At 47.4% G+C, this 72,089-nt stretch overlaps 1 protein-coding gene across 1 annotated transcript; it reads right to left on the reverse strand.

Moving 5' to 3' along the window:
- Positions 1 to 5,353: 5,353 nt before the first annotated feature.
- Positions 5,354 to 56,939, reverse strand: LOC138851083 (C-type lectin-like). Its single transcript, XM_070079504.1, has 4 exons — positions 56,451 to 56,939; positions 51,225 to 51,232; positions 34,547 to 34,714; positions 5,354 to 5,888 (listed from the first exon to the last, which is right to left on the reverse strand). The coding sequence occupies exons 1-4, from the start codon at positions 56,624 to 56,626 to the stop codon at positions 5,650 to 5,652; spliced, it is 591 nt and encodes a 196-aa protein (XP_069935605.1). The 5' UTR covers positions 56,627 to 56,939; the 3' UTR covers positions 5,354 to 5,649.
- Between the last annotated feature and the right edge of the window lie 15,150 nt (positions 56,940 to 72,089).

Here is a 72,089-nt window from a genome sequence, read left to right on the forward strand (position 1 = left end):
CTTTTAAGTTGGACATTGTTTAGTTATTCTCTGTAAGATTAGTATCCCTGAGAAATCGTGATAGATCATTCTCGTTCGTGATTGTGTACAGTTGACCTACATTTGTTTTCCTAACTAGAATTTTCCCATCCCGTGTGAAGCATTGGTGTATTGTGTCATTATTCTCTCGCTTAAGTTTTCTGACTCTATACAGGAGGTTCTGACGTTTTTTGGTAAGACACTCGTTTATGTATACCTCTTTCTTTACTTTAATAGATGCAATAATCAAGTCTTTTTTCCTGTCATGTGAGTGGAATCTAAGCATAACACTTTTTCTACCATGGGATCCTAGTAACCTGGCTTCTTTTATTTCAGACTCTGGTACAATAACACTAGTTTGGTCCTTTATGATCTGCAGAGTAATTTCTTTACTGTTTGTTTGGTTCATATCACTGGGAAAAAGTGGACTGTTAACTATTACTGCGTCCGATAGTTTATCTTGTTCAGTTTTATCTTCTTGGAGAGCAAAGTAGTCACTGAACTGGTTATCTAAGTTGTTCTTCCATTCTTTTACTGCTTCTTCAACCTTTGTATTAAGAGATATTATTTGTTGGGTATGGCTATCTATGACTGTTTGGATGGTCTTGCCACAGTTAGTCATTCCTGGTGTTGATAACTTTTGTTCAAGACTGAGGATTTTGTTCTCGAGTTGTGTCATCCTGGTGTCTTGTTTTGTTAGCGTCTCTCGAAGATTCATATTTTCGACTTTAGGGTATCTGGATCGTTGGTCATACCTGAGAGACTACTTGGTAGGTTGAATCTGGGGAAGAGAGGGGAGGATGGGCTGGTGGCAGCCATGTTTGTTGTTATTGTTGTGGTGTCGCCTTGAGTTGTGGTGAGTGGGGTGGTTGCTGGGCCGGCGTCCTCCTGACTACACTTGTTGAATAGTTGATTTTTCGGTGTTTTCTTGCTGGCCTTGGTGCTGTTTCCTCTTAGATTGCGCCTCATAATACTACAGGAATTGTTGTTGTTAAGAAAAATGAAAAATATAAATGATAACTGAATTCAACACTAATATAAAACTTGGGTGTCTGGTGTTGGTGACACTGTGTGTTGTTGAAATCGTAGCCGTTGCCGATGATGTGGGGGGGGTCGCAGGTGTTGATGACAACCCGCCTGCTCGTTCTTCACAGAATAGCCGTGAGTATTCTATCCCGATGATAGGAAAGCAGGTTCTTTACCGCTGCAATGATGAGGGGTTATATCCTGCAATTTCATGCAGGTACACAGGTAATTAAATCCAAAAATGGGAAGTCTCAGGACGTTAGTCCATCTCCATCAGTTCTACTCGTTGATTGGCAGGTGACCCTCTCTGTCATCCAAGCTGGAAAGATAGACAGGTTACCCACTGCTTAAGAAATCACTCTCCATGATAAGTACAATACCTAAAAGATGTGGTAATTATTTCAAAAGTCATCTTAGAGCAAGACTGAAAGGACTAAGTTTATTATTGGTCAAAAGTGAAGCTTTCAACCCATAAATCCACTAGAATACAAGGCAGGCATGTACTTACAGTAGTGCTGGGAGCTGTGAGTCTAGTGATTAATGTTTGGATCAGAGCCCCACACGTCACCTTTCGGGGGGGGGGGAAGAAGGAGGGGAAGGGATAGCGGGAGCTAGACTGACCCTACCTTAACAAGTAGCCAGCAATGAAACTATCATTTTCGGGGAGGGGGAAAAAAGGTGGGAATAGCGGGAGCTTGACTTACCCTACCTTAACAAGTAACCAGCAATGAAACTATTGTTACTATATACTCCCTTGCTACTCCTATCTATTGAACTTTTCCCTCACACTCCCCGATATCAAGGCTTATAGTCAAGGAGTATAAGAAGAATAGGCGAGGAAAAAGTTCCAACATGTGGAAGTCGCGTACGGCAACAAATCTTCTACTGACTGTCACGACTTAACCAGTCAGAGAAATAATTGGATGAACCATTGATATACACAATATGGAACTTAAAAGCCTGGAGTGCCAATGTCCACCTCAAGAGGCGACTCTTGGTTCCCTTAAAAGTTTCTAGGTATATCAAAGGTTTGTGGTCCGTTTCTAAAATGAATTCTTTTACCAGCAAATAAAATTTAAGTTTGGAGATACCCCACACAAGGGCCAAACATTCCTTTTCTATGGTGGAGTATCTCGTTTCTGCGGGAAGGAGTTTCTGGCTTAGGAAGCATACAGGGAAGGGAGTACCATCATGGTATTGTAGTAGCACCGCACCTAAGCCAGTATTGGAGGCATCAGTTCTTAAACAAAATGTTTTATTAATATGTGGAATCTTAAGTATAGGGTCTTTCGAAAAGATACTTATAATCTCATTAAACTTTTCCCGAGCTACGTCGGAAAGTTCAAGAGGTTCCTTCACAGACTTTTTAAGGAAGTCAGATAAGATGCCTGTAAGATCGGTAAGGTTCGGGATAAACCGTGCATAAATATTTACAGAACCAAGAAAACTACGCATGAGCTTTTTGTTTTTGGGGAATTTAAATTCTAATAAAGCTTTGATCTTACTGGGGAGAGGCTGCAGAGAGTTATTAGAAAGTATCAGTCCAAGATATCTAATCTTGTTATACCCAAGAAAGCATTTCTTCGGCTTGGCAGTGAGGCCATGTGAGCGTAATCTACGCAAAACTGATATTAATGTTTGGATATGTTCGCCCCACGTGGATGTCATTACGTAAATGTTATCAAAATAAACTGAAACATTTGGCATATTAACCAAGACCTTTCTCATCAGTCTCACGTAGGTAGCACAGGCAGTTACCAAACCGAGGGGCATAGTTCTATATTGCATCAGTCCTTGGTGTGTAGGAAAAGTGGTGTACTGCTTAGAAGAAGGATCTAACATTACTTGATGATATGCCTGCGCAATATCAATCTATGAAAAGAAGGAAGCGTCATAAAATTTGTGTAGATCGCTATCTATTAAGGGCATAGGCTCAGCATCCCACCGAGTTATAGCATTAAGGCCTCTGAAGTCAATAGCAAGTCTATATGAATTATCCTCCTTCTTAACCATGACTACTTGTGAACAATATGAAGATACTGAAGGTTCAATGATCTTTAGTTTTAATAATTTGTCTACCTCTCTGTCAAATGCATCCCTAAGGTGTACTAGAACTGGGTATAATTTTCGTTTGATATGATTGTCTGTCACTAAGTCAATCTTATGGACTACCATGGAGGTGACACCTGGAATATCAGTAAAGATGTCTGAAAAGTTACTCACACATTGAAGTAGTTCATGTCTCTTATGGTCATCCAAAGATTCATTAATATTAATGTTGGTTGCGTCCGAGTGGTCAAGAGTCACCAAGTCATGTAGTTCTTCATCATAGTCTAAGTTAGAGGTGTCAATTACACACACCTTACATTCTTCAGTTGTCTTATCAAGTTCGTGTGGAAAAACTAAGTCAAAGTTATTAAGGCAGTTAACCGAATTTCTTCGATAATATTTCTTAAGGATGTTGATATGATAAAGCTTAGGTTTCCCCTTGACTTCTATGAGGTAGTCAACTTTCCCACAAATTTTTATTACTTTTTATGGACCTTTCCATGCTACTAATAATTTATTTGACTTGATAGGCAAAAGTACAAGAACTTCATCTCCTACTTTAAAACTTCTCCTCTGACTTTTGGAATCAAAATAGGTTTTGTACTGGTCCATTGACAAACTTAAGTTTTTCGAAACTATGTCAGAAGTCTCCTCAAGTTTGGATCTAAGGTCAAGGAGAAACTGGTAAGAAGACTGAACCTCAGCATTTACCTCCTCATTAGTCCATAAGTCATGAAGGATGGACAATGGACCTCTGGCCTGTCTACCATAGAGAAGTTCAAAAGGTGAAAACCCCAAACAGTCACTGGGAACTTCCCTCATGGCAAACAAAGCACAGGGTAGGTAACGATGCCACTCCTTAGGTTTAACATCACAGTTCATTGTAGAGGTGAACTCAAGGCTCAGCCTTGTAATGTTCCTCCTGCTACCTCCTCACCCTCGCCACACAACACTTAACATCACAGTTCAGTGTAGAGGTGAACTCAAGGCTCAGCCTTGTAATGTTCCTCCTGCCACCTCCTCACCCTCGCCACACAACACTTAACATCACAGTTCAGTGTAGAGGTGAACTCAAGGCTCAACCTTGTAATGTTCCTCCTGCTACCTCCTCACCCTCGCCACACAACACTTAACATCACAGTTCAGTGTAGAGGTGAACTCAAGGCTCAGCCTTGTAATGTTCCTCCTGCTACCTCCTCACCCTCGCCACACAACACTTAACATCACAGTTCAGTGTAGAGGTGAACTCAAGGCTCAGCCTTGTAATGTTCCTCCTGCTACCTCCTCACCCTCGCCACACAACACTTAACATCACAGTTCAGTGTAGAGGTGAACTCAAGGCTCAGCCTTGTAATGTTCCTCCTGCTACCTCCTCACCCTCGCCACGCAACACTTAACATCACAGTTCAGTGTAGAGGTGAACTCAAGGCTCAACCTTGTAATGTTCCTCCTGCTACCTCCTCACCCTCGCCACACAACACTTAACATCACAGTTCAGTGTAGAGGTGAACTCAAGGCTCAGCCTTGTAATGTTCCTCCTGCTACCTCGTCACCCTCGCCACACAACACTTAACATCACAGTTCAGTGTAGAGGTGAACTCAAGGCTCAGCCTTGTAATGTTCCTCCTGCTACCTCGTCACCCTCGCCACACAACACTTAACATCACAGTTCAGTGTAGAGGTGAACTCAAGGCTCAGCCTTGTAATGTTCCTCCTGCTACCTCCACACCCTCGCCACACAACACTTAACATCACAGTTCAGTGTAGAGGTGAACTCAAGGCTCAACCTTGTAATGTTCCTCCTGCCACCTCCTCACCCTCGCCACACAACACTTGTTAACCATTAAACTTATCCTACTGGGTTATGTGACGTCCTTTTCTTCCCGTTACTGCAACTGTTTGATCAAAACTTTGGAGTCCAGTCCCTGGACCAATTATGTACCTCTGTAATCTTTAAATACCTTTGTAACTTATCATGATTGTGACCAGACCTACCTGGAGTTCATTACCTTTGTAAATTGTGAGTTCATTACCTTTGTAAATTGTGAGTTCATTACCTCTGTTATTTGCTCAGCTATAAAAACTTTGGAGTCCAGTCCCTGGACCAATTATGTACCTCTGTAATCTTTTGACTACCGCCCACAGGATGGGTATGGGGTGCATAATAAACATATTAAACTAACTAAACTACTGCAACTGTTACCACTTAATTGACCTCTCAAAAGAGGGCGTCTTTAATTAGGAAAATGATATACCAGTATATGAGAGAACTCCATTATTTATTACGCTAATAATGAAATTATTAGGAATATGCTATTGCTCTTATAAGGTACGACTTAAAAACCCTTAGAAGAGAAATATAATTATTTTAAGGGGGAATAATATAATAATACTTGGGAGAATGCATTGAGCTAATACACTGTGCCTCCTTCCCTTCTCTACATAATGCAGGAACAAGAAACTCCATTATCTCAGAAACTCTTAAAGGCTAAGTGAAAAAAGAGATAGTGCTGGCTTGCAGCATTACTCGATCGATGTACACTAAGATATTACTAATTAGTTTGCCTTAGGTCTGTAATACTGACAAGCGAAAAGATGATCAGCAGTGCAGGAAACATCGTTAAGTAATGGGTGAAGAGAATTCATCAGGTTAACGCAGAATTCTGATCCCCCACTGTTGTTGGGTTCTCCTGGGTACCAGTAGTTGTTGGCAATGACTCTTCCGTCCAGCCACTTAAAATGACGGTTTTTGTTCTCGTCTTGGCCGCCCAAGAACACTACAATATCGCCAGTTCCTATATTCCAAGAAAAAGAGGAATTCATTAGTGGGAATCCAGTATTGCAAATATCTGTGAGGCTTTATACTGGAGTATGTTCAAGGGTTTACAAGAAGGTTAGTTCCCGAACTAAGCAAAATGGACTACAGAAGCTCAAGAAAATGAATAAGAAATTTACGAAATATAGAAACCAAAGGAGCCATGATAACGACATACAAAATTCTCGAGTGATTGATTGACAAGAAAAGGATACAATAGGTTACATTTGGAAGGTAAGATAAAATAAAATAAGAGTTGTTTGTATTTTTAACCCGGAGAGTTAGTCACCCAGGAAAGTTAGTGTATCACTGAGGACTGTTTGGCTTATTTCCATTGTGGTCCTTCAGTCTTGTCCCCCAGGATGCGACCCACACCAGATGACTAACACCCAGGTACCTATTTACTGCTGGGTGAACAGGGGCAGCAGGTGTAAGAAAACATGCCCAACGTTTTCACCCGTGCCAGGGATTGAACCCCTGACACTCAGTGTGTAAGACGATAGCATTGCCAAGCTAGACGATGAATAAGTGGAGGTAGGCTCCACACATAGTCTTAAGAATATCTATAACAAGGCCCACTAGCAGAGGTGGACCTACATTTTTTGGGCCCTAAATGTTAATCCATTATGGGGGCCCCTTCACAACCAGCAATGTTGTTATCTTCTTCAATGGAGGGGGGGGGGGCATCACACATCACCTCAAATATTTCTGAGCCACTTTGAGATTAGGAACCCTGAAGCTTAAGCTTCGTTAGTTTCATAATAGATCATCCTCTGAGCACAAGGCTAGGAGGTAGTGAATCCTGTGAGCGGGAACAAGTACAAATTAATGAACACACACACACACACATATATATATATACATATATATATATATATATATATATATATATATATATATATATATATATATATATATATATATATATATATATATATATATATATATATTTATATACATGCAATAAGATCACAGTAAACAGGTGATTTCAGAATATGCAAAACAACCACTGTGAAAGAATAGAGAAGTTTTAAGCGCTTTCGTGACTACTCACGTTATCATAGTGAGTGGTCACGAAAGCGCTTGGAACTTCTCTATTCTTTCACAGTGGATGTTTTGCATATATATATATATATATATATATATATATATATATATATATATATATATATATATATATATATATATATATATATATATATAACATATACACACATATACACATAGACAAACTTAACTTAACACATTAGCTCATAAATCCCCCCACCACACACACACATTTTTTACAATAAGCTGAAGCAGCTAGAACATCCCAACAGGATAAAAACAAAATGGACTCTCAAAAGGGAGGACGTAAAGGCAAGGGAACCGATGATGGCTGGTCGGAAAAGGAAGAATGGGTAGAACGGCTCAAGAACAAAATGGAACAATAGGAGAAAAGGTTTAATGAGTTTTGCAATAACATGCTAGAGCAAATATCTACAGACAACAAGAAGTGAGAATCATGAGATGTAGTTGCTGAGGCAAAGATACAGAAACTGGAGGAAAAAATGGATGTGCTGAAGAAGGATCTATAGATGAGGTCCAAAAGGAGCAAGATGACTGAAATGGGAACATCAGCAGGCAGCGAGGAGACTGATGGAGGGGATGGAGCTAAGCAGTCTTTCTCAGCAGTAATATCAGGCCATCATGGTGCCTGGGAGATGATAAGGAAAACAACAAAGGAGATGCTTAAATAAGATCCAGAAATACAGGTGGAAAAGAAATGGGAAGAGAAGAGGGAGAGGTCAATAATTATTCATGGGCTTCAGGAGACTGAAGGGCAGACCTATGATGAAAGAAAGTATTGGGAGAAAACAGAGATTAAGAACATCATTGCATTAACAGGAGAGAGGGACATGCCTCAGGTAGAAAATTTTCACAGACTTGGGGGTATTCGAGGGAAAAAAATCGACTAGTAAAATTGACATTCAAGACAGATGTGGTATGGAACAGGATACTACAACAGAAACTACTGTTAAAGAGTTTTCCAGATTATCAAAAAGTGTTCCTCAATCGAGACAGAAAAAGAAAGGAAAGGGAACAACTGAAAGTGAGAGCAAAACAAAACCAGTGGAAGGAAAGAGAGACAGGACAGGCAATGACAGACAGGAAAGCTCAGCCTTTGGGAGAACATCAAACACAAATGCTTACAGAAACCTCTCAACCCCTGTCACCACATGTCAGCCAAACACAGTAAACAGAAACAAACCTCGCTCAATAGCCACCATCCCCCAAAGCACTAATTCCACAATCACAGCAGCCTTCCATAATATTCTGCCATACCTCCCACCCTCCCACCCTGCACCTTCCTCTTCCATCTTCCAAAATACAGTAATGGAAAGGAAGCTAAAGGTATGGTACACCAATGCAGATGTAATAACAAATAAGAGTCAAGAGTGACAAGAATGCATAATTAATGCATCACCTGATGTCATGGCACTAACTGAGACAAAACTTACAGGGATGATAGCAGATGCAATTTTTCCACCTGGATATCAGATTATGAGGAAAGACAGAGAGAACAGAGAAGGGGGAGGAGTAGCATTGCTCATAAAAAAACAGTGAAGTTTTGAGGAGATAGGAGGAATGGAAAGAAGGGAAACAGACGACTTCATTGTAGGAACACTTTAGACTGGGGGTCCAAAGGTGATGATAGCAGTGATGTATAACCCACCGCTTAACAGCAGGAGGACAAGAGAAGAGTATGATGTGCACAATAGGGCAATGGTGGATACACTAGCCGAAGTGGCCAGGAGGGTTCATATGGGTAGGACAAAATTGTTTATAATGGGGGATTTCAATCATGAAGAGAATGACTGGGAAAACCTACAGCCACATGGGGGACCAGAAACATAGAGGGCTAGTATGTTGGAGACTGTATTGGAGAACTTCATGCACCAGCATGTTAGGGATACAACCAGAGAGAGAGGAGAGGATGTTTCAGAAAGGCTGGATCTTATATTTACCTTGAATAGTTCAGACATAGGGGATATCACCACAAAAGACCCCTTGGCGCTAGTGATCATGATGTCCTGAGTTTTAAATATCTTTTAGGGTTAACAGTGGAAAATGCAGCAGCACAAGAACAAAGAGAGAAACCAAACTTAAAAAAAGGGGACTACATAAGAATGAGAAGTTTCTTTCATAAAGTGCAGTGGGAAAGAGAACTAGATGGAAAGACAGTAAATGAATTGAAGAAAATAGTGACCACTAAGTGCAGTGAGGCAGAGGAAAGGTTCATACCAAAGGGCAACAGAAAATGGTAAGACCAGAGTGAGCCCATGGTTTAACTGGAGGTGTGAAGAGGCCAAAGTCAAGTGTGCTAGAGCATGGAAAAGGTATAGAAGGCAAAGGACTCAAGAAAACAAGGAATTGAGCAGAAAACCCAGAAACGAATATGTAAGGATAAGGAGAGAGGCCCAGAGTCAATACGGGAACGACATAGCATCAAAAGCCAAATTTGAACCAAAGTTGTTATACAGTCACATTAGGAGAAAAACAACAGTCAAGGACCAGGTAATCAGACTGAGGAAAGAAGGAGGGGAGCTGACGAAGACTGACCAAGAAGTATGTGATGAACTAAACAAAAGATTTAGAGAAGTAATCACAATAGGGTCAGGAATGCTTCCATTAAACTGTGGTGGTAGGATGCACCAGCAGGAGCTGGACACAATACCCATAAACAAGGTAAAGGTGAAGAAACTGCTATACGAACTCGATACCTCAAAGGCGGTGGGCCCGATAACATATCTCCATGGATACTGAGAGAGGGAGCAGAGGAACTGTGTGTGCCGCTAGCAGCAATATTCAGTAAATCTATTGAAACTGGGCAGTTGCCTGAGGCGTGGAAGACATCACATGTAGTTCCAATTTTTAAGAAAGGGGACAGACAGGCAGTGTTAAACTACAGACCAGTGTCACTGACTTGTATAGTATGTAAAGTCATGGAAAAGATTATCGGGAGAAAAGTAGTGGAACACATTGAAAAGATAGGGCTCATACATGACAATCAGCATGGCTTCAAAGATGGGAAATCCGGTGTCACAAATCTACTTGAGTTCTACGATAAGGTAACAGAACTAAGACAGGAGAGAGAGGGATGGGTAGATTGCATCTTTTTAGACTGCAAGAAGGCTTTTGACACAGTACCACACAAGAGACTGGTGCAAAAATTAGCGGAGCAGGCAGGAATAATTGGGAAAGTACTGCAATGGATCAGGGAATACCTGACAGGAAGGAAACAACGTGTGTTGGTACGTGCTGAAGTGTCGGAGTGGGCGAATGTGTCGAGTGGGGTTCCACAAGGTTCAGTCCTAGGCCCGGTGCTGTTTCTTGTATATGTGAATGACATGGTGGAAGGAATACATTCAGAAATGTCACTGATGATGTGAAACTGATGAGGAGAATACAGGTGGGAGAGGATCAGTTAAGATTACAAGGGGATCTGGACAGACTACAAGTATGGTCCGACAAATGGCTCCTGGAGTTTAACACCAGTAAGTGTAAGGTCATGTAGATTGGGGAAGGACACAGAAGACCGCAGATGGAGTACAGGTTAGGAAACCAACAGCTGCAAACGTCAATTAAAGAAAAGGATCTTGGGGTAAGCATCATAACGAACATGTCCCCTGAGGCACACATCAATCAAATAACTGCTGCAGCATATGGGAGATTGGCAAACCTGAGATTGTTGTTTAGACATCTGAGTAAGGAGTCATTCACGACATTGTACACCGTGTACATAAGACCTATACTGGAATATCCAGCGCAAGCATGGAACTCTCACTTAGTCAAACACGTCAAGAAATTGGAGAAAGTGCAAAAATTTGCAACACAATTAGTCCCGGAAATGAGGGGTTTGTCTTATGAGGAAACGTTAAGGGAATTCAACCTGATAACACTAGAAGATAGGAGGGTTAGAAGGGATATGATAACAACGTATAAAATACTGAGAGGCATCGACAAGGTGGACAAGGATCGAATGTTTCAGAGATGAGATACAGAAACAAGGAGACACAATTGGAAGCAGAAAACCCAGATGAGTCATAGGGATGTTAGGCAGTATTTCTTTAGTCTTAGAGTTGTCAGGAATTGGAATAATTTGGAGAGTGAAGTAGTGGAAGCAAGTTCCATAAATAGCTTTAAGAAGAGGTATGACAAAGATCATGGAGCAGGGAGAGAGTGAATTAGTATCGACCAGTGAAGAGGCGGGGCCAGGAGCTATGACTCGACCCCTGCAACCACATATATGTGAGTACATATAGGTGAGTACACTGACCGGGTGAAGAAGTCACGTGCGTTTGAGCTTCGTTAAATTTGCCTTTTTTGGTCACAGACCGGGCCGCGGGGGCGTTGACCCCCGAAACTCTCTCCAGGTCCCAGAGAGAATAGAGCGCGGCAAACAGGCGTGTGCACATCTTAAAGTGCATATAATCATTTATACCCCGCAATAGGGAAATATAAGTGATCACAGAAGAGAAAAATATAGATAATAGTGCCAAGTGTATAGTGCTGGCCCAGAATAAGACCGTTACTGGATGGTGCCATACAGAAGTAGTTTGCTGTGACTAGCAGCGAAGGCAGGCCAGTGATGGGAATCAATAAAATTCAGGGACTAGCATATTTCCCAATAGCAGAAAAGTAAAGAATATGAAAGAAAAGAAAAGAAAACTAGTAACAAAACCACTTGATAAGTGTAGGAGGGAAGTCAGGAACAAGGAGCGACTGGGAACTAGGCCTAAAAGTGTTTCCATGCAGTACGTCGTGGTGCATACTGAAGGAGTGTTACTCACGTAGTCGCACATAATATAGCATTTAACAAGTGATAAATGTGGTAGATAAGGATGCAACGGGTAATAAGAATAGAATAACTGAAGTGAAGAACAATGGAGGAACCAGAGAGGAGCCATGATGGACATCTCTGCAGGTGTAATGTACAGAACACCTAAGTTGTGGTAACAGGTTTAAGTTGAGTGATCGGTTTTAGCCCTGAATTGCTGGTAGCTGGGTCACACAAACCCTTCTCCGGAGTGATTGTCATACATACAGCACTGGCATTTAGAAGGACAAACTTGTTAGAAGAAGGAAGACAGATAACCCTGGTAGGATGCATGCGCATGCATGATAGGGATTGGGTACATATGTAGTACATATGTGAGTACATAAGGAATCGAAAATACAAACACACACACACGGGCTCACACACCAGAATTAGAGTAGAAATAGCATAGATAAGGTGGAGACAGGGTTGATGAGAGTGTGAGGAAAGGGAAGCAGTCTAGCGAGGGGTAACGTCAGACACACACACACGAGGGTAGACGCTTGTAGAAGTTGAGAGAGGCAAGGTTTTAGAACCTAGTATTACTTTCCGTATTTTATAAGTAGAATTGATAAGTGTTAGACTTACTATTGGTAAGTTTTAGAATTACTGGCCTCACTACTGGTATTTATTAGCAGTATGAATACTTAGAAGTGGGGACACACACACACATACACACACACATTTTCTTGGACTGCAAGAAGGCGTTTGACACAGTCCCACACAAGAGATTAGTGCAAAAACTGGAGGACCAAACAGGAATAACAGGGAAGGCACTACAAAGGATCAGGCAATACTTGCCAGGAAGACAGCAGCGAGTAATGGTACGTGGCAAGGTGTCAGAGTGGGCGCCTGTGACCAGCGGGGTCCCACAGGGGTCAGTCCTAGGACCAGTGCTGTTTCTGGTATTTGTGAACGACATGACAGAAGGAATAGACTCCGAAATGTCCCTGTTTGCAGATGACGTGAAGTTGATGTGAAGAATTCATTTGATCGAAGACCAGGCAGAACTACAAAGGGATCTGGACAGGCTGCAGACCTGGTCCAGCAATTGGCTCCTGGAGTTCAACCGCACTAAGTGCAAAGTCATGAAGATTGGGGAAGGGAAAAGAAGACTGCAGAGTACAGTTTAGGGGGCCAGAGACTACAAACCTCACTCAAGGAAAAAGATTTTGGGGTGAGTATAACACCAGGCACATCTCCTGAAGAGCACATCAACCAAATAACTGCTGCAGCATATGGGCGCCTGGCAAACCTCAGAATAGCATTCTGACATCTTAATAAGGAATCGTTCAGGACCCTGTACACCGTGTATGTTAGACCCATATTGGAGTATGTGGCGCCAGTTTGGAACCCACACCTAGCCAAGCACGTAAAGAAACTAGAGAAAGTGCAAAGGTTTGCAACAAGACTAGTCCCAGAGCTAAGAGGTATGTCCTATGAGGAGAGGTTAAGGGAAATCGACCTAACGACACCGAAGGACAGGAGAGATAGGGGGGACATGAAAATGATGTACAAAATACTGAGAGGAATTGACAAGGTGGACAAAGACAGGATGTTCCAGAGATGGGACACAGCAACAAGGGGACACAGTTGGAAGTTGAAGACACAGATGAATCACAGGGATGTTAGGAAGTATTTCTTCAGCCACAGAGAAGTCAGGAAGTGAAATAGTTTGGGCTACAGTGGGCAGCACCTTAGTGCCGCGAAATATGAACTAAGCTGGCAGACAGCATGGGCTGTCTGTGCAGACAGTACAGGCTGTCTACAGTGATGTAGTGGAGGCAGAATCCATACATAGCTTTAAGCAGAGGTATGATAAAGCTCAGGGTTCAGGGAGAGTGACCTAGTAGCGACCAGTGAAGAGGCGGGGCCAGGAGCTAGGTGTAGAAAATGTTTAATTTTCCGAAGCTATAGTGCCTAATAGGTGTTTAATGTGTCGATATGGGTAAAAAATGCATTTGAAAATGGAATAGAACCAAGAGTCCTCTTTGCACCTGCGCGGATGTGCGGGGAGTCAGGTCGACACAGGGCATGGGGAGGCAGCAGTGTTTTGAATGGGTTTAAGAGGCTGTGAAAACATGGGATCAGGAAATTGGCGTTCACGGCGGCCTAAGGATTAATATAGGCCTCACTTCATAATAGGAAGTGTCGTGACTGTCCCTGGTGAAGAGTGAGGGAACGTGATTGATGGCACCGGTGTAATAAGTGGTAAAATTAGTGAATAATGGTAGGACCGGGGGTGACGGGTGCGCCGCCATGGAATGTGTCCAGGGAAAATTACCTGTGAGTTAATCCTCACTCATCGGTCCCAGATCTTAATGGAGTGACCTCTAATGTGTATAATAATTATGAGACATTAAATCGTCTTGTGAATTGTAATGTAATTAATGATAATAACACTAAGTTAAGAGAATGCGTGAAGTGAAATAAGTTGCCTTGCTCCGAGTGAACACGTTAGACCGCGTTGTTCCCGTCCCGAGGATAGTGAAGTTTTATGGAGTCACGACTTCTAAACCGGGACAAACCAACGGATACCTCGTCCTGCTGGAATAAGAACCATGTCGGTGTAGCAGGACATCGAAATGAGATAGTGAATGGAGGAAATAAGGAGCATCAATCACCCACAGTTAAGTAACCCTTCTAGTTATAGCAGACTGATACTGGCCAGTTAGGTATGTTGTAATTGGATAGGTTATGGGTGATCCAGCTACATCAAGTGACCACCAGAGAATATCTGGTAAGTGGTGGGATTATGCACAAGTGTTTTTCCTTGATGGATATATCCATGTGTAACCTACCCCCCCCCCCCTTCATTCATTTAAACTAATATATGTGGCACTCAATGTATGTAAAATAGATGTAAAATAGAAAGAGACAGGCGCTCCCTTTACAGGCGACAGAAAAGAATAACAGAGCAGCTAAAAGAGGTCAATATATCTGAAATGCGTAGGGAGACACTGGTCAGAGAAATAGCAAGCATCGAACTTAAGCTAAAGGAATCTTATAGGAGTCAGGATTCGCGGGAAGAACTAAAAGCCATAAATGAAATCAAAAGAAACCCAAAGTATTTCTTCTCCTATGCCAAATCAAAGTCGAGAACAACGTCCAGTATTGGGCCCCTACTTAAACAAGATGGGTCCTACACAGATGACAGCAAGGAAATGAGTGAGCTACTCAAGTCCCAATTTGACTCAGTTTTTAGCAAGTCGCTAACCAGACTGAGAGTCGAAGATCAAAATGAATTTTTTATGGGAGAGCCATAGAATTTGGTTAACACAAGCCTATCCGATGTTATCCTGACGCCAAATGACTTCGAACAGGCGATAAATGACATGCTCATGCACTCTGCCCCAGGGCCAGACTCATGGAACTCCGTGTTCATCAAGAACTGCAAGAATCCCCTATCACGAGCCTTTACCATCCTATGGAGTGGGAGCATGGACACGGCGGTTGTCCCACAGTTACTAAAAACAACAGACATAGCCCCACTCCACAAAGGGGGCAGTAAAGCAACAGCAAAGAACTACAGACCGATAGCACTAACATTCCATATCATAAAAATCTTTGAAAGGGTCCTAAGAAGCAAGATCACCACCCATCTAGAAACTCATCAGTTACACAACCCAGGGCAACAGGTCGCTCCTGTCTGTCTCAACTATTGGATCACTACGACAAGGTCCTAGATGCATTGATGACAAAAAGAATGCAGATGTAATATATACAGACTTTGCAAAAGCCTTCGACAAATGTGACCATGGCGTAATAGCGCACAAAATGCGTGCTAAAGGAATAACAGGAAAAGTCGGTCGATGGATCTATAATTTCCTCACTAACAGAACACAGAGTATTAGTCAACAGAATAAAGTCCGAGGCAGCTATGGTGAAAAGCTCTGTTCCACAAGGCACAGTACTCGCTCCCATCTTGTTCCTCATCCTCATATCTGACATAGACAAGGATGTCAGCCACAGCACCGTGTCTTCCTTTGCAGATGACACCCGAATCTGAATGACAGTGTCTTCCATTGCAGACACTGCAATGGAAGACACCAAATCTTTCAGTGGGCTGCAGAAAACAATATGAAGTTCAACGATGAGAAATTTCAATTACTCAGATAAGGTAAACACGAGGAAATTAAATCCTCATCAGAGTACAAAACAAATTCTGGCCACAAAATAGAGCGAAACACCAACGTCAAAGACCTGGGAGTGATCATGTCGGAGGATCTCACCTTCAAGGATCATAACATTGTATCAATCGCATCTGCTAGAAAAATGACAGGATGGATAATGAGAACCTTCAAAACTAGGGATGCCAAGCCCATGATGACACTCTTCAGGTCACTTGTACTATCTAGGCTGGAATATTGCTGCACACTAACAGCACCTTTCAAGGCAGGTGAAATTGCTGACCTAGAAAATGTACAGAGAACCTTCACGGTGCGCATAACGGAGATAAAACACCTCAATTAACTGGGAGTGCTTGAGGTTCCTAAAACTGTATTCCCTGGAACGCAGTCGGGAGAGATACATGATTATATACACCTGGAAAATCCTAGAGGGGCTAGTACTGAACTTGCACACGAAAATCACTAACTACGAAAGCAAAAGACTTGGCAGACGATGCAACATCCCCCCAATGAAAAGCAGGGGTGTCGCTAGCACGTTAAGAGACCATACAATAAGTGTCAGGGGGCCGAGACTGTTCAACTGCCTCCCAGCATACATAAGGGGGATTACCAACAGACCCCTGGCAGTCTTCAAGCTGGCACTTGACAAGCACCTAAAGTCGGTTCCTGACCAGCCGGGCTGTGGCTCGTATGTTGGTTTGCGTGCAGCCAACAGTAACAGCCTGGTCGATCAGGCTCTGATCCACCAGGAGGCCTGGTCACAGACCGGGCCGCGGGGGCGTTGACCCCCTGAACTCTCTCCAGGTAAACTCCAGGTAAATATAATCTATACAGTCCACAATTAATTAGTAGCGCCGTACTTGTGAGTGCTATCCAATTTGTACTGGTCTCGGATAGATATGGATAAGATTGTGAGGGTCGAGGGGCCACCTGCAGTGACCAGAGGTGGTTATGTTTTCTCACATGTCTACACTGGGTGACTACGGTAAACAATATAGTTGTTGTCTCCCAATGAGATTACTCGTATGTATGTAATGTTGAGGTACATACAGGTAATCATCCTAGAAAATTTTCCATATCTGCCCGCTAGTCCTTCGAAACGGATGCAATCAGTGACAAAATTAATTGAATTAATTTCTTAATAATTAAGTGACTGATTGAAGAAAGTGGGTATAGGGTACACAAATTTAATCGATCGTGTGGTGGATGATAATTAGCCCAATTAATTACTAGCACATGTGTGGCTAGGATTTATACAAGAGTAAAGTGCAAGAATTACTTTTACAAGGCGCCTACTTAAGTTGTATAATCAGTGATTAATAATTCTCTAACCATGACTGGATCTGATGGAGTTAATGTGGCTGACAAGTCCGTGGATTTTAGAGTAATGAGAGCATCATTACAGGCTATTAAAGGCCATGTGACGAAGGCATTTGATTTAATGAATCAAAGAACCGTGAACCCTAATGAATTAAAGTTATATTTAGATGCTTTAGAGAGTAGATTTGATTGGTACAAATTGTGGTTTAAAGACTGTGAAAGAGATCTGCTGGAGAATTGTGCAGATGGAATGGAAATGAATGTTTTAATTAATCAACATTACGAATTGGAAGAAAAACTGTCTTGTAAAAGTAAGGCTTTGAATAAATTAAAGGGTGTTAGCCAGGCAGTTGATCAACCTATTAATGCAAAGGGTGGGGTTGCCAAAACCTCCAGAGTACGATCTGGAGGAAATCAGACTAGGTCGGCAAGAATTAATTGTTCAATTGCAGACCAGTCAGCCTAACAGTTCTAAGGATATAACACATAATGACTCTGAAGTATCTGTCAAGTCGCAAAAGGGAAAAATACTCCCAATGGCAATAATCAGAATTAAGAGTTAAATAGGCACATATCAAGTGACAGGAATCAGTAATAGTGGTTCCTCACATCAAGGTAAGAGGAATAAGTACCTCAGTGAGGGTAACCCAGTTAATAAGAGGTCAGGCAAGGAAAAGAGAGACTGCCTCTTCTGCAAGGGAACTCATTTCACTAAAAATTTTAATGCCTATAATTCATGGGATATTAAAGTGGAGAGGATGAAAGAACTTGACAGATTTATCAGATGTCAAGACAATCATAATGTAAAGGATTGTCATACCAAATTGAACAGTTGCTATCAATGCAACAAGGGAAGGCACCATACAGTTATGTGCAGGGTTGTATGTGATTCTTATAATAATGGTGACAATAATGATAATGTTAATAACCCTGACACTACAATGACTGATATAAAGGTTGCAGCTAATGGCAATAATGATGGCCTAGCTGAGGTAGCCTTGCCGGTGTTGGATGTAATAATTCAGGATAAAGGGCATAAATCCAAAACTATGCGGCGTCACTCTCCTCAACACTGGTACGGGCCATGTAATGTATGGCAGACTACCGCCTAGTAATAATGACTAGAGGAAGTAGTAAATACAGTCACGGTGTCTTACTCATAAAAGGTCAACCCAGTACAAGTATTCTTCTATCGAGGATGATGTTGAACCAGTCTAATTTGTGGGAGCTGGACAGCATAGGGATTAATATAAATGAGGAAAGTCCAGATGATTCCTTTACTCAGGAACAATACCTGAAGGATGTTAAATGTGAATCTGGACATTACTGGGTGCGACTTCCGTGGAAGCTCGACCGTCCAGAATTACCTACTAATTATATGATGGCGTATGGACAGTTAAGGGCCCAGCTCTGCGAACTGAGCAAGACACCAAAATTGTTGACTGCTTATAATGATATAATTAATAAACAGTTAAATAATAAATTGTTCTTACTTCAGGCGACGAAAAATGCACAGGTGGTCCACTGAGCGAAGTAATTGGGTAAATAATCTTATGTGGACAATTTCCGGGTGTGACGTCAACTGAAGAGGAACTAATGAGGATATGTGAAGGGGTTAATGAAATAATGCAAGGTGCAAGGATGCCCCTGAGGGAATGGAACAGTAATTAGTCCATTTTGAGGGTTCAATAAATATGGATGGCCATGGAGTTGGTGCCTATATGCAGTAATGTGCTGGGGCTGACTTGGGATACTGAGAGAGACTTGTTATTGTTAAAGTCTCATAATTCCAGTATGCCCAATAAATTAACCCAGAGAGCATAGGCTTAGTGTCACACCTTACAATAAGAGGGAAGTTGTTAATACCAGAAGCATGGAAGCTTGAGTGTGCTTTGGATGGAGCCCTAACTGAGGAGTTAACAGGTGGAAAGAATTAATGGGTGATTTTGTAAATACTAATGTTGGAGTTCCCAAGCCAGGCTGCCAGTGAAGATGGGAAAATTGTACTCCACGTTATTTAAGTTGTCTAACAACGACGTCCGCCCGGCCGCAGTGTGGAAAATTTTTAATTTTCCAAAGCTATTGTGCCTAATAGGTGTTTAATGTGTCGATATGGGTCAAAAATGTATTTGAAAATGGAATAGAACCAAGAGTTCCCTCTGGGCCTGTGCGGATGTGCGGGGAGTCAGGTCGACACAGGGCATGGGGAGGCAGCAGTGTTTTGAATGGGTTTAAGAGGCTGTGAAAACATGGGATTAGGAAATTGGCGTTCACGGCGGCCTAAGGATTAATATAGGCCTCACTTCATAATAGGAAGTGTCGTGACTGTCCCTGGTGAAGAGTGAGGGAACATGATTGATGGCACCACTGTAATTAAGTGGTAAAATTAGTGAATAATAGTAGGACAGGGGGTGACGGGTGCGCCGCTATGGAATGTAACCAGATCTTAATGGAGTGACCTCTAATGTGTATAATAATTATGAGACATTAAATCGTCTTGTGAATTGTAATGTAATTAATGATAATAACACTAAGTTAAGAGAATGCGTGAAGTGAAATAAGTTGCCTTGCTCTGAGTGAACACATTAGACCGCGTTGTTCCCGTCCCGAGGATAGTGAAGTTTTATGGAGTCACGACTTCTAAACCGGGACAAACCAACGGATACCTCGTCCTGCTGGAATAAGAACCGTGTCGGTGTAGCAGGACATCGAAATGAGATGGTGAATGGAGGAAATAAGGAGTATCAATCACCCACAGTTAAGTAACCCTTCTAGTTATAGCAGACTGATACTGGCCAGTTAGGTATGTCATAATTGGATAGGTTATGGGTGGTCCAGCTACATCAAGTGACCACCAGAGAATATCTGGTAAGTGGTGGGATTATGTACAAATGTTTTTCTTTGATGGATATATCCATGTGTAACCTACCCCCCCCCCCCTTCGTTCAGTTAAACTAATATAATCTATACAGTCCACAATTAATTAGTAGCGCCGTACTTGTGGGTACTATCCAATTTGTACTGGTCTCGGATAGATATGGATAAGATTGTGAGGGTCGAGGGGCCACCTGCAGTGACCAGAGGTGGTTAAGCTTTCTCACATGTCTACACGGGGTGACTACGGTAAACAATATAGTTGTTGTCTCCCAATGAGATTACTCGTATGTATGTAATGTTGACGTACGTACAGGTAATCATCCTAGAAAATTTTCCATACTTGGACTCGACCCCTGCAACCTCAACTAGGCGAGTACATACAAGAGAGTGGAGTAACAGCTACCCCTCAACCACATACCACCTACCCTTCCCCTACCCACCACTGGACATCCGGTCCCATGCCCCCCCCCTCTCTCTCTCTCTCTCTCTCTCTCTCTCTCTCTCTCTCTCTCTCTCTCTCTCTCTCTCTCTCTCTCTCTCTCTCTCTCTCTCTCTCTCTCTCCCTCTCTTTCCATCTTTCCCTTCCCTCTGTTCTATCTCTAACTCTTCCTTTCTATCTTCTCTCTCCATCTCTCGTTATCTCTCTCTCCTCCTCACACACACTTTCCATTCATCTTCCCTTCCTTCCCTTGGCCTCCCCTAACTCCCCTCCCTCCCCACTCATTATCCCTAGCCTTCATCCCAGCATTCTCTCTCCCTTTCTCTCTATCCCTCTCTCTCCTGCCCTCCCTCTCTCTCACACACAAGCTCCTTTCCCTGGTAAAAAAAAAAGGGTAACCCAAGAAGACGGAGACCCAGGGGTCTGGAGGTCGAACCCAGGAGGGAGGAACCTGGGAGGGAAGATTGGGAGGTTAACTCACAAAAATGAAGGATAGCTGAAGAGAGCAGGAAGTGGGGACTACAAGTCTGAGCAGCAGAAGGTAAGATAAAGTGCTTAGAAGAGGAGCTAAAAAACTGAAACAGAATAGAGAGACAAATGACAGCATAGGAATGACATCAGGGACTTCTATACCAGCCACAAACAAGGGGGCTGTAGGGATTCAGGAAAAGATGAGTACAGGAAGACCAATCGTGAAGCCTGTAGTCAATGCAGGAGACAAGACTTATGCAGAGACTCTAACAGTCAGCTACAGTGGCAGGGAACAGCTGAGCAGCGAAGACAGTCCACTGAGCATAGGGGCTGCAGCAAGGGCAGTGGTTGAAGGCAGGAATGTCTCGATGGAAGGAGATAAAACACCTCAGAGGATGCAAAAAGAGACACAGTGGGAGTAGGAGAGGGAGACGTCAGTGTTTGTGTGCCATTAACCACAATCTTCAACACATCCCTTGAAACTGGGCAACTACCTGAGGTATGGAAGACAGCAAATGTAGTTCCCATTTTTAAAAAAGGAGACAGAAAAAAGGTACTAAATTACAGACCTATGTCACTGACATGTATAGTATGCAAAGTCATGGGGAAGATTATCAGGAGGAGAGTGGTGGAACACCTGAAAAGGAACAAGATTATAAACGACAACCAGCACGGATTCATGGAAGGCAAATCCTGTGCCACAAACCTTCTGGAGTTCTATGACAAAGTTACAGAAATGCGACACGAGAGAGAGGGGTGGGTTGATTGCATTTTCTTGGACTGCAAGAAGGCCTTCGACACAGTTCCTCACAAGTGACTAGTGCAGAAACTAGAGGATCAGGCACGTATAACAGGAAGGGAACTGTAATGGATCAAAGAATATCTGACAGGGAGGCAACAACGAGTCATGGTATGGGATGAGGTATCACAGTGGGCACCTGTGATGAGCGGGGTCCCAAGGGGTCGGTCCTAGGACCAGTGCTATTTCTGGTATATGTGAATGACGTGATGGAAGGTTTAGACTCAGAAGTGTCCCTGTTTGCAGATGATGTGAAGTTAACGAGGAGAATTAAATCAGATGAGGATTAGGCAGGACTTCAAAGAGACCTGGACAGGCTGGACACCTGGTCCAGCAACTGGCTTCTTAAATTCATTCCTGCCAAACGCAAAGTCATGCAGATCAGAGAAGGACAAAGAAGATCGCAAACAGAGTATAGACTAGGTGGCCAAGGACTGCAAACCTCACTCAAGGAGAAAGATCTTGGGGTGACCATAACACTGATCATGTCTCCGAAAGCACGCATCAACCAGATAACTGCTGCAGCATGCGGGCGCCTGGCAAACCTGAGAATAGCATTCTGATACCTTAGTAAGGAATCGTTCAAGACACTGTACACTGTGTACATCAGGCCCATACTGGAGTATGCAGCACCAGTTTGGAACCCACACCTGGTCAAACACGTCAAGAAATTAGAGAAAGTGCACAGGTTTGCATCAAGGCTAGTTCAGGAGCTCAGGGGTATGTCCTACGAAGAAAGGTTGAGTGAAATCGGACTGATGACATTGGAGGACAGGCGGGTCAGGGGAGACATGATAATGGCATACAAAATACTGCATAGAATAGATAAGGTAGACAGAGACAAACTGTTCCAGAGAGGGGACACAGAAACAAGGGGTTACAATTTGAAGCTGAAGTATTTCTTCAGTCATAGAGTCGTCAGGCAGTGGAATAGCCTAGCAAGTGATGTAGTGGAGGCAGGAACCATACATAACTTTAAGACGAGGTATGACAAAGCTCTGGAAGCAGAGAGAGGACCTAGCAACGATCAGTGAAGAGGCGGTGCCAGGAGCTGCGTCTCGACCCCTGCAACCACAATTAGGTGAGTACACATAGGCACATACGCACAAGCGACCATTAGGAAATACCCACCTCCCCCTCCCTCTTCCACGTTCACCTACTCTTCCCCACTCCCCCCTCAACCTCTCTTCTCCTCCTCCTCCTCCTCCACCAACCCCAACCCTCCCCTCCTTGGCCTTTCCCTCTCCTCCTTTCTCTCTCTCTCTCTCTCTCTCTCTCTCTCTCTCTCTCTCTCTCTCTCTCTCTCTCTCTCTCTCTCTCTCTCTCACTCTCTCTCTCTCTCTCACTCTCTCTCTCTCTCTCTCTCTCTCTCTCTCTCTCTCTCTCTCTCTCTCTCTCTCTCTCTCTCTCTCCCCACTCGCTCTCTCCCCTCTTCATTTTCTCTTCCTCTCCCCCAATCCCCTCACTTTTACTTTCTTCCTTCCACCCCTTTTCCCTCCAGGGGTATGGACCGAAGGAAATATGGAATCTGAAGCTGGTACACTCCTACTGAACGAGGAGCCCAACGGGAAAGGAGACATAACTTATGCTAATGCCCTATCAGCCCACCAAGCATGGCCGAGAAATGAAAGGGGACAGAGGCTGGGAGTGGGAGTGATGGTGGGGGAAGGAAGTGAGGGTGGAGAGGAGGACAGATCTCATGCAGAGGCACGACCGTGCCACCGAGATCTACTGGAAGAAAATTGGGAGAGACTTGCTAAATGGGAATCAGAGACACTGAGGGAAAGGCAATGGAAGGTAAAGCGGGAGAGGTCAGTGTTTATTCAGGGGCTTCAGGAGAGTGAGTTAAGAACACGCAATGAAAGACGGTAGGAGGAATGACAGGAGATTGAAAAAAATCATCAAAGAAATAGTCGAGGAGGACATGTCTGAGATAGTAAATTTTCAGAGAATAGGGTGGTACGTGACGTGAAGGGGAGAAGGAAGGAATCAGCAGAGGACAACCAGAGCAGGGCAGAGCAAAAAGAGCAATCATACACAGAACCATCCCCAGAACCCCACAAACACGCACACTATCCCAACACGGACCGCAATCCACACTTACAGCCCCCACCCTACACTATGCTGTAGAATCCCACAGAACACTGCCAGGTCCCTCATCCTCACAGACCCCCAGAACACAGCATTGGAAAGGAAACTGAAGGTATTGTACACAAACGCTGATGAAATAACGAATAAGTGGGAGGAGTTGCACAACAGAATCAAAGAGGCATCACTGAAACCAAGCTCACAGGGATGATAACAGATGCCATCTTACCAATGGGATATCAGATCCTGAGGAAAGACAGAGGGAACAGAGGGGGAGATAGAGTGGTACTGCTGATCAAAAAGTGATGGAATTTTGATGAGCTGGAGAGAGGAGACAGAGGAGTAGAAACAGATTGCATAATAGGAATGCTTCAGTATGGAGTTCCCATGATAGTAATTGCAGTGATGTATAACCCTCCACAGAAGAGTAGGAGGCTAAGGCAAGAGTATGACGAGAATGATAGAGCGATGGTTGACACTCTGGCAGAAGTGGCCAGAAGGGATCATGTGAGCAAGGCAAAGCTACCGATCATGGGTGACTTCAACCACAAAGAAATAGATTGGGAGAACTTGGAGCCACATGGGTGCCAAGATACGTAGAGGGCTAAGATGGTGGAGGTGGTACTGGAAAACCTCATGTACCAACACATAAGGGGCACTACCAGAGAGAGAGAAGAAGATGAACCAGCAAGATCGGACCTAGTATTCACCATGAGTAGCACAGATATGGAGAACATCCTATGTGAAAGACCCTTTGGGGCCAGTGACCATGTGGTTCTGAATTTCAATTACATAGTAGAGTTACAAGTGGAGGGGAAAGCTGGAAGGGCCAGACAAATGGAGCCAAACTACAAGAAAGGGAACTATGTAGGCACGAAGAACTTCCTGCATGGGGTTCAGTGGGACAGAGAACTAGCAGGGAAGTCAGTGAACGAGGTGATGGAATATATGGCAACAATATGCAAAGAAGATGAGGAAAGGTTTGTACCCAAGGGTAACAGGAATAATGAAAAAGCCATCATAAACCCTTGGTTCACCTAAAGGTGCAGGGAGACTAAGAGCAAGTGTGCTGGAGAATGGAAGAACTATAGAAGGCAAAGGACCCAGGAAAATAAGAAGAGCAGTCATGGAGCCAGAAATGAATATGCACAGGTAAGAAGGGAGGCCCAAAGACAATACGAGAATGACATAGCAGCGAAAGCCAAATCTGACCCAAAGCTGTTGTACAGCCACATCAGGAGGAATACAACATTCAAGGACCAAGTAATCAGGCTGAGGAAGGAAGGGTGGGAGGTCACAAAAAATGACCACAAAGTATGTGAGGAGCTCAACAGAAGATTCAAAGAAGTGTTCATAGTGGAGACAGAAGGGCCTCCAGAAATTCGGACGGGTTGGGTACACCATCAAGAGTTGGGCACAATACATTCAACTGAGGAAGAAGTGAAGAGGCTGCTCAGCGAGCTAGATACCTCAAAGGCGATGAGTCCAGATAACATCTCTCCATGGGTCCTGAGAAAGGAGCTGAGGCGCTATGTGTACTACTAACAACAATCTTCAATACATCTATCGAAACAGGGAAATTACCTGAAGTATGGAAGACAGCAAATGAAGTCCCAATTTTTAAAAAAGGAGACAGACATGAAGCATTAATTTACCGAGCAGTGTCACTGACATGTATGGTATGCAAGGTCATGGAGAAGATTATTAGGAGAAGATTGGTGAACCCCCTATAAAGGAATGAGCTTATCAACAACAGCCAGCACGTTTTCAGGGATAGGAAATCCTGCATCACAATCCTACTGGTGTTCTATGACAGAGTTACGGCAGTAAGACAAGAGAAAGAGGGCTGGGTAGATTGCATTTACTTGGACAGTAAAAAGGCGTTTGGCGCAGTTCCACACAAGAGATTAGTGCAAAAGCTGGAGGACCAGGCAGGGATAACAGGGAAGGCACTACAACGGATCAGGGAATAACTGTCAGGAAGAAAACAGTGGGTGATAATACATGGTGACGTGTCAGAGTGGGCGCCTGTAATGAGTGGAGTGCCACAGGGATCAGTCCTTGGACCGGTACTGTTTCATGTATTTGTGAACGACATGGCGGAAGGAATAAACTCCAAAGTGTCCCTGTTTGTAGATGATGTGAAGCTGATGAAAAAAATTCAATCAAACGAGGACCAGGCAGAACTACAGAGGGATCTAGACATGCTGCAGGACTGGTCCCACTACTGGCTCCTGGAGTTCAACCCCACCATGTGCTAAGTCCCCAAGACCGGGGAAGGGCAAAGACGACCACAGATGGAGTACTGTCCAGGGGGCCATAGACTACAAACCTCACTCAAGGAAAAGGATCTTGGGGTGAGTGTAACACCCGGCACATCTCCTGAGGTGCACATCAACCAAATAACTGCGGCAGAATATGGGCGACTGGCAAACCTGAGAACAGCATTCTGACATCTTAATAAGGAGTCATTTAGGACAATGTACACCGTGTATGTTAGGCCTATATTGGAGTATGCAGCACCAGTTTAGCACCCACATCTAGCCAAGCACATAAAGAAAATAGAGAAAGTGCAAAAGTTTGCAACAAGACTAGTCCCAGAGCAACGAGAAGAGGTTAAGGGAAATCGACCTGACGACACTGGAGGACAGGAGAGATAGGGGGGACATGATAACGACATAACGACTGAGAAGAATTGACAAGGTGGACAGAGACAGAATGCTCCAGAGATGGGACACAGCAACAAGGGGACACAGTTGGAAGTTGAAGGCACAGATTAATTACATGGAAGTTAGGAAGTATTTCCTTAGACACAGAGTAGTCAGGAAGTGGAGAGAGAGGGGAGAATGAGCCAGCAAGACTGGACCTTGTGTTCACCCTGAGTAGCTCATACATCGAGGACATCACATATGAAAAGCCCCTTGGACCTAGTGACCACGTGGTTCTGAACTTTAAATACATTGTAGAGCTACAAGTGGAGAGAAAAGCCAAACTATAAAAGGGGAGACTACACAGATATGAGGAACTTCCTGCAGGAGGTTCAGTGGGAAAGAGAGTTGGTAGGAAAGTCATTAAACGAAATGATGGACTACATAACAACAAAATGCAAGGAGGCAGAGGAAAGGTTTGTTCCTAAGGTTAACAGAAATAATGGGAACACCAGAACGAGCCCTTGGTTTACCCTAAGGTGTAGAGAGGCAAAAACTAAGTGCACTAGAGAATGGAAAAGGTACAGAAGGCAAAGGACCCAGGAAAATAAAGAGATTAGTCAATGAGCCAAAAACGAGTAAGCACAGATAAGGAGGGAGGCCCAGCGGTAGTACGAAAATGACATAGCATCGAAAGCCAAGTCTGACCCGAAACTGCTTTACAGTCACATCATGAGGAAGACAGCAGTCAAGGACCAGGTAATCAGGCTGAGGAAAGAAGTTGGGGAGCTCACGAGAAACGACCAAGAAGTATGTGAGAAGCTCAATGAGATTTCCGGAAATATTTATATTGGAGACAGAAGGGCCACTAGAAATACACACAAGAAATACACACAACAGAAGAGGAGGTGAAGAAGCTCCTACATGACCCTGATACCTCAAAGGGGGTGGGACCGACAATATCTCTCTGTGGGCCCTAAGAGAGGGAGCAGAAACACTGTGTGTGCCACTAACCACAATCTTCAACACATCCCTTGAAACTGGGCAACTACTTGAAGTATAGAAGATGGCAAATATAGCCCCCATCTTTAAAAAAGGAGACAGAAACGATGCACAGTGTCACTGACATGTATAGTATGAAAAGTCATTGAGAAGATTATCAGAAGAGTGGTGGAGCACCAGGAGTGGAACAAGGTTATAAACGACAGCCAGCACGGATTCATGGAAGGCAAATCCTGTGTCACAAACCTACTGGAATTTTATGGTAACTGAAGTAAGACATGAGAGGGATGGGTGGGTTGATTGCATTTTCTTGGACTGCAGAAAGCCTTCGCCACATTTCCTCACAAGAGATTAGTACAGAAGCTAGAGGATCAGGTGCATATAACAGGAAGGGCACTGCAACGGATCAAAGAACACTGCAACGGATCAAAGAACACTGCAACGGATCAAAGAACACCTAGAAGGGAGGCAACAGCGAGTCATGGTACGTGATGAGGTCTTACAGTGAGCGCCTGTGACGAGCGGGTTCCCATATTATTATTATTATTATTATTATAATCAAGGGGGAAGCGCTAAACCCGGAGGATTATACAGCGCCTGGGGGGGATGTGGAAGGCATTCAGGCTTAATTCGGGGAACTGGAGCACAGATCCAATTCCCTAAATCAAGAGCCCCTCACCAACATCAAGGAACCTTCCTTGAGGGGACGGGTTCCCATAGGGGTCAGTCCTAGGACCAGTGCTATTCCAGGTATACCTGAATGACATGACGGAAGGGATAGACTCATATGTGTCTCTGTTTGCAGATGATGTGAAGTTAATAAGGAGAATTAAAACAGACACGGATCAGACAGGCCTACAAAGAGACCTGGACAGGCTGGATGCGTGGTCCAATAACTGGCTACTAGAATTTAACCCTGCCAAATGAAAAGTCATAAAGATCGGACAAGGGCAAAGAAGACCGCAAACAGAGTATAGGCTAGGCGGCCAAAGACTGCAAACGTCACTCAAGTAGAAAGATCTAGGGGTGAGTATCATACGGAGCACGTCGCCGGAAGGACACATTAACCAGATAACTGCTGCAGCATATGGGTGCCTGGCAAACCTGAGAATAGCTTTTCGATACCTCAGTAAGGAATCGTTCAAAACTCTTTACACTGTGTACGTCAGGGCCATACTGGAGTACGCAGCACCAGTTAGGAACCCTCACCTGGTCAAGAACGTCAAAAAATTAGAGACAGTGCAAGTGTTTGCAACAAGGCTAGTTCCAGAGCTAAAGGGAATGTCCTACGAGCAAAGGTTAAGAGAAATCGATCTGACGACACTAGAGGACGGGAGGGTAAGGGGAGACATGATAACGACATACAAAATACTGCGTGGAATAGATAAGGTGAACAGAGACAGGATGTTCCAGAGATGAGACACAGAAACAAGAGGTCACAATTGGAAGCTGAAGACTCAGATGAGCCAAAGGGATTTTAGGAAGTATTTCGTCAGCCACAGAGTTGTTAGGAAGTGGAATAGTCTGGCAAGCAATGTAATGGAGGCAGGAATCATACATAGCTTTAAGGCGAGGTATGATAAAGCTCATGGAGCAGAGAGAGGGAGGATCCAGAAGCGGTCAGTGAAGAGGCGGGTCCAGGAGCTGAGTCTCGACCCCTGCAGCCAGGGGTCCAGTGGGACAGAGAACTGGCAGGAAAGCCAGTAAATGAAATGATGGAATATGTAACAACAAAATGCAAGGAGGCAGTGGAAAGGTTTATTCCCAAGGGCAACAGTAACAACGGGAAGACCAGAACGAGCCCCTGGTTTACCCGACGGTGTAAGGAGGCAAAAACAAAGTGCAATAGAGAATGGAAAAAGTACAGAAGGCAGAGAACACACGAAAATAGGGAGATCAGTCGCAGAGCCAGGAATGAGTATGCACAGGTAAGGAGGGAGGCCCAGCGACAGTATGAAAATGACATAGCATCGAAAATCAAGACTGACCCGAAACTGTTGTATAGCCACATCAGGAGGAAGACAACAGTCAAAGACCAGGTGATCAGATTAAGAACAGAAAGTGGAGAACTCACAAGAAATGATCAGGAGGTATGTGAGGAGCTGAACAGGAGATTTAAGGAAGTTTTTACAGTAGAGACAGGAAGGGCTGTGGGAAGACAGCACAGAAGGGAACATCAAGAGGGAATATACCAACAAGTGTTGGATGACATACGAACAACTGAGGAGGAGGTGAAGAAGCTCTTAAGTGACCTTGACACCTCAAAGGCGATGGGACCGGACAACATCTCCCCATGGGTCCTTAGAGAAGGAGCAGAGATGCTGTGCGTGCCTCTAACCACAATCTTCAACACATCCCTTGAAACTGGGCAACTACCTGAGAAATGGAAGACAGCTAATGTAGTCCCCATATTTAAGAAAGGAAACAGAAACGAGGCACTAAACTACAGACCTGTGTCTCTGACATGTATTGAGTGCAAAGTCATGGAGAAGATTATCAGGAGGAGAGTGGTCGAACACCTGGAAAGGAACAAGATTATAAATGAAAACCAGCATGGGTTCATGGAAGGCAAATCTTGTATCACAAACCTCCTGGAGTTTTATGACAAGGTAACAGAAGTAAGACACGAGAGAGAGGGGTGGGTAGATTGCGTTTTCCTAGACTGCAGGAAGGCCTTTGACACAGTTCCCCACAAGAGATTAGTGCAGAAGCTGGAGGATCAGGCGCATGTAAAAGGGAGGGCACTGCAATGGATAAGGGAATACCTGACAGGGAGGCAGCAACGAGTCATGGTACGTGAAGAGGTATCACAGTGGGCGCCTGTTACGAGCGGGGTCCCACAGGGGTCAGTTCTAGGACCAGTGCTATTTTTGATATATGTGAACGACATGATGGAAGGAATAGACTCTGAAGTGTCCCTGTTCGCAGATGACGTGAAGGTGATGAGAAGAATTAAATCGGACGAGGATGAGGCAGGACTGCAAAGAGACCTGGACAGGCTGGACATGTGGTCCAGTAACTGGCTTCTCGAATTCAATGCAGCCAAATGCAAAGTCATGAAGATTGGGGAGGGGCAAAGAAGACCGCAGACAGAGTATAGGCTAGGTGGACAAAGACTACAGACCTCACTCAGGGAGAAAGATCTTGGGGTGACCATAACACCGAGCACATCACCGGAGGCACACATCAACCAAATAACTGCTGCAGCATACGGGCGCCTGGCAAACCTGAGAATAGCGTTCCGATACCTTAATAAGGAATCGTTCAAGACACTGTACACTGTGTATGTTAAGCCCATACTGGAGTATGCAGCACCAGTCTGGAACCCACACCTGGTCAAGCACGTCAAGAAGTTAGAGAAAGTACAAAGGTTTGCAACAAGGCTAGTCCCAGAGCTCAAGGGAATGTTGTACGAGGAAAGGTTAAGGGAAATCGGACTGACGACACTGGAGGACAGAAGGGTCAGGGGAGACATGATAACGACATACAAGATACTGAGGGGAATAGACAAGGTGGACAGAGATAGGATGTTCAAGAGAGGGGACACAGGGACAAGGGGTCACAACTGGAAGCTGAAGACTCAGACGAGTCACAGGGACGTTAGGAGTTGTCAGCAAGTGGAATAGCCTAGCAAGTGAAGTAGTGGAGGCAGGAACCATACATAGTTTTAAGAAGAGGTATGACAAAGCTCAGGAAGCAGAGAGAGAGAGGACCCAGTAGCGATCAGTGAAGAGGCGGGGCCAGGAGCTGAGTCTTGACCCCTGAAACCACAATTAGGTGAGTACAATTAGGTGAGTACACACACACACACACACACACACACACACACACACACACACACACACACACACACACACACACACACACACACACACACACACACACACATACACACACACACACACACACACTGTGATGAAAGATGAAAGTCATCAGTAAGTACTAAACTCCGGATCAGTTGTGCTGGTTAACATGCCCATTACAATACTAAACCTACTTAATAAGAGATTAGTTAAGTACAAAGACAAAACTTACATTAAATCATCATTGGCTGAGGGTTGGCAAATCTTGTCTCAGGAATTTCCCTGACCAGGACCAAGATGGGGAGATTTATGACAGGATGGAGGAAATAAAGCAGGTGAGAGAGAATGTTAAGTTGATTGTATCATCCTTGACTAAGAAAGTACTGCTAGAGAAAGCTTTAAATAAACACAAAATAAGAACACGAAGGAGTAACAGAGAAATTAGTTGGGTGGTAAGAGGGAGACTATGTGAATATATGATGAGAAAGTAAGTAATAGAGTAAGCATGACTGACAAATGAATTCTCACGAGAGAGAAAGAGAGAGAGAGAGAGAGAGAGACAGAGCGAGAGAGATAAAGAAAGGCCAATATTGTCAAAGTACCACACTTACCAGGAGTTTACCTGGAGAGAGTTCCGGGGGTCAACGCCCCCGCGGCCCGGTCTGTGACCAGGCCTCCTGGTGGATCAGAGCCTGATCAACCAGGCTGTTGCTGCTGGCTGCACGCAAACCAACGTACGAGCCACAGCCCGGCTGGTCAGGAACTGACTTTAGGTGCTTGTCCAGTGCCAGCTTGAAGACTGCCAGGGGTCTGTTGGTAATCCCCCTTATGTATGCTGGGAGGCAGTTGAACAGTCTCGGGCCCCTGACACTTATTGTATGGTCTCTTAACGTGCTAGTGACACCCCTGCTTTTCATTGGGGGGATGTTGCATCGTCTGCCAAGTCTTTTGCTTTCGTTGTGAGTGATTTTCGTGTGCAAGTTCGGTACTAGTCCCGCTAGGATTTTGGATCCACTTCGAGGACAGCGTGAAGCAAGCTTCTATAACACAAGACGGGCAGCCAGTAGCAACTTCACTCTGGCTGTACCCTTCTCCAGAACATCACTTCATCTCACATCATTTATTCCCAGGATGACTCGAGTATGGAACACATTCGTACAGAATTATAATGTCAACGAGATAAAGTCAGATGATCAGATGAAAATGCTGGCCCATAGATGGCTCCAACTTCATCCTGTTCCCTACTTGTATGTTTCATAACAATAAAAATGCTTTCAAATGAGCTGATGTAGGTAACAGCTCTTAGCTTGTTAATAAAGTTAAGAATCCTTAACCTGTAAATAGCTTGTCAATAAAGCTAGGGATCCTTAACCTTGTCAAACCCTGTGTAAAAAAAAAAAAGAAAGAAGAGAGAAAGTGAGTGTAAACACACATTAATCAGTCCACACATAATCCGAATGTGTTATGTTGAACCTTGTGATGAGACTGAGAACAATTGTAGCCAGCAGGTCATACAACTCCACAGGGACGACTCACAAGCCCGGAGTTGTAAATGACCATCAACATTATTCTGGCGAGGTTATTTGTTGACCTACCTGTGTGTACCTATTATTGAATATACTCAAGTGAATTACATTTACCAGTGTATCTGTTGTTGCATATACTCAAGTGAATTACATTTACCAGTGTATCTGTTGTTGCATATACTCAAGTGAATTACATTTCCCAGTGTACCTGTTGTTGCATATACTCAAGTGAATTACATTTCCCAGTGTACCTGTTGTTGCATATACTCAAGTGAATTACATTTCTCAGTGTACCTGTTGTTGCATACTCAAGTGAATTACATTTCTCAGTGTACCTGTTGTTGCATATACTCAAGTGAATTACATTTCCCAGTGTACCTGTTATTGCATATACTCAAGTGAATTACATTTCCCAGTGTACCTGTTGTTGCATACTCAAGTGAATTACATTTCCCAGTGTACCTGTTGTTGCATATACTGAAGTGTATTACATTTCCCAGTGTACCTGTTGTTGCATATACTGAAGTGTATTACATTTCCCAGTGTACCTGTTATTGCATATACTGAAGTGTATTACATTTCCCAGGACTGAAAAACGTATGAGTTACGAAGAATTCTACCAATGTCTTTAAGCAAATTTCTCGATTAATGTCATTTAACTTCATTTAAGTTAGTTTAGATTGTTGTCTAACAATCAAATTTAACCAATTAAACCACAGCTCAACGCCAACATACAATGTAATACCTGCAATAAAAAAAATGACACGCGAGCGAATAAAAGAAAAGCGACTTACGAAGCGCACAAGAAAATACATTATTACAGTCAAGTGGGTGAACAGTCACCCACTTGACTGTCTTAGCAACAGTGAAATTCTGACTGTTATTAGGAGGCTGGACTGGCATGTTAGGTTAGTTGGAAGAAAGTTTTCCAAACAAAGAAGTGGGTGTTAATGCTGCGATAAAAGTGTAATGAATACCTTTTAATAAGAGAGATTGACCCACATGTATTTCGACCTTCAGTTGAGGTCATCAGCAGACACAACGAAAAGATGAAATCATCATTACCTAGGTGCAGACAAGGTGCAGACAAGGTGCAGACAAGGTGCAGACAAGGTGCAGACAAGGTGCAGACAAGGTGCAGACAAGGTGCAGACAAGGTGCAGACAAGGTGCAGACAAGGTGCAGACAAGGTGCAGACAAGGTGCAGACAAGGTGCAGACAACGTGCAGACAACGTGCAGACAACGTGCAGACAACGTGCAGACAAGGTGCAAACAAGGTGAAGACAAGGTGCAGACAAGGTGCAGACAAGGTGAAGACAAGGTGCAGACAAGGTGCAGACAAGGTGCAGACAAGGTGCAGACAAGGTGCAGACAAGGTGCAGACAAGGTGCAGACAAGATGCAGACAACGTGCAGACAACGTGCAGACAACGTGCAGACAAGATGCAGACAAGGTGCAGACAAGGTGCAGACAAGGTGCAGACAAGGTGCAGACAAGGTGCAGACAAGGTGCAGACAAGGTGCAGACAAGGTGCAGACAAGGTGCAGACAAGGTGCAGACAAGGTCCTGTCATCTAAAAGGTGTCATCACTGTCATGTCACTTGCAATCGGCTGAACATGAAGAGTACAGAAAAATATTTAATGCATAGCAAGTAGAAATCCGATAGTACAAACCTAATAAGTTCAAAATGAAAGACTTGAGAGCATAGGGGTGTTTGGGTGAGGCCAAGTCTCCCATCATTCCCTGGCAGTGCTGGCGTGCCTTCTCCCAGGTCAGTTTGTGTGGACTCAGGTAGAAGCACTCGTCCAGGACCTGTGTGTAGGGGTGCGGGCAGGACGCTCCTGGAAAAACACCAGAAAGATGGAGTGAAATTTCGTAGCTTTCTTTGCGTAATGAATAATTATATTAATCACTCAAGTTTCTTGTCAGGTGCAGGATGTATTACTGTTGGTTTGCCTCGTTTAATGAGGGTTGTTCGTTTAGAAAGACACGTAAGCAAACACTATGACATATTTATTAGAAAACGTTTCGGTCCTGGGACCTTGATCATTTCAAACAGTGAAGTGATCAAGGTCCCAGGACCGAAACGTTTTCTAATAAATATGTCATAGTGTTTGCTTACGTGTCTTTCTAAACCAACTTGTCGGTATTTATTACCAAAGTTTATATCATTGAGGGTTGTGCGCTTTCCAGTGTCCATCCTGGGTGTTTCCTTCTCTGGGTTTCAATTTTTACATTGGTTTCAACTACTTCCCCCTTCCCCGTCCTTTTTTAAGTTGCGGTGGAAAATCATTGTCAGTGGGAGATAATAGAGGTAAAAGTTCCGTAGCGGCATCATGGAAGGGGAAATATTTCTTACACAGGAGGCTCTATTAAAATTAGAGAGAGACATTAATTAATTTTCAAAAAGCCAGACCTACCCAGCTTCACCCACTATCACCCTGCTTCACCCAGCATCACCCAACATCACCCAGCTTCACCCAGCATTACCCAGACTCACCCAGTTTCACTCAGCATCACCCAGCATCACTTGGCATCACCAAGCATCACCCAGCCTCACCAAGCTTCACCCAGAATCACACAGCACCAGACAGCTTCACCCAGCATCACCCACCATCATCCAGCACCACCCAGCCTCACCAAGTTTCACCCAGAATCACCGCGCTTCACCCAGCATCACCCAGCCTCACAAGCTTCACCCAGCACCACCCAGCACCACCCAGCATCATTCAGCCTCACCCACTTTAACCCAGCATAACCCTGCATCACCAAGCATCACCCAGATTCACCCAGCATCACCCAGCAACAACCAGCCTCACTCAATTTCACCCAGCATCACCCAGCATCACCAAGCCTCAACAAGCTTCACCCAGTATCACCCAGCATCACCCAGCCTCACCAAGCATCTCACAGCATCACCCAGCATCACCCACCCTCACAAAGCTTCACCCAGCATCACCCAGCGTCACCCACCATCACGCAGCATCATCCAGCCTCATCAAGCTTAACCTAGCGTCACCCAGCATCACCCAGCCTCACCCAGCTTCACCCAGCATCAACCAGCATCAACCAACATCACCCAGCATCACACAGCCTTACCCAGCTTCACCCAGCCTCACCAAGCATCACCCAGTTTCACCCAGCTTCACCAAGCTTCACCGAGCATCATCCAGCCTCACACAGCTTCACCCAACATCACAGAGCATCACGCAGCCTCACACAGCTTCACCCAGCATCACACAGCTTCACACAGCCTCACCCAGCATCACCCAGCCTCAACAAGCTTCAAAAAGCATCACCCAACATCACCCAGCCATACCAAGCTTCACCCAGCATCACCCAGCTTCACCTAGCATCACCCAGCATCACCCAGCATCACCCAGCATCACCCAGCCACACCAAGCTTCATCCAGCATCACCCAGCATCACCCAGCTTCACCCAGCATCACCCAGCCACACCAAGCTTCACTCAGCATCACCCAGCATAACCCACCCTCACAAAGCTTCAGTCAGCATCACTCAGCATCACACAGCGTCACAAGCTATACCCGACATCACCCAGCATCTCCTAGCATCACTAAACTTCACCCAGCTTCACCAAGCTTCACTCAGAACCACCCAGTCTCACACACCTTCACCCAGCATCACACAGCATCACCCAGCATCACCTAGCTTCACACAGCATCACCCAGCTTCACACACCCTCATCAGCATCACCCAGGCTCAACAAGCTTCACCAAGCATCACCCAGCATCACCCAGCCACACCAAGCTTCACCCAGCAACACCCAGCATCACCCAGCAACAACCAGCCTCTCCCAGTTTCACCCAGCATCACCCAGCATCACACAGCCTCACAAAGCTTCACCCAGCATCACCCAGCGTCACCCACCATCACCCAGCATCACCCAGCCTCATCAAGCTTAACCTAGCGTCATCCAGCATCACCCAGCCTCACCCAGCTTCACCCAGCAACAAACAGCATCAACCAGCATCACCCAGCTTCACCCAGCCTAACCCAGCATCACCCAGTCTCACCCAGCTTCATCCAGCTTCACCAAGCTTCACCCAGCATTACCCAGCCTCACACAGCTTCACCCAGCATCACACATCATCACCCAGCCTCACACAGCTTCACCCAGCATCACACAGCTTCACACAGCCTCACCCAACATCACCCAGCCTCAACAAGCTTCAGAAAGCATCACCCAGCATCATCCAGCCATACCAAGCTTCACCCAGCCATACAAAGCTTCACCCAGCATCATCCAGCTTCACCCAGCATCACCCAGCCACACCAAGCCTCATCCAGAATCACCCAGCTTCACCCAGCATCACCAAGCCTCACCAAGCCTCACAAAGCTTCACTCAGCATCACCCAGCATCACCCACCCTCACAAAGCTTCACCCAGCATCACTCAGCATCACACAGCGTCACAAGCTATATCCGGCATCACCCAGCATCTCCTAGCATCACTAACCTTCTCCCAGCTTCACCAAGCTTCACCCAGCATCACCCAGCTCACACACCCTCACCCAGCATTACCCAGGCTCAACAAGCTTCACCAAGCATCACCCAGTATCACCCAGCCACACCAAGCTTCACCCAGCAACACCCAGCTTCACCCAGCCTCACCCAGCTTCACCTAGCTTCACCCAGCTTCACCCAGCATCAGCTAGCCTCACCAAGCTTCACCCAGCATCAGCTAGGCTCACCAAGCTTCACCCAGCATCATCCAGCCTCACCCAGCATCACCCAATGTCACCCAGAATCACCAAACTTCATCCAACATCATCCAGCATCACCCAGCCTCACCCAGCATCACTTAGCATCATCCGTCATCACCCAGCCTCACCCAGCTTCACCCAGCATTACCCAGCATCACCCAGTCTCACCAAGCTTCACCCAGTATCACCCAGCATCACCCAGAATCACCCAGCATCACACAGCATCAATACGCTTCGCCCAGCATCACTACGCTTCGCCAAGCATCACTACACTTCGCCCAGCATCACCCAGCATCACCCAGTCTCACCAAGCTTCACCCAGAATCACACAGCAACACCCAGCCTCACCCAGCATTACCCAGCATCACTAAGCTTCACCCAGCATCATCCAGCTTCGCCCAGCATCACATAGCATCACCCAGCATCACCCAGCGTCACCAGCTTCACCCAGCATCACCCAGCATCACCCAGCATCACTAAGCTTCGCCCAGCATCACTCAGCTTCACCCAGCTTCACCCAGCATCTCCCAGCCTCACCCAGCATCACTTAGCTTCATCCAACTTCACCCAGCATCAGCTAGCCTCACCAAGCATCACCCAGCATCACCCAGCTTCACCCAGCTTCACCAAGCTTCACCCAGCATCACCCAGCTTCATACAGCTTCACCCAGCATCACACAGCATCACCCAGCTTCACACAGCTTCACCCAGTATCACAGAGCATCACCCAGCTTCACCCAGCATCACACAGCTTCATACAGCCTCACTCAGCATTACCTAGCCTCAACAAGCTTCAGAAAGCATCACCCAGCATCACCCAGCCATACAAAGCTTCATTAAGCATCACCCAGCTTCACCCAGCATCACCCAGCCACACCGAGCTTCAGCCAGCATCACCCAGCTTCACACAGCATCACCAAGCCTCACCAAGCTTCACCCAGCATCACACCAGCATCACCCACCCTCACAAAGCTTCACCCAGCATCACCAAGCATCACCCAGCATCACCCAGCATCACCCAGCATCACCCAGCATCACCCACTCTCAAAAAGCTTCACCCAGCATCACTCAGCATCACCCAGCGTCACAAGCTATACCCGGCATCACCCAGCTTCTCCTAGCATCACTAACCTTCACCCAGCTTCACCAAGCTTCACCCAGCATCATCGAGCCTTACACAGCTTCACCCAGCATCACACAGCATCACCCAGCTTCACCCAGCATCACCAAGCCTCACCAAGCCTCACCAAGCTTCACCCAGCATCACCCAGCATCACCCACCCTCACAAAGCTTCACCCAGCATCACTCAGCATCACCCAGCGTCACAAGCTATACCCGGCATCACCCAGCTTCTCCTAGCATCACTAACCTTCACCCAGCTTCACCAAGCTTCACCCAGCATCACACAGCATCACCCAACATCACCTAGCATCACCCAGCATCACCCAGTCACACTAAGCTTCACCCAGCAACACCCAGCATCACCAAGCATCACCCAGCCTCACGAAGATTCACCCAGCATCACCCAGCCACACCAAGCTTCACTCAGCATCACCCAGCATCACCAAGCATTAACCAGCCTCACAAAGTTTCACCCTGCATCACCCAGCGTCACCAGCTATACCCAGCATCTCCTAGCATCACTAAGCTTCACCCAGCTTCACCCAGCTTCACCCAGCATCACCCAGCTTCACCCAGCATCAGCTAGCCTCACCAAGCTGCACCCAGCATCATCCAGCCTCACCCAGCATCACCCAACGTCACCCAGCATCACCAGACTTCATCCAGCATCATCCAGCATCATCCAGCATCACCCAGCATCACTTAGCATCACCCGTCATCACCCAGCCTCACCCAGCTTCACCCAGCATTACCCAACATCACCCAGTCTCACCAAGCTTCACCCAGCATCACCCAGCATCACCCAGCATCACCCAGCATAACACAGAATAACCCAGCATCACCCAACAACACCCAGCATCACTAAGCTTCACCCAGCATCACCCAGCATCACCCAGAATCACCCAGCATCACCCAGCATCACTAAGCTTCACCTAGGATCACTAAGCTTCACCCATCATCACCCAGCTTCACCCAGCATCACATAACATCACCCAGCATCACCAAGCGTAACCAGCTTCACCCAGCATCACTAAGCTTCACCCAGCTTCATCCAGCTTCATCCAGCATCTCCCAGCCTCACCCAGCTTCACCCAGCTTCATCCAGCTTCACCCCGCATCAGCTAGCCTCACCAAGCATCACCTAGCATCACCCAGCCTCACCCAGCATCACCCAGCATCACCCAGAATCACCGAACTTCATCCAGCATCATCCAGAATCACCCAGCCTCACACAGCATTACTTAGCATCACCCGTCATCACCCAGCCTCACCCAGCTTCACCCTGCATTACCCAGCATCACCCAGTCTCACCAAACGTCACCCAGCATCACCCAGAATCACCAAGCATCACACAGAATCACCCAGCATCATTCAGCTTCACCCAGCATCACCCAGCATCACTAAGCTTCACCCAGCATCACTCAGATTCACCCTGCATCACCCAGAATCACCCAGCAACACCCAGCATCGCTCAGACTCACCCAGCATCACATAGCATCAACACACATCAACCAGCTTCACCAAGCATCACCAAGCAACAACCAGCCTCACCCAGTTTCACCCAGCATCACCCACCCTCACCAAGCTTTACCCAGCATCACCCAGCATCACCCAGCGTCACCAGCAAGCTTCACCCAGCCTCAACAAGCTTCACCCAGCCTCAACGAGCTTCCCCCAGCACAACCCGGTCTCACCCAGCTTCACCTAACATCAGCTAGCCTCACAAAGCTTCACCCAGCACTACCCAGCATCACCCAGCCACACCCAGCATCACTCAACATCACCCAGCGTCACCCAGCATCACCAAGCTTCATCCAGCATCATCCAGGATCACCTAGCATCACCCGTCATCACCCAGCCTCACCCAGCTTCACCAAGTATTACCCAGCATCACCCAGTCCACCAAGCTTCACCCAGCATCACCCAGCATCACCAACCATCGCCAAGTTCCACCCAGCATCACCCAGCATCACCCAGCTTCACCCAGCATTATCCAGCATCACACAGCAACACCCAGCAACATCCAGCCTCACCCAGCATCACCCCAGCTTCACCCAGCATCATTCAGCGTCACCCAACATCAACCAGCTTCACAAAGTATAACCCAATATCACCCTGTACCATCCAGCTTCACCAAGCTTCACCCAGCATCACCCAGCATCGCCAGCATCACCCAGCTCACCCAGCATCACCCAGCATCACCTATCTTCTCCCAGAATCACCCAGCATCAACCAGCATCACCCAGTATCACCAAGTTTCGTCCAGTATCACCCAGTATCACCCAGTATCACCAAGCTTCTCCCAGCATCACCAAGCATCACCCAGCTCACCCAGCATCACCCATCTTTACCCAGCTTCACCCAACATCTTCCAGCTTCACCCAGAAGCACCCAGCATCACCCAGCATCAAGCAGCATCATCCAGTATCACCAATTATCACACAGCAACACCAAGCTTCATCCAGTATCACCCAGCTTCACCCAGCATCACCCAGCATCACCCAACATTACCCAGCATTACCCTGCTTCACTCAACTTCACTCGGCATCACCCAGCATCACCCAGCATCACCCAGCTTAACCCAGCATCACCCAGTATCACCCATCATTACCCATAATTACCCAACTTCACCCAGCATCTCCCAGCATCAACCAGCATCACCCAGCATCACCCATCTTCACCCAGCATCACCAAGCTTCAAAAAGAAGCACCCAGCATCACCCAGCATCAACCAGCATCATCCAGTATCACCCATTATCACCCAGTAACACCACGGTTCATCCAGTATCAACCAGTATCACCAAGCTTCACCTCGCATCACCTAACTTCACCCAGCATCACAAAGCATCACCAAACATCACCCAGCATTACCCTGCTTCACTCAGCTTCACTCGGCATCACCCAGCATCAACAAGCATCAACCAGCATCACTCAGCATCACCCAGCATCACCCAGCATCACCCAGCTTCACCCAGCATCACGCAGCATCACTTAGAGTCACCCAGCATCACCTAACATTACCCAGCGCCTCCAGCATCACCGAGCTTCACTCAGGATCACCCAGCATCACCCAGCGCCACTCAACATCACCCAGCATCACTCAGCATCACCCAACATCACCTGGAATCATCCAGCATCACCCAGCATCACTCAGCATCACCCAGCATCACCCAGCTTAACCCAGCATCACCCAGTATCACCCATCATTACCCATCATTACCCAGCTTCACCCAGCATCTCCCAGCATCAACCAGCATCACTCAGCATCACCCAGCATCACTGAGCATCAACGAGCATCACCCAGCATCACTCAGTATCACCCAGCATCACCCAGCTTCACCCAGCATCACCCATCATTACCCAGCTTCACCCAACATCTCCCAGCATCACCCAGCATCACCCAGCATCACTCAGCTCAACCAGCATCACCCAGCATCCCCCATCTTCACCCAGCATCACCAAGCTTCACCCAGAAACACCCAACATCACACAGCATCAAGCAGCATCACCCAGTATCACCTAGTATCACCCAGTATCACCAAGCATCATCCAGTATCACCCAGCCTCACCCATCTTCACCCAGCTTCACCCAGCATCACCTAACATTACCAAGCGTCTCCCAGCATCACCCAGCATCACCCAGCATCACCCAGCGTAACCCAATATCACCCAGCATCACACAGCATCACCGAGCTTCACTCAGCATCACCCAGCATCAATCAGTATCACCCAACATCACCCGGCATCAACCAGCATCAACCAGCATCACCCAGCATCACTCAGCATCACCCAGCGTCACCCAACATCACCCGGCATCATCCAGCTCCACCCAGCATCACCCAGCTTCACCCAGCATCACCCAGCATCACCAAGCATCACTCAGCATTACTCAGCATCACTCAGCATCACCCAGCATCACTCAGCATCACCCAGCATTACCCTGCTTCAGCCAAATTCACACAGCAACGCAGAGCATCACCCAGCGTCACCCAGCATCTCCAAGCATCACCCAGCATTACTCAGCATCACCCAGCATCACCCAGCATCACTCAACATCACTCAGCATCACTCAGTATCACTCAGCGTTCCCCAGCATCACTCAGCATCACCCAGCATCACTCAGCATCACTCAGCATCACCCAGCATCACTCAACATCACCCAGCATCACTCAGCATCACCCAGCATCTCTAAGCATCACCCAGCTTCACCCAGCATCACAGAGCATCACTCAGCGTCCCCCAGCATCACTCAGCGTCCCCCAGCATCACTCAGCATCACCCAGCATCACTCAGCATCACTCAGCATCACCCAGCATCACTCAGCATCACCCAGCATCACTCAGCATCACCCAGCATCACTCAGCATCACTCAGCATCACCCAGCATCACCCAGCATCACTCAGCATCACTCAGCATCACAGAGCATCACCCAGCATCACTAGGCATCACTAAGCATCACTCAGCATCACTCAGCATCACTCAGCATCACTCAGCATCACTCAGCATCACGCAGCATCACCCAGCATCACTCAGCATCACGCAGCATCACTCAGCATCACTCAGCATCACTCAGCATCACTCAGCATCACGCAGCATCACTCAGCATCACTCAGCATCACTCAGCATCACTCAGCATCACCCAGCATCACTCAGATTCACCCAGCATCACCCATCATTATCCAGCTTCACCCAACATCTCCCAGCATCACCCAGCATCACCCAGCATCACTCAGCTTCACCCAGCATCACCCATCATTATCCAGCTTCACCCAACATCTCCCAGCATCTCCCAGCATCACCCAGCATCACCCATCTTCACCCAGCATCACCAAGTTTCTCACAGAAACACCCAGCATCACCCAGCATCACCTATCTTCTCCCAGAATCACCAATCTTCACTAAGAATCACCCAGCATCAACCAGCATCACCCAGTATCACCAAGTTTCGTCCAGTATCACCCAGTATCACCCAGTATCACCAAGCTTCTCCCAGCATCACCAAGCATCACCCAGCTCACCCAGCATCACCCATCTTTACCCAGCTTCACCCAACATCTTCCAGCTTCACCCAGAAGCACCCAGCATCACCCAGCATCAAGCAGCATCATCCAGTATCACCAATTATCACACAGCAACACCAAGCTTCATCCAGTATCACCCAGCTTCACCCAGCATCACCCAGCATCACCCAACATTACCCAGCATTACCCTGCTTCACTCAACTTCACTCGGCATCACCCAGCATCACCCAGCATCACCCAGCTTAACCCAGCATCACCCAGTATCACCCATCATTACCCATAATTACCCAGCTTCACCCAGCATCTCCCAGCATCAACCAGCATCACCCAGCATCACCCATCTTCACCCAGCATCACCAAGCTTCAAAAAGAAGCACCCAGCATCACCCAGCATCAACCAGCATCATCCAGTATCACCCATTATCACCCAGTAACACCACGGTTCATCCAGTATCAACCAGTATCGCCAAGCTTCACCTCGCATCACCCAACTTCACCCAGCATCACAAAGCATCACCAAACATCACCCAGCATTACCCTGCTTCACTCAGCTTCACTCGGCATCACCCAGTATCAACAAGCATCAACCAGCATCACTCAGCATCACTAAGCATCACCAAACATCATCCAGCTTCACCCAGCATCTCCAAGCATCACCCAGCATCACCCAGCATCACCCAGCATCACGCAGCATCACTTAGAGTCACCCAGCATCACCTAACATTACCCAGCGCCTCCAGCATCACCGAGCTTCACTCAGGATCACCCAGCATCACCCAGCGCCACTCAACATCACCCAGCATCACTCAGCATCACCCAACATCACCTGGAATCATCCAGCATCACCCAGCATCACTCAGCATCACCCAGCATCACCCAGCTTAACCCAGCATCACCCAGTATCACCCATCATTACCCATCATTACCCAGCTTCACCCAGCATCTCCCAGCATCAACCAGCATCACTCAGCATCACCCAGCATCACTGAGCATCAACGAGCATCACCCAGCATCACTCAGTATCACCCAGCATCACCCAGCTTCACCCAGCATCACCCATCATTACCCAGCTTCACCCAACATCTCCCAGCATCACCCAGCATCACCCAGCATCACTCAGCTCAACCAGCATCACCCAGCATCCCCCATCTTCACCCAGCATCACCAAGCTTCACCCAGAAACACCCAACATCACACAGCATCAAGCAGCATCACCCAGTATCACCTAGTATCACCCAGTATCACCAAGCATCATCCAGTATCACCCAGCCTCACCCATCTTCACCCAGCTTCACCCAGCATCACCTAACATTACCAAGCGTCTCCCAGCATCACCCAGCATCACCCAGCATCACCCAGCGTAACCCAATATCACCCAGCATCACACAGCATCACCGAGCTTCACTCAGCATCACCCAGCATCAATCAGTATCACCCAACATCACCCGGCATCAACCAGCATCAACCAGCATCACCCAGCATCACTCAGCATCACCCAGCGTCACCCAACATCACCCGGCATCATCCAGCTCCACCCAGCATCACCCAGCTTCACCCAGCATCACCCAGCATCACCAAGCATCACTCAGCATTACTCAGCATCACTCAGCATCACCCAGCATCACTCAGCATCACCCAGCATTACCCTGCTTCAGCCAAATTCACACAGCAACGCAGAGCATCACCCAGCGTCACCCAGCATCTCCAAGCATCACCCAGCATTACTCAGCATCACCCAGCATCACCCAGCATCACTCAACATCACTCAGCATCACTCAGTATCACTCAGCGTTCCCCAGCATCACTCAGCATCACCCAGCATCACTCAGCATCACTCAGCATCACCCAGCATCACTCACCATCACCCAGCATCACTCAGCATCACCCAGCATCTCTAAGCATCACCCAGCTTCACCCAGCATCACAGAGCATCACTCAGCGTCCCCCAGCATCACTCAGCGTCCCCCAGCATCACTCAGCATCACCCAGCATCACTCAGCATCACTCAGCATCACCCAGCATCACTCAGCATCACCCAGCATCACTCAGCATCACCCAGCATCACTCAGCATCACTCAGCATCACCCAGCATCACCCAGCATCACTCAGCATCACTCAGCATCACAGAGCATCACCCAGCATCACTAGGCATCACTAAGCATCACTCAGCATCACTCAGCATCACTCAGCATCACCCAGCATCACTCAGCATCACGCAGCATCACCCAACATCACTCAGCATCACGCAGCATCACTCAGCATCACTCAGCATCACTCAGCATCACTCAGCATCACGCAGCATCACTCAGCATCACTCAGCATCACTCAGCATCACTCAGCATCACCCAGCATCACTCAGATTCACCCAGCATCACCCATCATTATCCAGCTTCACCCAACATCTCCCAGCATCACCCAGCATCACCCAGCATCACTCAGCTTCACCCAGCATCACCCATCATTATCCAGCTTCACCCAACATCTCCCAGCATCTCCCAGCATCACCCAGCATCACCCATCTTCACCCAGCATCACCAAGTTTCTCACAGAAACACCCAGCATCACCCAGCATCACCTATCTTCTCCCAGAATCACCAATCTTCACTCAGAATCACCCAGCATCAACCAGCATCACCCAGTATCACCAAGTTTCGTCCAGTATCACGCAGTATCACCCAGTATCACCAAGCTTCTCCCAGCATCACCAAGCATCACCCAGCTCACCCAGCATCACCCATCTTTACCCAGCTTCACCCAACATCTTCCAGCTTCACCCAGAAGCACCCAGCATCACCCAGCATCAAGCAGCATCATCCAGTATCACCAATTATCACACAGCAACACCAAGCTTCATCCAGTATCACCCAGCTTCACCCAGCATCACCCAGCATCACCCAACATTACCCAGCATTACCCTGCTTCACTCAACTTCACTCGGCATCACCCAGCATCACCCAGCATCACCCAGCTTAACCCAGCATCACCCAGTATCACCCATCATTACCCATAATTACCCAGCTTCACCCAGCATCTCCCAGCATCAACCAGCATCACCCAGCATCACCCATCTTCACCCAGCATCACCAAGCTTCAAAAAGAAGCACCCAGCATCACCCAGCATCAACCAGCATCATCCAGTATCACCCATTATCACCCAGTAACACCACGGTTCATCCAGTATCAACCAGTATCACCAAGCTTCACCTCGCATCACCCAACTTCACCCAGCATCACAAAGCATCACCAAACATCACCCAGCATTACCCTGCTTCACTCAGCTTCACTCGGCATCACCCAGCATCAACAAGCATCAACCAGCATCACTCAGCATCACTAAGCATCACCAAACATCATCCAGCTTCACCCAGCATCTCCAAGCATCACCCAGCATCACCCAGCATCACCCAGCTTCACCCAGCATCACGCAGCATCGCTTAGAGTCACCCCGCATCACCTAACATTACCCAGCGCCTCCAGCATCACCGAGCTTCACTCAGGATCACCCAGCATCACCCAGCGCCACTCAACATCACCCAGCATCACTCAGCATCACCCAACATCACCTGGAATCATCCAGCATCACCCAGCATCACTCAGCATCACCCAGCATCACCCAGCTTAACCCAGCATCACCCAGTATCACCCATCATTACCCATCATTACCCAGCTTCACCCAGCATCTCCCAGCATCAACCAGCATCACTCAGCATCACCCAGCATCACTGAGCATCAACGAGCATCACCCAGCATCACTCAGTATCACCCAGCATCACCCAGCTTCACCCAGCATCACCCATCATTACCCAGCTTCACCCAACATCTCCCAGCATCACCCAGCATCACCCAGCATCACTCAGCTCAACCAGCATCACCCAGCATCCCCCATCTTCACCCAGCATCACCAAGCTTCACCCAGAAACACCCAACATCACACAGCATCAAGCAGCATCACCCAGTATCACTAAGCTTCATCCAGTATCACCTAGTATCACCCAGTATCACCAAGCATCATCCAGTATCACCCAGCCTCACCCATCTTCACCCAGCTTCACCCAGCATCACCTAACATTACCAAGCGTCTCCCAGCATCACCCAGCATCACCCAGCATCACCGAGCTTCACTCAGCATCACCCAGCATCAATCAGTATCACCCAACATCACCCGGCATCTACCAGCATCAACCAGCATCACCCAGCATCACTCAGCATCACCCAGCGTCACCCAACATCACCCGGCATCATCCAGCTCCACCCAGCATCACCCAGCTTCACCCAGCATCACCCAGCATCACCAAGCATCACTCAGCATTACTCAGCATCACTCAGCATCACCCAGCATCACTCAGCATCACCCAGCATTACCCTGCTTCAGCCAAATTCACACAGCAACGCAGAGCATCACCCAGCGTCACCCAGCATCTCCAAGCATCACCCAGCATTACTCAGCATCACCCAGCATCACCCAGCATCACTCAACATCACTCAGCATCACTCAGTATCACTCAGCGTTCCCCAGCATCACTCAGCATCACCCAGCATCACTCAGCATCACTCAGCATCACCCAGCATCACTCAACATCACCCAGCATCACTCAGCATCACCCAGCATCTCTAAGCATCACCCAGCTTCACCCAGCATCACAGAGCATCACTCAGCGTCCCCCAGCATCACTCAGCGTCCCCCAGCATCAATCAGCATCACCCAGCATCACTCAGCATCACTCAGCATCACCCAGCATCACCCAGCATCACTCAGCATCACTCAGCATCACAGAGCATCACCCAGCATCACTAGGCATCACTAAGCATCACTCAGCATCACTCAGCATCACTCAGCATCACACAGCATCACTCAGCATCACGCAGCATCACCCAGCATCACTCAGCATCACGCAGCATCACTCAGCATCACTCAGCATCACTCAGCATCACTCAGCATCACGCAGCATCACTCAGCATCACTCAGCATCACTCAGCATCACTCAGCATCACCCAGCATCACTCAGATTCGCCCAGCATCACCCATCATTATCCAGCTTCACCCAACATCTCCCAGCATCACCCAGTATCACCCAGCATCCCTGAGATTCACCCAGCATCACCCATCATTATCCAGCTTCACCCAACATCTCCCAGCATCTCCCAGCATCACCCAGCATCACCCATCTTCACCCAGCATCACCAAGTTTCTCACAGAAACACCCAGCATCAGCCAGCATCAACAAGCATCACCCAGTACCACCCATTATTACCCAGTATCACCCAGTATCGCCAAGCTTCACCCAGCATCACCCAGTATCACTCAGCATCACGCAGCATCACTCAGCATCACTCAGCATCACTCTGCATCACCCAGCATCACCCAGCATCACCCAGCATCACTCAGCATCACGCAGCATCACTCAGCATCACTCAGCATCACTCAGCATCACCCAGCATCACCCAGCATCACCCAGCATCACTCAGCATCACTCAGCATCACTCAGCATCACCCAGCATCACTCAGCATCACCCAGCATCACCCAGCATCACCCAGCATCACTCAGCATCACCCAGCATCACCCAGCATCACTCAGCATCACTCAGCATCACCCAGCATCACTCAGCATCACTCAGCATCACTCAGCATCACCCAGCATCACTCAGCATCACTCAGCATCACTCAGCATCACCCAGCATCACACAGCATCACCCAGCATCACTCAGCATTACTCAGCATCACTCAGCATCAGCCAGCATTACACTGCTTCACCCAGCTTCGCAGAGCATCTGCCAGCATCACCCAGCATCACCCAGCATCACTCAGCATCACCCAGCATCACTCAGCATCACTCAGCATCACCCAGCATCACTCAGCATCACTCAACATCACTCAGCATCACCCAGCACCACTCAGCATCACCCAGCATCACTCAGCATCACTAAGCCTCACTCAGCATCACCCAACATCACCCAGCATCACTCAAAATCACCCAGTATCACTCAGCATCACCCAGCATCACCCAACATCACTCAGCATCACCCAGCATCACTCAGCATCACTCAACATCACTCAGCATCACCCAGCATCACTCAGCATCACCCAGCATCACTCAGCATCACTAAGCCTCACTCAGCATCACTCAAAATCACTCAGCATCACCCAGCATCACAGAGCATCACCCATCATCACCCAGCATCACACAGCATCACCCAGCATCTCCCAGCATCACCCAGCATCACCCAGCATCTCCCAGCATCACCCAGCATCACTCAGTATCACTCAGCATCACCCATCATCACCCAGCATCACTCAGCATCACTCAGCATCACTCAGCATTACCCAGCATCATTCAGCATCACCCAGCATCACTCAGCATCACTCAGCATCACCCAGCATCACTCAGCGTCACCCAGCATCACCCAGCATCGCTCAGCATCACTCAGCATCACTCAGCATCACTCAGCATCACTCAGCATCACTCAGCATCACCCAGCATCACTTAGCATCACCCAGCATCACTCAGCATCACCCAGCATCACTCAGCATCACTCAGCATCACTCAGCATCACCCAGCAAAACTCAGCATCACTCAGCATCACTCAGCATCACCCAGCATCACTCAGCATCACTCAGCATCTCTCAGAATCACCCAACATCACTCAGCATCACCCAGCATCACTCAGCACCACTCAGCATCACTCAGCATCACCCAGCATCACTCAGCTTCACCCAGCATCACCCAGCATCACCCAGCATCACTCAGCACCACTCAGCATCACTCAGCATCACCCAGCATCACTCAGCTTCACCCAGCATCACTTAGCATCACCCAGCATCACTCAGCACCACTCAGCATCACTCAGCATCACCCAGCATCACTCAGAATCACCCAGCATCACTCAGCATCACCCAGCATCACTCAGCACCACTCAGCATCACTCAGCATCACCCAGCATCACTCAGCTTCACCCAACATCTCCCAGCATCACACAGCATCACCCAGCATCACCCAGCTCACCCAGCATCACCGAGCATCACCTATCTTCACCCAGTATCACCAAGTTTCACCCAGAAACACCCAGCATCACCCAGCATCAACCTGCATCACCCAGTATCACCCATTATCAGCCAGTATCACCAAGCTTCACCTAGCATCACCCAGTATCACCCAGTATCGCAAAGCTTCATCCAGTATCACCCAGCTTCACCCATCTTCACCCAGCTTAACTCAGCATCACCCAGCATCACGTGTGGCCTGGTGGCTAAAGCTCCCGCTTCACACACTGAGGGCCAGGGTTCGATTCCCGGCGGGTGGAAACATTTCGACACGTTTCCTTACACCTGTTGTCCTGTTCACCTAGCAGCAAATAGGTACCTGGGTGTTAGTGGACTGGTGTGGGTGGCATCCTGGGGGACAAGATTAAGGACCACAATGGAAATAAGTTAGACAGTCCTCGATGACGCACTGACTTTCTTGGGTTATCATGGGTGGCTAACCCTCCGGGGTTAAAAATCCGAACGAAATCTTATCTTATCTTATCTTAAGCGTACCCAGCTTCATGCAGCATTACTCTGTATTACTCAGCATCACCAAGCATCACCAAGCGTCACCCTACACCACCCAGCATCACACAGCATCACCGAGCTTCACTCAGCATCACCCAACATCAATCAGTATCACCCAACATAACCCGGCATCACCCAGCTTCACCCAGCATCACCCAGCTTCACCCAGCATCACCCAGCATCACCCAGCATTACCCTGCTTCACTCAGCTTCACCCAGCGTCACCCAGCATCACCCAACATCACTCAGCATCACCCAGCATCACCCAGTTTCACCCACCATTACCAATCATTACCCAGCTTCACCCAGCATCTCCCAGCGTCTCCCAACATCACTCAGCATCACTCAGCATCACCTAGCGTAACCCAGCATCACCCAGCATCACCCAGCTTCACCGAGCATCATGCAGCATCACCCAGCATCACTCAGTCACCCAGCATCACCTAACATTACCCAGCGTCCCCCAGCATCACCCAACTTCACTCAGGATCACCCAGCATCACACAGCCTCACCCAACATCACCCAGCATCACCCAGGTTCATTCAGCATCACCCAGCATCACTCAGCGTCACCCAACATCTCCCGATATCAGATAGCATCAGCCAGCATCACCCAGCATCACTCAGCATCACCCAGCATCACCCTGCTTCACCCAGCTTCACCCAGCATCACAGAGCATCACTCAGCATCACCCAACATCACCCGGCATCACCCATCTTCACCCAGCATCACTCAGCGTCACCCAATATCTCCCGACATCAGATAGCATCAGCCAGCATCACCCAGCATCACTCAGCATCACCCAGCATCACCCTGCTTCACCCAGCTTCACCCAGCATCACAGAGCATCACTCAGCATCACCCAACATCACCCGGCATCACCCAGCATCACTCAGCATCACTCAGCATCACTCACCATCACCCAGCATCATTCAGCATCACTCAATATCACCAAGCTTCACCCAGCGTAACAAAGCATCGCCCAGTTTCACCCAGCTTCACCCAGCATCACCCAGCATCACCCAGAATCACCCAGCATCACCCAGCATCACCCAGCATCACCAAGCATCACTCAGCGTAACCCAGCATCACCCAGTTTCACCCAGCTTCACCCTGCATCATCCAGCATCACCCAGCATCACCAAGCATCAACCAGCGTCACCTAACATTACCAAGCGCCCCCAGCATCACCCAGCTTCACTCAGGATCACCCAGAATCACCCAACATCACTCAGCATCACTCAGCATCACTCAGCATCACCCAGTATCACCCAGCATAACTCAGCATCACTCAGCATCACTCAGCATCACCCAGCATTACCCTGCTTCACCCAGCTTCACCCAGCATCGCAGAGCATCAGCCAGCATCAGCCAGCATCTCCCAGCATCACCCAGTGTCACGCAGCATCACCCAGCATCACCCAGCATCACTCAGCATCACTCAGCATCACCCAGCATCACCCAGCATCACTCAGCATCACTCAGCATCACTCAGCATCACTCAGCGTCACTCAGCTTCACCCTGCATCACCCAGCATCACTCAGCATCACTCAGCATCACTCAGCATCACTCAGCATCACTCAGCGTCACTCAGCTTCACCCTGCATCACCCAGCATCACTCAGCATCACTCAGTATCACTCAGCATCGCCCAGCATCAATCAACATCACCCAGCATTACCCTGCTTCACCCCGCTTCACCCAGCATCACAGAGCATCACCCAGCATCACCCAGCATCTCCCAGCATCACCCAGCATCACCCAGGATCACTCAGCATCACTCAGCATCACTCAGTATCACTCATCATCACCCAGCATCACCCAGCATCACTCAGCATCACTCAGCATCACTCAGCATTACCCAGCATCACTCAGCATCACCAAGCATCACTCAGCATCACTCAGCATCACCCAGCATCACTCAGCATCACTTAGCATCACCCAGCATCACCCAGCATCACCCAGCATCACTCAACATCACTCAGCATCACTCAGCATTACCCAGCATCACTCAGCATCACCAAGCATCACTCAGCATCACTCAGCATCACCCAGCATCACTCAGCATCACTCAGCATCACCCAGCATCACCCAGCATCACTCAGCATCACCCAGCATTACCCTGCTTCACCCCGCTTCACCCAGCATCACAGAGCATCACCCAGCATCACCCAGCATCTCCCAGCATCACCCAGCATCACCCAGGATCACTCAGCATCACTCAGCATCACTCAGTATCACTCATCATCACCCAGCATCACCCAGCATCACTCAGCATCACTCAGCATCACTCAGCATTACCCAGCATCACTCAGCATCACCAAGCATCACTCAGCATCACTCAGCATCACCCAGCATCACTCAGCATCACTTAGCATCACCCAGCATCACCCAGCATCACCCAGCATCACTCAGCATCACTCAGCATTACCCAGCATCACTCAGCATCACCAAGCATCACTCAGCATCACTCAGCATCACTCAGCATCACTCAGCATTACCCAGCATCACTCAGCATCACCAAGCATCACCCAGCATCTCCCAGCAACACCCAGCATCACTCAGTATCACTCAGCATCACCCAGCATCACCCAGCATAACTCAGCATCACTCAGCATCACTCAGCATTACCCAGCATCACTCAGCATCACTCAGCATCACCAAGCATCACTCAGCATCACTCAGCATCACCCAGCATCACCCAGCATCACTCAGTATCACTCAGCATCACTTAGCATCACCCAGCATCACCCAGCATCACCCAGCATCACTCAGCACCACTCAGCATCACTCAGCATTACCCAGCATCACTCAGCCTCACCAAGCATCACTCAGCATCACTCACCATCACCCAGCATCACTCAGCATCACTCAGCATCACTCAGCATCACCAAGCATCACTCAGCATCACTCAGCATCACTCAGCCTCACTGAGCATCACCCAGCATCACCTAGCATCACTCAGCATCACTCAGCATCACTCAGAATCACTCAACATCACTCAGCATCACCCAGCATCACCCAGCATCACCCAGCATCACTCAGCATCACTCAGCATCACCCAGCTTCACTCTGCATCACTCAGCATCACTCAGCATCACCCAGCATCACCCAGCATCACTCAGCATCAATCAGCATCACCCAGCTTCACTCAGCATCACTCAACATCACTCAGCATCACTCAGCATCACCCAGCATCATTCAGCATCACTCACCATCACTCAACATCACTCATCATCACCCAGCATCACCCAGCATCACCCAGCATCACTCAGCATCACTCAGCATCACTCAGCATCACTCAGCATCACCCAGCATCACTCAGCATCACTCAGCATCACCCAGCATCACTCAGCATCACTCAGCATCACCTAGCGTAACCCAGCATCACCCAGCATCACCCAGCATCACTCAGCATCACTCAGCATCACTCAGCATCACTCAGCATCACTCAGCATCACCCAGCATCACTCAGCATCACTCAGCATCACTCAGCATCACTCAGCATCACTCAGCATCACCAAGCATCACTCATCATCACTCAGCATCACTCAGCCTCACTGAGCATCACCCAGCATCACCTAGCATCACTCAGCATCACTCAGCATCACTCAGCATCACTCAGCATCACTCAGCATCACCCAGCATCACTCAGCATCACTCAGCATCTCTCAGAATCACCCAACATCACTCAGCATCACCCAGCATCACTCAGCATCACTCAGCATCACTCAGCATCACCCAGCATCACTCAGCATCACTCAGCATCACCCAGCATCACCCAGCATCACTCAGCATCACTCAGCATCACCCAGCATCACTCAGCATCACCCAGCATCACTCAGCATCACTCAGCATCACTCAGCATCACCCAGCATCACTCAGCATCACTCAGCATCACTCAGCATCACCCAGCATCACTCAGCATCACTCAGCATCACCTAGCGTAACCCAGCATCACCCAGCATCACCCAGCATCTCTCAGCATCACTCAGCATCACCCAGCATCACTCAGCATCACTCAGCATCACTCAGCATCACCCAGCATCACTCAGCATCGCTCAGTATCACCCAGCATCACCCAGCATCACTCAGCATCACTCAGCATCACTCAGCATCACCCAGCATCACTCAGCGTCACTCAGCATCACCCAGCATCACTCAGCATCACTCAGCATCACCCAGCATCACCCAGCATCACTCAGCATCACTCAGCATCATCACCCAGCATCACTCAGCATCACCCAGCATCACTCAGCATCACTCAGCATCACCCAGCATCACCGAGCATCACTCAGCATCACTCAGCATCACCCAGCATCACTCAGCATCACTCAGCATCACTCAGCATCACTCAGCATCACTCAGCATCACTCAGCACCACCCAGCATCACCCAGCATCACCCAGCATCACTCAGCATCACTCAGCATCACTCAGCATCACTCAGCATCACTCAGCATCACTCAGCATCACCCAGCATCACTCAGCATCACTCGGCATCACTCAGCATCACTCAGCATCACTCAGCATCACTCAGCATCACTCAGCATCACTCAGCATCACTCAGCATCACCCAGCATCACTGAGCATCACCCAGCATCACTCAGCATCACTCAGCATCACCCAGCATCACTCAGCATCACCCAGCATCACCCAGCATCACTCAGCATCACTCAGCATCACTCAGCATCACCCAGCATCACCCAGCATCACTCAGCATCACCCAGCATCACCCAGCATCACTCAGCAACACTCAGCATCACTCAGCATCACCCAGCATCACCCAATATTTTCATATAAGTCCTTATTCGCGATTTATATTATTAAAAAAAAGTAAATGAATTTGATATATTTAAAATATTTATCTTCCTAATGCTTTTCTGATTCATATTTATCTTTGTGGCTTAAATGATAATAATATTATTTGAAAAATAAATTAATGTTAATTTTAGCCCGTTTATCGTCGTTTTTCTCTATATATATTGCAATGAAAACCAATTGTATTAAATTTCTTATCATATGAATATAATTCCTGATAAATCTGGTAAGTAGCGAAGCCATGAGCAAGTTAGTTTAGAAACTCAAGAACATTAATAATGGCGTGTGTGTTTTCCTCTCGGAGCTGAAATATGTATTTGCTATTAGTGTAAATTATCAATTACCTTTATTACGCTGTGCTGCGTTGACCATCTCCTTTAAGAGTTCTGTTTGTTGGGACAACAACAACTGGTTCGCTATCAATGTTGAATGAAGTTCTTCTGGATTGACTCCCAAGTCATTAGGATGAGCGGCGGCCACCATGACACACAGGAAGGGTAGGAGAAGGTACATAGTGACGGTGTTTATGATCAGCCTCAGGATATAGTGACGTGCTAGATGCTTCTCACTGTGTGGGAGAGTGATACTTGAAGCTCTCACTGTGTGGGAGAGTGACACTTGAAGCTCTCACTGTGTGGGAGAGTGATACTTGAAGCTCTCACTGTGTGGGAGAGTGACACTTGAAGCTCTCACTGTGTGGGAGAGTGATACTTGAAGCTCTCACTGTGTGGGAGAGTGACACTTGAAGCTCTCACTGTGTGGGAGAGTGACACTTGAAGCTCTCACTGTGTGGGAGAGTGACACTTGAAGCTCTCACTGTGTGGGAGAGTGACACTTGAAGCTCTCACTGTGTGGGAGAGTGACACTTGAAGCTCTCACTGTGTGGGAGAGTGACACTTGAAGCTCTCACTGTGTGGGAGAGTGACACTTGAAGCTCTCACTGTGTGGGAGAGTGACACTTGAAGCTCTCACTGTGTGGGAGAGTGACACTTGAAGCTCTCACTGTATGAGAGAGTGACACTTGAAGCTCTCACTGTGTGGGAGAGTGATAGTTGAAGCTCTCACTGTGTGGGAGATTGATACTTGAAGCTCTCACTGTGTGGGAGAATGATATTTGAAGCTCTCACTGTGTGGGAGAGTGACACTTGAAGCTCTCACTGTGTGGGAGAGTGACACTTGAAGCTCTCACTGCGTGGGAGAGTGATACTTGAAGCTCTCACTGTGTGGGAGAGTGACACTTGAAGCTCTCACTGTGTGGGAGAGTGACACTTGAAGCTCTCACTGTGTGGGAGAGTGATAGTTGAAGCTCTCACTGTGTGGGAGAGTGATACTTGAAGCTCTCACTGTGTGGGAGAGTGATAGTTGAAGCTCTCACTGTGTGGGAGAGTGATACTTGAAGCTCTCACTGTGTGGGAGAGTGATACTTGAAGCTCTCACTGTGTGGGAGAGTGACACTTGAAGCTCTCACTGTGTGGGAGAGTGATAGTTGAAGCTCTCACTGTGTGGGAGAGTGATACTTGAAGCTCTCACTGTGTGGGAGAGTGATACTTGAAACTCTCACTGTGTGAGAGAGTGACACTTGAAGCTCTCACTGTGTGGGAGAGTGACAGTTGAAGCTCTCATTGTGTGGGAGAGTGATACTTGAAGCTCTCACTGTGTGGGAGAGTGACACTTGAAGCTCTCACTGTGTGGGAGAGTGATAGTTGAAGCTCTCACTGTGTGGGAGAGTGACACTTGAAGCTCTCACTGTGTGGGAGAGTAATAGTTGAAGCTCTCACTGTGTGGGAGAGTGATACTTGAAGCTCTCACTGTGTGGGAGAGTGATACTTGAAGCTCTCACTGTGTGGGAGAGTGACACTTGAAGCTCTCACTGTGTTGGGAGAGTGACACTTGAAGCTCTCACTGTGTGGGAGAGTGACACTTGAAGCTCTCACTGTGTTGGGAGAGTGACACTTGAAGCTCTCACTGTGTTGGGAGAGTGACACTTGAAGCTCTCACTGTGTTGGGAGAGTGACACTTGAAGCTCTCACTGTGTTGGGAGAGTGACACTTGAAGCTCTCACTGTGTTGGGAGAGTGACACTTGAAGCTCTCACTGTGTGGGAGAGTGACACTTGAAGCTCTCACTGTGTGGGAGAGTGAAACTTGAAGCTCTCACTGTGTGGGAGAGTGACACTTGAAGCTCTCACTGTGTGGGAGAGTGACACTTGAAGCTCTCACTGTGTGGGAGAGTGACACTTGAAGCTCTCACTGTGTGGGAGAGTGACTCTTGAAACTCTCACTGTTTGGGGGAGTGACACTTGAAGCTCTCACTGTGTGGGAGAGTGACTCTTGAAGCTCTCACTGTTTGGGAGAGTGACACTTGAAGCTCTCACTGTGTGGGAGAGTGACTCTTGAAGCTCTCACTGTGTGGGAGAGTGACACTTGAAGCTCTCACTGTGTGGGAGAGTGACACTTGAAGCTCTCACTGTGTGGGAGAGTGACACTTGAAGCTCTCACTGTGTGGGAGAGTGACACTTGAAACTCTCACTGTGTGGGAGAGTGATACTTGAAGCTCTCACTGTGTGGGAGAGTGACACTTGAAGCTCTCACTGTATGAGAGAGTGACACTTGAAGCTCTCACTGTATGAGAGAGTGACACTTGAAGCTCTCACTGTGTGGGAGAGTGACACTTGAAGCTCTCACTGTATGAGAGAATGACACTTAAAGCTCTCACTGTATGAGAGAGTGACACTTGAAGCTCTCACTGTGTGGGAGAGTGACACTTGAAGCTCTCACTGTGTGGGAGAGTGATACTTGAAGCTCTCACTGTGTGAGAGAGTGACACTTGAAGCTCTCACTGTGTGGGAGAGTGATACTTGAAGCTCTCACTGTGTGAGAGAGTGACACTTGAAGCTCTCACTGTGTGGGAGAGTGACACTTGAAGCTCTCACTGTGTGGGAGAGTGACACTTGAAGCTCTCACTGTGTGAGAGACGAATAAGGTTGGGAAGAGTTATGATCGTGTTATATAGTTTTCTGATTACGTCACAGGATGAGCGTCTGGCATGTTGCCGGTCGATAAACTAGACATATGTCCAACACTTGGGTATCTTTATTGAGGAAATGTTTCGTCACAGAGTGGCTTTATCAGTCCATATACAGGAGAATATGATACCACCTGTGACTGCTTCACCTCTCCTGTCTACAGTATATAAGTCACTTCTTCACATCTATGCTGATAGATAGATGGACTGCTTACATCGACTCAAGGCTGAGGGACTGATTATCTCAAACTTCTCCAGTTCTTCACCATTCTCCTTTGTATGAACTGATGAAGCCACTGTGTGGCGAAACGTTTCCTCAATAAAGATACTCAAGTGTTGTACATGTGTCTAATTTATCAAGTTGTGGGTAGAAGCATTTATCTATATGTTGTCAGTCAGCTATGTCAGTGATGGTGTGTGTACCTCACCTGATTATAAAACTCTGTGAGTATTTGAGGAAAAATAATGTATGGTAGTATTTATGGAAAATTTTATAGGGGTGGTTACCTGTATGTACCTCAACATTACATACATACGAGTAATCTCATTGGGAGACAACAACTATATTGTTTACCGTAGTCACCCAGTGTAGACATGTGAGAAAACTTAACCACCTCTGGTCACTGCAGGTGGCCCCTCGACCCTCACAATCTTATCCATATCTATCCGAGACCAGTATAAATTGGATAGTACCCACAAGTACGGAGCTACTAATTAATTGTGGGCTGTATAGATTATATTAGTTTAACTGAATGAAGGGGGAGGGGTGGGGTAGGTTACACATGAATATATCCATCAAGGAAAAACACTTGTACATAATCCTACCACTTACCAGATATTCTCTGGTGGTCACTTGATGTAGCTGGATCACCCATAACCTATCCAATTACAACATACCTAACTGGCCAGTATCAGTCTGCAATAACTAGAAGGGTTACTTAACTGTGGGTGATTGATACTCCTTATTTCCTCCATTCACCATCTCATTTCGATGTCCTGTTACACCGACACGGTTCTTATTCCAGCAGGACGAGGTATCCGTTGGTTTGTCCCGGTTTAGAAGTCGTGACTCCATAAAACTTCACTATCCTCGGGACGGGAACAACGTGGTCTAACGTGATCACTCGGAGCAAGGCAACTTATTTCACTTCACGCATTCTCTTAACTTAGTGTTATTATCATTAATTACATTACAATTCACAAGACGATTTAATGTCTCATAATTATTATACACATTAGAGGTCACTCCATTAAGATCTGAGACAGATGAGTGAGGATTAACTCACAGGTAATTTTCCCTGGACACATTCCATGGCGGTGCACCCGTCACCCCGTCCTACCATTATTCACTAATTTTACCACTTATTACACCGGTGCCATCAATCACGTTCCCTCACTCTTCACCAGGGACAGTCACGACACTTCCTATTATGAAGTGAGGCCTATATTAATCCTTAGGCCGCCGTGAACGCCAATTTCCTGGTCCCATGTTTTCACAGCCTCTTAAACTCATTCAAAACACTGCCGCCTCCCCATGCCCTGTGTCGACCTGACTCCCCGCACAACCGCGCAGGCGCAGCGGGAACCCAGTTGGTTCCATTCCATTTTCAAATACATTTTGGCCCAAATCAACACATTAAACACTTATTAGGCACTACAGCTTCGGAAATTAAATAATTTCCACAGTATTACTACTGCTAGTATCACTAATAGTAATAATAATATTGATAATAATAAGTACAAATTTAAACTAGCTGATGTAGGTAAAATCTTAGCTTGTAAATAAAGCTAGCATTAATAAACTTGTCAATAGTTTGGTTAATAATTCCTAACTTATTGACAAACTTTGTGAAAACATCTGCAAAAAAAAAGGTACCTAGTGAATGAAGCCACATGAAGGTACGTAAAGAATGAAGCTACAGAAAGGTACCTAATGAATGAAGCTACATAAAGGTACTTAACGAATGAAGCTACATAAAGGTACATAATGAATGAAGTTACAGAAAGGTACCTATTAATGAAACAACATAAAGGTACCTAATGAATTCAGCTACATAAAGGTACATAATGAATGAAGCTACAGAAAGGTACATAATAAATGAAACAACATACAGATATCTAATGGACGAAGCTACAGAAAGGTACCTAATAAATGAAGCTACAGAAAGGTACCTAATAAATGAAGCTACAGAAAGTTACCTAATAAATGAAGCTACTGAAATGTATATAATGAATACAGATATAGAAAGGCACATAATAAATGAAGCTACAGAAAGGTATATAATGAATGCAGCTATAGAAGGGAGGAGAGTCAGGTCTTCTGTGGGCTACATGCACAGAGGGAGGAGAGTCAGGTCTTCTGTGGGCTACATGCACAGAGGGAGGAGAGTCAGGTCTTCTGTGGGCTACATGCACAGAGGGAGGAGAGTCAGGTCTTCTGTGGGCTACATACACAGAGGGAGGAGAGTCAGGTCTTCTGTGGGCTACATGCACAGAGGGAGGAGAGTCAGGTCTTCTGTGGGCTACATGCACAGAGGGAGGAGAGTCAGGTCTTCTGTGGGCTACATGCACAGAGGGAGGAGAGTCAGGTCTTCTGTGGGCTACATGCACAGAGGGAGGAGAGTCAGGTCTTCTGTGGGCTACATACACAGAGGGAGGAGAGTCAGGTCTTGTATGGGCTACATACAGAGAGAGAGGAGAGTCAGGTCTTGTATGGGCAACATACAGAGAGGGAGGAGAGTCAGGTCTTGTGTGGGCTACATGCACGGAGGGAGGAGAGTCAGGTCTTCTGTGGGCTACATACACAGAGGGAGGAGAGTCAGGTCTTGTATGGGCTACATACAGAGAGGGAGGAGAGTCAGGTCTTGTGTGGGCTACATACACAGAGGGAGGAGAGTCAGGTCTTGTATGGTCTACATACAGAGAGGGAGGAGAGTCAGGTCTTGTGTGGGCCACATACAGAGAGGGAGGAGAGTCAGGTCTTGTATGGGCTACATACAGAGAGGGAGGAGAGTCAGGTCTCGTATGGGCTACATACAGAGAGGGAGGAGAGTCAGGTCTTGTATGGGCTACATACAGGGAGGGAGGAGAGTCAGGTCTTGTATGGGCAACATACAGAGAGGGAGGAGAGTCAGGTCTCGTATGGGCTACATACAGGGAGGGAGAAGAGTCAGGTCTTGTCTGGGCAACATACAGAGAGGGAAGAGAGTCAGGTCTTGTATGGGCTACATACAGGGAGGAGAGTCAGGACTTGTATGGGCTACATACAGGCAGGGAGAAGAGTAAGGTCTTGAATGGGCAACATACAGAGAGGGAGGAGAGTCAGGTCTTGTATGGGCAACATACAGAGAGGGAGGAGAGTCAGGTCTTGTATGGGCTACATACAGGGAGGGAGGAGAGTCAGGTCTTGTATGGGCTACATACAGGGAGGGAGGAGAGTCAGGTCTTGTATGGGCAACATACAGAGAGGGAGGAGAGTCAGGTCTTGTATGGGCAACATACAGAGAGGGAGGAGAGTCAGGTCTTGTATGGGCTACATACAGAGAGGGAGGAGAGTCAGGTCTTGTATGGGCAACATACAGAGAGGGAGGAGAGTCAGGTCTTGTATGGGCTACATACAGAGAGGGAGGAGAGTCAGGTCTTGTATGGGCTACATACAGGGAGGGAGGAGAGTCAGGTCTTGTATGGGCAACATACAAAGAGGGAGGAGAGTCAGGTCTTGTGTGGGCAACATACAAAGAGGGAGGAGAGTCAGGTCTAGTATGAGCTACATACAGAGAGGGAGGAGAGTCAGATCTTGTATGGGCAACATTCAGAGAGGGAGTGTCAGGTCTTGTATGGGCTACATACAGGGAGGGAGGAGAGTCAGGTCTTGTATGGGCAACATACACAGAGGAAGGAGAGTCAGGTCTTGTATGGGCTACATACAGGGAGGGAGGAGAGTCAGGTCTTGTGTGGGCTACATACAGAGAGGGAGGAGAGTCAGGTCTTGTATGGGCTACATACAGAGAGCAACATACAGAGAGGAGAGTCAGGTCTTGTATGGGCAACATACAGAGAGGGAGGAGAGTCAGGTCTTGTATGGGCTACATAAAGGGAGGGAGGAGAGTCAGGTCTTGTATGGGCAACATACAGAGAGGGAGGAGAGTCAGGTCTTGTATGGGCTACATACACGGAGGGAGGAGAGTCAGGTCTTGTATGAGCTACATACAGAGAGGGAGGAGAGTCAGGTCTTGTATGGGCAACATACACAGAGGAAGGAGAGTCAGGTCTTGTATGGGCTACATACAGGGAGGGAGGAGAGTCAGGTCTTGTATGGGCAACATACAGAGAGGGAGGAGTAAGGTCTTGTATGGGCTACATACAGGGAGGGAGGAGAGTCAGGTCTTGTATGGGCTACATACCGAGAGGGAGGAGAGTCAGGTCTTGTATGGGCTACATACAGGGAGCGAGGAGAGTCAGGTCTTGTAAGAGCAACAGAAAGGGAGGAGAGTCAGGTCTTGTATGGGCTACATACAGAGAGGGAGGAGAGTCAGGTCTTGTATGGGCTACATACAGAGAGGGAGGAGAGTCAGGTCTTGTATGAGCTACATACAGAGAGGGAGGAGAGTCAGGTCTTGTATGGGCTACATACAGAGAGGGAGTACAGTCAGGTCTTGTATGGGCTACATGCAGAGAGGGAGGAGAGTCAGGTCTTGTATGGGCTACATACAGAGAGGGAGGAGAGTCAGGTCTTGTATGGGCTACATACAGAGAGGGAGGAGAGTCAGGTCTTGTATGGGCTACATACAGAGAGGTAGGAGAGTCAGGTCTTGTATGAGCTATATACAGAGAGGGAGGAGAGTCAGGTCTTGTGTGAGCTACGTACAGAGAGGGAGGAGAGTAAGGTCTTGTATGGCTACATACAGAGAGGGAGGAGAGTCAGGTCTTGTATGGGCTACATACAGAGAGGGAGGAGAGTCAGGTCTTGTATGAGCTACATACAGAGAGGGAGGAGAGAGGTCTTGATGAGTACAGAGAGGGAGGAGGTCTTGTATGGGCTACATACAGAGAGGGAGGAGAGTCAGGTCTTGTATGAGCTACATACAGAGAGGAGAGAGGAGAGTCAGGTCTTGTATGGAGCTACATACAGAGAGGGAGGAGAGTCAGGTCTTGTATGAGCTACATACAGAGAGGGAGGAGAGTCAGGTCTTGTATGGGCTACATACAGAGAGGGAGGAGAGTCAGGTCTTGTATGAGCTACATACAGAGGAGAGTGAGGAGAGTCAGGTCTTGTATGAGCTACATACAGAGAGGGAGGAGAGTCAGGTCTTGTATGAGCTACATACAGAGAGGGAGGAGAGTCAGGTCTTGTATGAGCTGTACAGAGAGGGAGGAGAGTGGGTCTTGTATGACATACAGAGAGGGAGGAGGTCTTGAGTACAGGTCTTGTATGGAGCTACATACAGAGAGGGAGGAGAGTCAGGGTGAGCTTGTATGGGCTACATACAGAGGAGGGAGGAGAGTCAGGTCTTGTATGAGCTACATACAGAGAGGAAGGAGAGTCAGGTCTTGTATGGGCTACATACAGAGAGGGAGGAGAGTCAGGTCTTGTATGAGCTACATACAGAGAGGGAGGAGAGTCAGGTCTTGTATGGGCTACATACAGAGAGGGAGGAGAGTCAGGTCTTGTATGAGCTACATACAGAGAGGGAGGAGAGTCAGGTCTTGTATGAGCTACATACAGAGAGGGAGGAGAGTCAGGTCTTGTATGAGCTACATACAGAGAGGGAGGAGAGTCAGGTCTTGTATGGGCTACATACAGAGAGGGAGGAGAGTCAGGTCTTGTATGAGCTACATACAGAGAGGGAGGAGAGTCAGGTCTTGTATGGGCTACATACAGAGAGGGAGGAGAGTCAGGTCTTGTATGGGCTATATACAGAGAGGGAGGAGAGTCAGGTCTTGTATGAGCTACATACAGAGAGGGAGGAGAGTCAGGTCTTGTATGGGCTACATACAGAGAGGGAGGAGAGTCAGGTCTTGTATGAGCTACATACAGAGAGGGAGGAGAGTCAGGTCTTGTATGGGCTACATACAGAGAGGGAGGAGAGTCAGGTCTTGTATGAGCTACATACAGAGAGGGAGGAGAGTCAGGTCTTGTATGGGCTACATACAGAGAGGAAGGATAGTCAGGTCTTGTATGGGCTACATACAGAGAGGGAGGAGAGTCAGGTCTTGTATGAGCTACATACAGAGAGGGAGGAGAGTCAGGTCTTGTATGATCTTCGTACAGAGAGGGAGGAGAGTCATGTCTTGTATGAGCTACATACAGAGAGGGAGGAGAGTCAGGTCTTGTATGAGCTACATACAGAGAGGGAGGAGAGTCAGGTCTTGTATGAGCTACATACAGAGAGGGAGGAGAGTCAGGTCTTGTATGAGCTACATACAGAGAGGAAGGAGAGTCAGGTCTTGTATGGGCTACATACAGAGAGGGAGGAGAGTCAGGTCTTGTATGAGCTACATACAGAGAGGGAGGAGAGTCAGGTCTTGTATGAGCTACATACAGAGAGGGAGGAGAGTCAGGTCTTGTATGAACTACATACAGAGAGGGGGAGAGTGAGAGGTCTTGTATGAGCTACATACGTACAGGTCTTGTATGAGCTACATACAGAGAGGGAGGAGAGTCAGGTCTTGTATGAGCTACCTACAGAGAGGGAGGAGAGTCAGGTCTTGTATGGGCTTGTACATACAGAGAGGGAGGAGAGTCAGGTCTTGTATGAGCTACATACAGAGAGGGAGGAGAGTCAGGTCTTGTATGAGCTACATACAGAGAGGGAGGAGAGTCAGGTCTTGTATGAGCTACATACAGAGAGGGAGGAGAGTCAGGTCTTGTATGAGCTACATACAGAGAGGGAGGAGAGTCAGGTCTTGTATGAGCTACATACAGAGAGGGAGGAGAGTCAGGTCTTGTATGAGCTACATACAGAGAGGGAGGAGAGTCAGGTCTTGTATGAGCTACATACAGAGAGGGAGAGAGAGGTCTTGAGAGTACAGGTCTTGTATGAGCTACATACAGGAGAGGTCTTGTAGGCTACATACAGAGAGGGAGGAGAGTCAGGTCTTGTATGAGCTACATACAGTCAGGTCTTGTATGAGCTACAGGGAGGAGAGTCAGGTCTTGTATGAGCAACATAGAGAGAGGGAGGAGAGTCAGGTCTTGTATGAGCTATATACAGAGAGGGAGGAGAGTCAGGTCTTGTATGAGCTACATACAGAGAGGGAGGAGAGTCAGGTCTTGTATGAGCTACGTACAGAGAGGGAGGAGAGTCAGGTCTTGTATGAGCTACATACAGAGAGGGAGGAGAGTCAGGTCTTGTATGAGCTACATACAGAGAGGGAGGAGAGTCAGGTCTTGTATGAGCTACATACAGAGAGGGAGGAGAGTCAGGTCTTGTATGAGCTACATACAGAGAGGGAGGAGAGTCAGGTCTTGTATGAGCTACATACAGAGAGGGAGGAGAGTCAGGTCTTGTATGGGCTACATACAGAGATGGAGGAGAGTCAGGTCTTGTATGGGCTACATACAGAGAGAGAGTCAGGTCTTGTATGGGCTACATACAGAGAGAGAGTCAGGTCTTATGTGAGCTACATACCGAGAGGGAGGAGAGTCAGGTCTTGTATGGGCTACATACAGGGAGGGAGGAGAGTCAGGACTTCTATGGGCAACATACAGAGGAGAGTCAGGTCTTGTATGGCTACATACAGAGAGGGAGGAGAGTCAGGTCTAGTATGAGCTACATACAGAGAGGGACAAGAGTCAGGTCTTGTATGGGCAACATACAGAGACGGAGGAGAGTCAGGTATGAGCTTACAGAGAGGGAGGAGAGTAGGTCTTGAGCTACATACAGAGAGGGAGGAGAGTGAGGTCTTGTATGAGCTACATACAGAGAGGGAGGAGAGTCAGGTCTTGTATGGGCTACATACAGAGAGGGAGGAGAGGGAGGTCTTGTATGAGCTACATACAGAGAGGGAGGATAGTCAGGTCTTGTATGAGCTACATACAGAGAGGAAGGAGAGTCAGGTCTTGTAAGGGCTACATACAGAGTGGGAGGAGAGTCAGGTCTTGTATGAGCTACATACAGAGAGGGAGGAGAGTAAGGTCTTGTATGAGCTACATACAGAGAGGGAGGAGAGTCAGGTCTTGTATGAGCTACATACAGAGAGGGAGGAGAGTGAGGTCTTGTATGAGCTACATACAGAGAGGGAGGAGAGTCAGGTCTTGTATGAGCTACATACAGAGAGGGAGGAGAGTCAGGTCTTGTATGAGCTACTTACAGAGAGGGAGGAGAGTCAGGTCTTGTATGAGCTACATACAGAGAGGGGGGAGAGTCAGAGTCAGGTCTTGAGAGGGAGGAGAGTGAGGTCTTGTACAGCTACATACAGAGAGGGAGGAGAGTCAGGTCTTGTATGAGCTACATACAGAGAGGGAGGAGAGTCAGGTCTTGTATGAGCTACATACAGAGAGGGAGGAGAGTCAGGTCTTGTATGAGCTACATACAGAGAGGGAGTCTTGTAGAGCTACATACAGAGAGGGAGGAGAGTGAGGTCTTGTATGAGCTACATACAGAGAGGGAGGAGAGTCAGGTCTTGTATGAGCTACATACAGAGAGGGAGGAGAGTAAGGTCTTGTATGAGCTACATACAGAGAGGGAGGAGAGTCAGGTCTTGTATGAGCTACATACAGAGAGGGAGGAGAGTGAGGTCTTGTATGAGCTACATACAGAGAGGGAGGAGAGTCAGGTCTTGTATGAGCTACATACAGAGAGGGAGGAGAGTGAGGTCTTGTACGAGCTATACAGAGAGGGAGGAGAGTAGGTCTTGTATGAGCTACATACAGAGAGGGAGGAGAGTCAGGTGAGCTACGTACAGAGAGGTAGGAGAGTGAGGTCTTGTATGAGCTACATACAGAGAGGGAGGAGAGTCAGGTCTTGTATGAGCTACGTACAGAGAGGGAGGAGAGTCAGGTCTTGTATGAGCTACTTACAGAGAGGGAGGAGAGTCAGGTCTTGTATGAGCTACATACAGAGAGGGAGGAGAGTGAGGTCTTGTATGAGCTACGTACAGATAGGGAGGAGAGACAGGTCTTGTATGAGCTACATACAGAGAGGGAGGAGAGTCAGGTCTTGTATGAGTACAGAGAGGGAGGAGAGTGAGGTCTTGTATGAGCTACATACAGAGAGGGAGGAGAGTCAGGTCTTGTATGAGCTACATACAGAGAGGGAGGAGAGTCAGGTCTTGTATGAGCTACATACAGAGAGGGAGGAGAGTCAGGTCTTGTATGAGCTACATACAGAGAGGGAGGAGAGTCAGGTCTTGTTGTACAGAGAGGGAGGAGATGAGGTCTACATACAGAGAGGGAGGAGAGTCAGGTCTTGTATGAGCTACATACAGAGAGAGGGAGGAGAGTCAGGTCTTGTATGAGCTACATACAGAGAGGGAGGAGAGTGAGGTCTTGTATGAGCTACATACAGAGAGGGAGGAGAGTACAGGTCTTGTATGGGCTACATACAGAGAGGGAGGAGAGTCAGGTCTTGTATGAGCTACATACAGAGAGGGAGGAGAGTGAGGTCTTGTATGAGCTACATACAGAGAGGGATACAGAGAGGGAGGAGAGTCAGGTCTTGTATGAGCTACATACAGAGAGGGAGGAGAGTCAGGTCTTGTATGGGCTACATACAGAGAGGGAGGAGAGTGAGGTCTTGTATGAGCTACATACAGAGAGGGAGGAGAGTCAGGTCTTGTATGGGCTACATACAGAGAGGAAGGAGAGTCAGGTCTTGTATGGGCTACATACAGAGAGGGAGGAGAGTGAGGTCTTGTATGAGCTACATACAGAGAGGGAGGAGAGTCAGGTCTTGTATGAGCTACGTACAGAGAGGGAGGAGAGTCAGGTCTTGTATGAGCTACATACAGAGAGGGAGGAGAGTCAGGTCTTGTATGAGCTACTTACAGAGAGGGAGGAGAGTCAGGTCTTGTATGAGCTACATACAGAGAGGGAGGAGAGTCAGGTCTTGTATGAGCTACATACAGAGAGGGAGGAGAGTCAGGTCTTGTATGAGCTACTTACAGAGAGGGAGGAGAGTCAGGTCTTGTATGAGCTACATACAGAGAGGGAGGAGAGTGAGGTCTTGTATGAGCTACATACAGAGAGGGAGGAGAGTCAGGTCTTGTATGAGCTACATACAGAGAGGGAGGAGAGTGAGGTCTTGTATGAGCTACATACAGAGAGGGAGTAGAGTCAGGTCTTGTATGAGCTACATACAGAGAGGGAGGAGAGTCAGGTCTTGTATGAGCTACATACAGAGAGGGAGGAGAGTCAGGTCTTGTATGAGCTACATACAGAGAGGGAGGAGAGTCAGGTCTTGTATGAGCTACATACAGAGAGGAAGGAGAGTCAGGTCTTGTATGTACAGAGAGGGAGGAGAGTCAGGTCTTGTATGAGCTACGTACAGAGAGGGAGGAGAGTCAGGTCTTGTAGGTCTTGTGAGCTACAGGTCTTGTATACAGAGAGGGAGGAGAGTGAGGTCTTGTATGAGCTACATACAGAGAGGGAGGAGAGTCAGGTCTTGTATGAGCTACATACAGAGAGGGAGGAGAGTCAGGTCTTGTATGAGCTACATACAGAGAGGGAGGAGAGTCAGGTCTTGTATGAGCTACATACAGAGAGGGAGGAGAGTGAGGTCTTGTATGAGCTACATACAGAGAGGGAGGAGAGTCAGGTCTTGTATGAGCTACATACAGAGAGGGAGGAGAGTCAGGTCTTGTATGAGCTACATACAGAGAGGGAGGAGAGTCAGGTCTTGTATGAGCTACATACAGAGAGGGAGGAGAGTGAGGTCTTGTATGAGCTACATACAGAGGGAGGAGAGTCTTGTAGAGTACAGAGAGGGAGGAGAGGTCTTGTATGAGCTACGTACAGAGAGGGAGGAGAGGGAGGTCTTGAATGAGCTACATACAGAGAGGGAGGATAGTCAGGTCTTGTATGAGCTACATACAGAGAGGAAGGAGAGTCAGGTCTTGTATGGGCTACATACAGAGTCGGAGGAGAGTCAGGTCTTGTATGAGCTACATACAGAGAGGGAGGAGAGTAAGGTCTTGTATGAGCTACATACAGAGAGGGAGGAGAGTACAGAGAGGGAGGAGAGGTCTTGTATGAGCTACATACAGAGAGGGAGGAGAGTGAGGTCTTGTAGGGAGGGAGAGAGTGAGGTCTTGTATGAGCTATATACAGAGAGGGAGGAGAGTCAGGTCTTGTATGAGCTACATACAGAGAGGGAGGAGAGTGAGGTCTTGTATGAGCTAAATACAGAGAGGGAGGAGAGTAAGGTCTTGTATGAGCTACATACAGAGAGGGAGGAGAGTCAGGTCTTGTATGTGCTACATACAGAGAGGGAGGAGAGTCAGGTCTTGTATGAGCTACATACAGAGAGGAAGGAGAGTACAGGTCTTGTATGCGCTACATACAGAGAGGGAGGAGAGTCAGGTCTTGTATGAGCTACATACAGAGAGGGAGGAGAGTGAGGTCTTGTATGAGCTACATACAGAGAGGGAGGAGAGTCAGGTCTTGTATGAGCTACATACAGAGAGGGAGGAGAGTCAGGTCTTGTATGAGCTACATACAGAGAGGCAGGAGAGTCAGGTCTTGTATGGGCTACATACAGAGAGGGAGGAGAGTCAGGTCTTGTATGAGCTACATACAGAGAGGGAGGAGAGTCAGGTCTTGTATGAGCTACATACAGAGAGGGAGGAGAGTCTTGTAGAGTCTTGTGGGGTCTTGTATGAGCTACATACAGAGGGAGGAGATGAGGTCTTGTATGAGCTACATACAGAGAGGGAGGAGAGTCAGGTCTTGTATGAGTACAGAGAGGGAGGAGAGGTCTTGTATGAGCTACATACAGAGAGAGAGGGTCTTGGAGCTACGTACAGAGAGGGAGGAGAGTGAGGTCTTGTATGAGCTACATACAGAGAGGGAGGAGAGTCAGGTCTTGTATGAGCTACGTACAGAGAGGGAGGAGAGTCAGGTCTTGTATGAGCTACGTACAGAGAGGAAGGAGAGTCAGGTCTTGTATGAGCTACATACAGAGAGGGAGGAGAGTGGGGTCTTGTATGAGCTACAAACAGAGAGGAAGGAGAGTGGGGTCTTGTATGAGCTACGTACAGAGAGGGAGGAGAGGGAGGTCTTGAATGAGCTACATACAGAGAGGGAGGATAGTCAGGTCTTGTATGAGCTACATACAGAGAGGAAGGAGAGTCAGGTCTTGTATGGGCTACATACAGAGTCGGAGGAGAGTCAGGTCTTGTATGAGCTACATACAGAGAGGGAGGAGAGTGAGGTCTTGTATGAGCTACATACAGAGAGGGAGGAGAGTCAGGTCTTGTATGAGCTACATACAGAGAGGGAGGAGAGTCAGGTCTTGTATGAGCTACATACAGAGAGGAAGGAGAGTCAGGTCTTGTATGTTCTACATACAGAGAGGGAGGAGAGTCAGGTCTTGTATGAGCTTCATACAGAGAGGGAGGAGAGTCAGGTCTTGTGTGAGCTACATACAGAGAGGGAGGAGAGTCAGGTCTTGTATGAGGCTACATACAGAGAGGGAGGAGAGTCAGGTCTTGTATGAGCTACATACAGAGAGGGAGGAGAGTCAGGTCTTGTATGAGCTACATACAGAGAGGGAGGAGAGTCAGGTCTTGTATGAGCTACATACAGAGAGGGAGGAGAGAGGTCTTGTAGGTCTTGTATGAGCTACATACAGAGAGGGAGGAGAGTCAGGTCTTGTATGAGGCTACATACAGAGAGGGAGGAGAGTGAGGTCTTGTATGAGGCTACATACAGAGAGGGAGAGAGAGGTCTTGTAGAGTACAGAGAGGGAGGAGAGTGAGGTCTTGTATGAGCTACATACAGAGAGGGAGGAGAG

Source organism: Cherax quadricarinatus, chromosome 99 (genome assembly GCF_038502225.1).
Source record: "Cherax quadricarinatus isolate ZL_2023a chromosome 99, ASM3850222v1, whole genome shotgun sequence".
Classification (NCBI taxonomy): Eukaryota; Metazoa; Arthropoda; class Malacostraca; order Decapoda; family Parastacidae; genus Cherax; species Cherax quadricarinatus.

What these genes read in the sequence shown, in the direction of transcription:
- LOC138851083 (XM_070079504.1), bottom strand. Translation starts at nt 56,626, where the DNA reads ATGTACCTTCTCCTACCCTTCCTGTGTGTCATGGTGGCCGCCGCTCAT. An exon ending in TTTCATTTTGAACTTATTAG is followed by an intron (nt 5,889 to 34,546) that starts GTTTGTACTATC and finishes CTTGGAATATAG; the next exon opens with GAACTGGCGATATTGTAGTG.